Source organism: Xiphophorus hellerii, chromosome 6 (genome assembly GCF_003331165.1).
Source record: "Xiphophorus hellerii strain 12219 chromosome 6, Xiphophorus_hellerii-4.1, whole genome shotgun sequence".
NCBI lineage: Eukaryota > Metazoa > Chordata > Actinopteri > Cyprinodontiformes > Poeciliidae > Xiphophorus > Xiphophorus hellerii.
The window spans coordinates 21409897-21481532 of NC_045677.1; the positions used below are offsets into that span (position 1 = coordinate 21409897).

Consider the following 71636-nt stretch of genomic DNA (forward strand, 5'->3'; position numbering starts at 1 on the left):
TATTTACCGAAAAAATAAGCAATAAGTAGTTTTTGTCACTAATTTTTCACTTTAGTACTGCAAAATATTGCAATAAAATTCTATATCTTAAATAATACCTACACTTTTTTGAAGTGATTTAGTTTTTTTTGCCTAATTTGGAAAGAAAGAGGTTGTCATTTTTTTATTTATTTATTTTTTGCCAAAATCACTTGTCAAAATGAACTTATCCCGTTATTTTAGGAAGGTAACACATAAATAGAGAAATCTTTGACTGGTCCTCTCTCCTCTGAGAGAAATTGGCCTTTATTTGACATTGTAAATATGCTGGAAGGAAACAGAGAGTGATGGATTACTAATTAAAGTTACCTGACACGCTGATCAACTGAAAGTATTTTCTTAAGTTTCAGGCACATTTGTTTAACAGGAGTCACTGCAGTGCCAATATTCATGGCGCCAGTGATTATGTAATGAAAATATCTCTTAATTTTTTTTTCCCATGAATAATTAAAGGAAGGATTTTTCTATTTTTTTAACGTGAGATTATGTAGTGTTAGTAAAAGATCTATTTATTTTGATTTTCTTTTCTTTTTTTTCACATCTCGGTAATTGTGGAGGATGCTGTAAAAGCATTTTATCGGGACTGGATATGACAGAGCAGTGTGTGTCTCTTCTCCTGTCTTGATGGCCGACGAGACAAAAAGGAGCGTTTTAAAGAGGGCAAAATAAAAGACATGTGAAAGCTTTTTCTTTTATATCCCTTTAATTTCCCCGCTGACCCCTCTGATATATGATGGAGGCTCTTGGGGGGTCACACTCGCAGCTCGGTAATCATTACTCCTCCGTAATAACACGGTGTGGGACTGCGAAATGAGAAGGGTTGGTACGTGCTCGGCTGTAGTTTGCTGATCTTTCAGACTTTGGACTCCAGAGATGATGAGTCAGTTTCCAAGGCGAAGGACGCACCGAAAACACTTGTTAAATAAGGTCTGCAGAAGGAAGTAAATACAGCCGTGGTGCCAAAATGCTTACCCTGCTGTGCACTTTGACCCAGTGACAGCGTGAGTAACTGACCTAATGTGAGCGCAGCCACCAGACTCGGTGTCACGTAGTGCGCCGGGTGATTTGTGTTTCAGGCTTTCAAACACTGAAACGCTCAGCTATATGCTCTTTAGACTAATATTGTTCTAAAGTCTACACAGGAGGATGGAAATTTTCCTGTACTGGAGGCCTGCTGGCTGGACCACACACCGAGCTGCAGTGCTGAGGCTTTCCAACCAGTGTAGCAACTATTTCAGGTTTACGTGGGTGGACGCTCCCCGACCATCACCTTCAGTGAAATACCTTTACTGCAGATCCTTTCTCAGAGTGACTCACCGGCTTGTCTTTGTGTTTCACAAGCAGAGGGATCGACGTTTCACGCAAGGATTACAGGGACACTTCGCATGCCAGAGAGAGGAACGACCTGGTTTTGACGTCACGCACAGATCAGAGTCCTGATATGACACGAGAGGATTCCCTCCGGTTGCTAGGAGACGGGTTTCCGGTTGTGGATAAACGACGGGGTTCCTCGTGGCACACCTGTGTTTGAAGTTGACACTGCCACGCTGTCAGACGTCTATCTGTTGTTCCTTGGCTGTTGAGTAACCATAGTTATTTTCCATTGCGAGGAATTCGCTATAAAATGTGTGTCAATAGTGCTGCGTTGGCATGACAACCGAATAATAGTTAGTAAAGGGGGAAACGGTGAAGCGTTTATGTTGCTCATCTGACTGTGCAGTTATACTGTAAGCAGGACAAAGTTCATTTACTGTATTTATCAGCAAGTCATGGCTGGAAATACATTTTACAGTTGAACAGCTACTTTCTCTCGATTGGTACTCCTATGAAAAGCCTTAATGTAAGTTCTACATATCATTTATTTAATAAGGAAATAGCTCCAGTGTTGATAAATAATAATTGTGATTATTATTGGCATCCCTGTTATTGATCCTGTATACCAGTGCTGTCCAAAGTTTTTGCTACTTGGGCCAAAATAGTCAAATCAAAAGTACCAATCAAAACAATTGTATTCGTTTTGACTAGGTATAATTAATTGTACAAATCAAAATAATTACCCACAATTAATTTATTTATATACAAGAAATTAAACATGCAATATTTTAAGTAAATAGCTAAAGTAGTCAGTTAACCTTGAAGTTAATTCAAGAATGATACAAATTTGCCCCTCATACATCCCCACATAATGTTTACATTCACATGTGAGTGTAAATGTTGAGATAACTGGAAACAGAAGCGCATGTTACGGCCCTGGGCCTTATGGGCTGGGTTGCAAGGTGTCTTGTTGTCTGTCTTTGTGCTCCTCCCCTTTACAGGTGCTGCTGATTTTATTCATTTGGAGCACAGAGCATTTAAACCTGGCTGTCTCCACCTTCTGGGTTGCCATCGGCGTCCACTCTGCCTTGATGCTTGCGGTGTTTTGTTGCCAGGCCTCAGCTCCCCTCCTTTTGCACATTTGAGTTTGTCTTTGTTTTTGCACTTCACCAACTCCATATGCACTCATACACCACATCCAAACATTTGCATTACACCACTGATACTGACATCCTCAATCCATTGTTGTTCGTGTTAATAAACATTCCTTTTTATGCACTTTAATCCCTGCATGGTCTCCCGTTATTGTTATGACCTTGAGCCAGTCGTAACAGCGCAATTATACAACCCTACACCTTTGATAAGCAGAAGTGGAGCCTCCTGCACAACCAGCACAAATGCTGCAAGTGGTTTCTAAATGGTAAGTCGACAACAAAACACTCGTCTTTTCCAGCAGCCATTGTACCATCGGACCAAATGTGCTGGAATGCTGCTTGAGTTGCTAGGTAACGGCTGCGCTCAGTTGGGATTGCTAGATAACGTAGCAGTGCCCATCTGACTCAGTGTAACTCAACAATCGGGAGGTTTTTGAAGTGGCTCATTTTCCATACACTAAAAAAACATTAACTTGCTGCCAAGTTAATGTTTTTTTAAGCATTAACAGTATAAAGCTTTAAAAACGGCTGGGTGTTGGACTGTTTGTAGAAGCAGTAGAGACACAAATAGAGGTTACAAAAACATTATGCTCAGCACATTTTGAAATAAAAAAGCAAAATGTTGTAATAACACTTTGACTTAACTCAAAGAAGGTATGTGTTTTTTTTTTTAATTTAAGCATACATTTGTGTTTATCTGCGACCAACGTGTCTGTTAGAAATCCTGAAACACGAGTTATGTCAGGTTTCCGCAGGTTGAATTTTCTCTGTGAATGTGTCCTTCTCATCATGCGCCAAATGGTATGTAGTCACATCCTCTGCCAAGTTTCACAGAAGCGCTCCTCAGTTAGTGGGAGGGAGCACACGTTGACCACCGGTTAGAGATGCTTAAATGATTATGTAAGTTGGCATCCAGTCGTGCCAGGTAAGTATTTTCTACGAGGTTTTCCTCAAGTTGTCTTTCCCAGAGACCGTTTGAAAGCCTGATTCAGACGAGATAAACCTAATCTAGTCTGAGTAGGAGTTGTTAACCAGCCTCATACCTGTCATTCACATCAGCGCTCCCAGGCAGAGAAAAAAAAAAACATGACACCCTACACAGGGGCAGATGTGAAGATTAAGGCTGTGAACCAGACGTAAACACAAACAAAACCTCGAATTGGAGAAAACGTCTTCCATATTGGATCTTCAGTCAATTGTTTGCCAAAATATGACTAACGTCCTGCTTCAGATCTGCAGTATTTCATGTTAAATCCTTATTATAAAAGCCACAAACACATATTGTGTTTCCAACATATTGAATTGTTTGCCAGTTTTCTGTATAAGGCAACACCGGTTGCTGTGAACTGTCAACCAGCTGGCTGAAAGGGGGTTTCTACTTTTTCCTCACTTACAGAAAGAACATTAGTCAGGAAGAAATTTGTCTTTTCATACCCAACCATGGCTACAATGTTACGCTAAAGTCTTGTGACTTCCAACAGGAACAGATAATTATAGTTTTAGATAACAAGACATCCTACGCACCGTGCATATTTTTGATGTTTTCAAGTTAACCTTTATCTTGATTTCTAGAACAATGAAAGTTATTGCTTTAGAAAGTTTGCTTCCAGACTTGGCAAACCAGCTACATGAGAGTTAAAAAAAACAAAAACCCTGAAAGATAAATAAAACATTCTGATTTGATAGTCATCTTACCAAGATCATATCTTTCACTTCTGCTATGATTGCATGAGAATAAAAGAGATTTTTTTACGAGAAAGACTGGGGGTGGCAGAGCAACATGTGAATCTATCCTCTGTTAGGTATCCGCAATCCTGTCTTCAAATCTAGTCTCTGCTCGGGTGAAATGAACTCTGGATTGGTTTGAATGCACGTGTGCACGCCGCGAAAACAGCAAGTTAACAATAGCGCAGGGCATTCTGGGTATATACAACCAAAACAAACGTGAGAGTCCAGCGCTAGCAGGAGAAATGGATCATGGTGTTTTGCCTAAGACAAAATCCTACAACCGCAATAATCCGATGCTACTCTATTTTTGTTTACATTTTGCGAAGAAGGAAGTTGCGCTCGTGTTTTCTTCAGAGCTTTGTGTGTCGCTTGCTTCAGTGGTTCTTGGTGTAGCGCCACCACAGGCGAGGAGGGGAACAGGTTTTTCACAGTGCTGTGTGAAAGCCAACCACACCAGCTGAAAATGTAACAAATGTTGCAACTTTTTGTCTCCAGATGGACCGAGTCCACCGGACTATCAGGTATGAAAGCCCTCTAAAATGTAACGCATCTGTTAATCCTTTCCACAAATTTGTGCTTTTATTTTGAAGTCAACACCCCTTGTTTCCCATGTAGGAGTCTTCCTAGAGAACAACTGTTTGATTTTCCTGGTGTTGAATGTCACTCAAAATTCCAGTTTGTTTCCAAAATAACTTTTTCCCCATGTAATCTGAAATGATTTCTAGTTTCATACATATAATAGAAATATTAGAACAACCCAGGCTTAGATGACAATTTAAACATTAATTCTTCTAAAACTTAGGTACAGTTTGCCTAATATCTTTAGTTTTTGTTAATAAATGGATATCAGATTAATAATAAATGTAATACTGATTTTTCTAATATTCAACATGTTAATTACCTGAAGAGTAATCCTGATTGATATGCAAAAATCTACATTTATGTGGTAGATATCATTAAAGCATTTAGAAAACGCTTTATGATTTTTAGATCATAATACTCATTTATGAAGATTAATGTAGTTAATCTCTGTGACAGACACACAATCTTCAGCACCAGCTCCTTCTGACTCATATGTATTAAAAATGTCTGCATCCTCATGCAGGACAAACTTAAAGCAATGACCTCACGCTCTCCGACTGAAAACAATAACTAGTCTGTGCTCATCCGTCCTGCGTTTCTCACTCCAACACGTCTCCAACCGTTGACCGCAGCTTGACTCACATCCTTTCCAGTTTTCCTGTGTATTTACGGAGGAATCGCACTTACCTGCTAACAATATTACGCAGCTCTGAGTATTAAAAGTTGTACTGTTGGGTGGTTTTTTTCCACTTGGATGAGATGGAAAAAACCATCCATGGTGCCCCCACTTCTCTGTTTTTCTAAACAGAGTTTTTCCCTCCATTAAATCATCCACTGCAGTGATGTCACACAAGAAATGACGTGAGCAGATGATGGAACAGTTTTCTCTAAATATACATTTAATGACCGAAAACAGCGTGGTTACAGACAGAGAAAAGGAAAGCAGGTGCCAGGGTGCGTTCTGTGCAGCATATACTCAACATTTTTAGGATCTTTTGCAAAGCTGAAATAAATCTGTGGAGTCAAAGTGGACGAACAAAAATAAAACACGTGAAGGCGATGTTTTGGCATGTATCTATGGCATCCCATGCAGGTCATAATACAAAATGTTTTGCTTTAAATTTACAGTTATGTAACTAATAACACTGAGTTCATTAACATGTAACAAATATATACAAATAATGAACAAAATGACAAGGAATTGTGGCAGAACAAAGCAGCTTCATACAAAGAACACATACTGTAACTGAGTGGCCGTTGTGCAGGTGATTACAGTAACTTTACATGGGAATTGTAACATTTTAAACTGTCTGACCCACTGCGACAGATTGTAGCTCTGCGGCATGTAAGTGGATGTAAACATTCTTCCTGCTTTCCTCGATCTCAATCATTTCTGGATTCAATCAACCGTAACATAATCACGTTTCTGAAGCTTGCCTAACCCAAGCCTCCTTCTAATAATTGCATTGATCGTGAATGGATAGAGGTTTAACGAATTGAGAGCTATACAACTAAAGTAAATACTGACAGTCCTCTTATCTCCTGACTGCCACCTGCCTTCCTCAGCGCATTAGAGCCTTGACTCCACCCCGTCTTGACTTCCACCTGCCCACGTGCCTATTGGGTCCGGAGCTGGTAATCTGTGGAGGAAATTGAGGAGACTTAATCAAATGTGCAAATGAAAAGTAGGGAATCCGAGAGAAAATCAGCAGCTGATGCTTTCCACCCCGGATTGGATGAAATACGAAGGAAATGAGAGGAGGATGTTTGGCAATTAGTGGCGATATTAGCCACAAGCCCAACATGTGCAACTCTGGTAATCTCACGATGATGAGCAGGGGGAAGCTCGAGAAAATAAAGCTCACTTTCTCACATTTGGCAGGGCGTTGCCACATTGCCTCATGTTCTACTCTGTATCCCCTTTTCATAGAACTGCTTCTCTGCAAGGTTGGTTCCCACCACATTGCACAGCATTGGGCAACAGTTGCCTAATACCTGCATATATGGGCACTTTGCACAGTTGTAGATAAACCTGTGACCTACCTCCGTTCTGGGTGATGTAGCGCACCCACGGCAGTGCCTGGTAGCCACTCTTCTCTATGATCTTCAGGTAACGCACCTGCAGGGCCACAGAGAGAAAAAAATATATATCTGAAGAAAAAGTCAAACTAGAGCAGCTGAAAGCAACATTTCAGACACATTTATAACTTGTTTTTTGTTTAAGTCAGAGCTGCTGATCTCCTGGTTTGGTTACTGATCAACCAAACTATCTTATATCTACATTTTTTAGACAACGCCTGTGAGATTTGACATCAACATTAATGTCTGGGGAAGTTTTCCTACCTGCTGTGCTCCAAGACTCAATGTAGTGCAATAATTTTGCAGAAATTGCTGCAACTGAATTTGAGTATGTCTTGGTTTTTATTCGTCTTATCATTTTCTCTGTATTTTACTGCCAATTTTTTTTTTTTTTATGTTTTAAATCAAATAAAATTTTATTTATTATTTTATCATCTATCTATGATGCACTTTGACTTGAACAAAATATGTTAGGCCAACAACAGACAGCAAAATAAAAAGAATAAGAAAGCTTCCCTATTTTCGTTATAAATATAAGCAAATGAATTCAGCATCCAGCAATGGGCCTGTCATGATAACATATTTTGTTGGATGATAAACTGTCCCATAAATGATAGTATTGTTGTTTTGAGATCATTTCCTAGCAATGTATTGTTAATGGCATGTTACTGCAAGTTCTCCCTCTCAAAGACCAACAAATTTTAAAACTGGAACTGGAAGATATTTTAAATATTTAAAACAGTTATCTATTTTATCAACCAAAAATAGATAACTAATTTAAATAACCAATACATTAATTAATGGTGGGAATAAATTACACACAGATGGATTCTCTTTGCTATTGAAGTTACATCTTTGGGTGTTTCAACACCTGATAGTCCGGTAGATTCAGTTTTATAGGGGACTAAACTTGCAACATTTCTTACATTTTCAGCTGGTGCGGTTTGCTTTCACACTGCACTGTATCAAACGAACCAAATCTTTTGGTTCGTTTGACCAAAGGGTTTGGTCAAAGGGTTGCCTGTGGTGGTGCTACACCAGGAACCACTGACGTAAACGACACCAAAACCTCCTGCACTCACACACTTTTGCAAAATGTTAGCAAAAATAGAGAAGTTAGTGATTATATAATTTCTCTCTTCTTTTTGGTAAAAGACCACTAGTCTTTTCACCTGCTAGCAGTAGACTCTCATTTGTTTTGGTTGCTTTTACCCAGAATGCCCTCCGCTGTAGTCCGCTTTCTGCTTTTGGAGTGGTCTCTGGTCTGCTTAGCGTTCACATCTGAATTCAAACCACACCAGATTTCACTGGAGTTTTTAGGTGAACCAGAGTTTCCATTTTGGGATCCACATCAGAAATGAACCATAATTTTATTATTGGATCTTATTTAGGAGGATCACAGTAAAGAGAGGTGAACAAATAACATACCACACTTTTCAGAATTTGAGAAATTCACGTTTAATTTTCTTTTCAATTTGCAATCATGCACTATTTTGCATATAAAATCCCAATGAAACACATTGAATGTTGTGGTATAAAATGACATGATGAAAGTTCAAGGGTACTTCTTCAAAACATTTCTTAAATTCCCACTGGTCGAATCAAACTGATGCTGATCTGAGATTATTCCACCTTAAGCTGTAAGTGTCTCACATCAAATGCTGTCTGCACCTCTAAGCTTGTGCCGAGCAGCAGGCTGTAGTAGAAGTCGTGTTGTTGATGAGGAAGAAGCAGTGTGAGTCACAAAAAGAAGGAAGCAGCTTTCAAGGGACACACTATGTTAATTTACATAACTGTAGTTTTTTGTGTGATGCCTGCGAGGAAAAAAAATGCACATCAGCACAAATAAGCTACAACTTTCACAAGATAACCGATATTTCAGCTGCCTGGTGTTACCACAGAGCTGAATGTCGAGAATAAATGCTAAAAATACCCGTGCAGTCTTAGCGCTATCAAACTGGATTGCAGAACGTTTTTTCCCCATCAGATGGGGAAATAAAACCGTAAAGGAAATTTAAAGATTCTGTAGTTTTAGTGAAGTATTGCTTTAGTTGACTCAATGAAACGCTTTAATGGTTTTTGTGTGTGTTTATGCAAAGCAGGCCTACAACGCCCATGCCCAGGCTATCTTTCATGCTTCAATGAGCTCCTGCTGACAAAATGTTCTCACACTTAACATTCAGCAGGAGAAAAAAATAAAAGAAAGTAGAAAGTTGCAATCTGATGCGATAACCTCCTCGTCGTCTTGGCTGTTCCCAGCTGAAACTGGGACAGATGGCACAGGAATTTGTGAATCAGAGCCCTGAGAAGGCCACGGCACCAGCCGCCTTGTCATTACCTTCCTCTGCTCTGTGAGGTCAGAGCGAGCGCCGTGGTCACCGAAGACATGACGACAAAACACGCAGACGCGGGATTGCCGAGTCTGCCGGCGCAGCAGTTCTTCCTCGCATCCCGCAGCCAAACGCTCGTCCCGGCCTGGCCGTGGGCACGCAGTCAGCAAAACCTCCGTAAAATATCATTATGGCTTCGTAAGATGAGAAGGGAACAGGAGGATGTTTGCAGTATATCGTTTGGTAAGTACAGACTGCATGTGTGGTCTGGATTTATCAGGCTGCTTGTAGATGGCATGGCCAGAGAGGAAAGAGAGAAGGAAAAAAAACACATCTGCCAACTTGTTTGAGTTCTCTCACCTACATTCAAAAACACGCTCTTATTTCCACCAGACCAACGTGTGGGGTTACATGGTTTTCCAGTTAAATGTATAAGGTGGAGCTGCTTGCATCATACATGCTTCACATGTGTGCTCCCCTACACTTAGTGGTGGAGTTAAGAGAAACTTTCTCATGCTTTGATATTTACATGCATCTAATTAAACTTCATGGCCTCTTCTCACACGTAGAGAGTGGTGTCACTTGGCTGCATTAGAGCCTGCGACCCAGTCTGCAGTTGCCCTGTAATAAGGAGAAGGTTGCACGCTTCACACAGGAGTCTGATGGGAACAGGGATCTTGGTAGGTTGTTTTTGAAAATGGATGATGAGCCATCGGTTCTGGCATGGGAAAAAAAAAATTTGATTTTGGTGGCAAAAAGCAGAGCCGAAGTGGGACTGTGAAGGATAAAGCTGCTTATTTACATCTCTTATGTCAACTAACAAATTCAACAGGAAAAACTCTCAGATCATTTAGGAAATAATACTTCTCGACATTGTTCACATATTATGATTCAATCACAACCTTTGATGTGTTTTATTAGTTTATGTTATGACTGAAGTGGAAAGAAAAGGATATAGCTTTTTTAGGAGCTGGACGATACGGTTTCAAAGTAATATCTCTTATTTTTTCACACCAAATCTGATTTTAATTGATTTTTTTCTCTATTGTTAAATAGGACATATCATGCAAACATGTAGCTAAGTGGTTTACATCCATGCATGTTTGTGTTAGAATGGCCCACTCAAAGTTTAGACCTTAAAATTCTTGATCAAATCAGATTGAGCTTGAGCTGTGCTGCAGAGAATGTGCAAAAATTTCAGCCTCTGGGTGTGAAAAGAATAGAGCTCCTATTTAGAAAAGAGGGACTCGATACAAATGTTCGATCGTGTTTTTGAAAAACATTAATTATTTTTTATTTGCCTTCTTAATTAAGCACTAATTTCAATTCAATTTAGCAATAAAAAAGCAATACTTTCGCAACTCCTGTCATTAATACATCTTTGAAAAGTTGTTGTCTTGCAGTGAATCTAAAGAGACCTCTGACTGAAGACCGTCTGTTTGACAGTTTGACTGCTGTGACATGCTAACAGTTAAATATCCAAGCAGCAGAGACAATATTCTACACTAACATGTCCTGGATGACATTATCAGTTGTTGGCAAGCTATGCTAATCCACCCCATTTGCTTTTGCTGGTCCTCCTTTAAGTCTCTGTCTGGCCATGTAGTTAGAAATACTTTTTTAGTCTGGGATCTGAAGAGACTATTTGAACATGCTCTTCATCCATGAAGTCTCTTTGGGGTCATAGTTCAGGTATTATTTGAGCAAGGTTTCCCTCAGTGTTTTATAAGCCTGGCGGGCCACCAGGCTTTACTTGTGCCCCCACCAGGCTAAGTGTTGCTTATTTATTCATTTTTTAAAAATGTTTGCATTTTTTTTAAGACTTTGTAGTTGGTGTTTAGATATTAATCTTCCAATAGCACATAATTGTCAAATGACATTTTCAAATTTCCTGTCAACTTTAAACATTTTTTAACTCAAAACATTATGGACCGCTGGATGAATGTCTGCCCGAGCGCTCCAACCACCGGGCGTAGCAAGTTTTCTGGGAGAAACCTTGATTTGAGCATTTGAGATGCTAATCAGCAAAATAAATAGAACTAATATAGAATACATGTGTCAAAAATAAGGTACAAGATGAATATAGAATAGCTACTTCAAATGCTGCCACCACAAAAGATGCAATATTCTGGAATTTGTGTTTATCACATTAAACTGCATTAAAATGCACTGAAGTTTGTGGTCGTAATGTGACAAAATGTTAAAAAGTTCAAGGGGTATTTGAAAAAAAAAAAAAAGAGGGGGAGTTAGTGGTTGAAACACGTTAGAAAAAATCGTTTGGGTGTTGTGTGGCATACATAAACCGACCTTTACAGGTGGCTTCCTTTCAGGAAGTTCGATAGTTTGCAGAAGCAAGATGGTCTTTTTATTTTCCATCTGTTAAAAAAAATAATTTCATAGCCAAACCAATTTTCAACCTGTCGATGAGAGTGGAAAATGTATGACTATTTCCACTCTTTGTTTGTTTCTTCAGGTAACTTTAAGGTCAGGAAGACGCTCATGTAGTAAACACTGGAAAAAAAAAACTGTTGATCTGAGAAAATTCAAACCAACTTACAGTTAAAGGGTGCCTTGTTCTCAAAGCTGCGGCAATAACACTAGTAGGGTGTGTCCAGATTGAAGCGAACAGGAAACCCTCATGTGTTTGAATACAAGTCATCAAGGTTTGTAGAAAACCACAAAAGAGGATCCACCACAACAGTTCAGATGAGCAAGTCAGAAGTTCATCAGAGCAGAAATCGCACTGGCCATTGCAATGTATGACTTTGGATTCTTAAGCTTTTTGGATCAAATTGAGAAAAACGATTTGCTTTTACAACGTAAGCATCTTATTGTCTTCTGCATTATTTTTAAATTAATAAAGACTTGAAAGGATTTAGTTCATTTACTGCAGAATTAAGGCGAAACAAGTGAAAACCTGCCTTTACGGTCAGTCTGTTCATGCAAGTATTTACAAGACGAATAGAGAATTATCGGTAGATCATTGCAGCTCATTTAGCTAACTATAAAAAAATCACAACAATTCACATTACAACTTATCATGCATATCAATTATCTTTGGATTGAGCGTCTTGTTTCCGAGTGGGCTGCATAATAACCGAGCAACTTAATAACATTTTACTGAGGAAGATGGGAAATGTGGGGAAGCTGGAAAATGTGACCTTTTGGCTTGTTTAATGATTCATACAGAAAACAGCACTTAAAGTTGGGACATAAACGCAACTCTGTGAACACGATGAAGGTCCGACATCAGCCTCGAGGTATTAACTGCAGGTTTATTCTAGAACTCATTGCCAAAAATATGTAGCTTGTTATTGAGGCGAGTTTAGAAACTGAATGTTTACATATAATGTGAATGCTTGCTTTGTTACTGGAGCACTCAGCCCTCAAACCAAAATAACCAGAGTTGGTTGGTTACTGACATACAAGCAGCTGATCTGGAGTCAGAGTGCTTTCAGTTCATTCATATCTGCTTTTAACAAACAGGATTAAACATTTACCAGCAGACAAAGTGCATTTTTTTAAATATTACTGACTGTATCAATCCTCTATGCTGTGTGAGTTGGCGAGATAAACTTAAGTCTTTGTCTAAACTTGATTGTCACAGTTACAGAGTTTATTTTACATTAGTTACTGCTCTGACTGTAGATGTGGGTACGTTTAGATAAGTTTTAAAGAGTAACACAAATCGGCTTCAGGCTAATGGCATCTACTGTTGTCCTTCCGATTTTGAAGAGCGGCCATCTCTTGCTAAAACATCAGGGAAGCAGGAAGCAGGAAGTCGAACATTATTAAGTAAAAGTTTCTTGTTAAGATGATCAACGTGAAGAAAACGAGTTGTAAGAGGTTGTAACAGGTGTGGAGCTAGTAAAATTTGTTAAAATTTATTTATTTTGTTATTTCAACTATCATTTTCTCCAAGGGGGATTAATAAAGTTATACAATATCTTAATAATGTGATTTTGTGTTTGTTGTATTGTCAGATTTCAGTATAGATTATGCTACTGCTACTTACTTTTACTGCTTTTTACAGAATTCAGGAAATTGTTCCAATTTATAAATTAGGATTTTTAGCTTTTTATTCTGTTCATGTATGAAATTATGTGATTTACTAGACTGGGAGCAACAGTTTTAAACAACAATAATAAAAAGTTTTAAAGCCTGTGATAAGGCACGAAGCATTCCAGACTAAAAGAAATACATCCGACAAACATAAAACTGGGAATGTAATTATCCAGAGGTTCACATACGATATAATATTCTCAAATGACGCCAAGTATCGTTTCCTCCCCTGACCAGGACATGGGAAAGCGTAATTTGGTGTTGTGGTGCCACACGTATAATCACAGGACAACTGTAATCATACAGTAAACGCAATACGTGTGTCAGTCTGTGGTCAGCATGAGGGGAAACCTGAAATATAAACATTAACTTCTCGCAGTTGCATGGAAATTACAATCAAAATCCTATTAATCTACCAACCTGGTTGTAGAAATGACGGTTTATAGTGCATGTCATTATGATCAAACCAGAGGGCCAAGTTCAAGTTGACGAGCACTTGACTTCTCTACAAGTTTACTTTAGCACAGAGACGGCTTAAAAGTGCTCCTGCACTGCCCCCTCTGGTCTAAAACTAGAATGACACTACCAGATCAGCACTATGTTTGAACCAGCAACAACATGAACAATAAACTCTGTACGGTTGACTGAGCAGATTTAGAGAATGTTTTAAACTTTTCTGCTCAGGTTTAAAAGAAATGTTTGTGGGATTACTGCTCGATAGGGGTCACATGTGTGCTAAGCCTACCTGGATCCCTGAGGTGGTGAAGTACGGGATTTCAAACTTGACACTGATTGGTGGTTTCCCCTCTTTGTCCTCAGCCTCAACGCTCGGCAACCCGAAGTGCGCCCGCATCAAGTACTCCTTTCCTCCCTGCCACAGGGTGCGACAAGCTTTTTAGTACAACGTAATGATGCGCGATTATAACTGGATTATTTTTAATGTTACTTTTCACTGAATAATACTAACACATATTTGTTGTCAATAACAGCAGAGCTACAAATAAATGCATGAAAAAAACAAGTATATTACATAACAAAAGCTGGATTAGGAGCTGAATTTAACAAAAACAGCCTTTAGTTGTTTGTAAACCGTCACTATGAAACTACTAAGTCACGTTTTGTGCTCACAGGGAAAGACTTGATTGACCAGACGATCTCGCTGTTCTCGGGCACCCACTTCACGCTGCCCACTGTGGTCTTGAACTTTGGGTGAGTCAGCGTCCGTTGGCACAGGAATGTGAATCTCTACGTTGTTGGCGGTGGAGCGCCTCTTGAACTGGCTCTTCGCCTGAGAGAGGAAGAACAGGCAGGGCAAGTTTAAAACAACGCGCTGCCTGAGCTGGGTCTTAAATGTAGCTTGACATAAGAATTATACAGTCAGATGTTTCATTCTTTACAATAAGATTCATGAGTCAATACAGCTCGCAATGCACGTGAACGCACTTTAGACCGGCCTTTACAACCAAACCTTTTCTTGTTATTGTTTGTGTTTTTACAGGAACCACGAGACCAGGGTGCAGCAGCAGTGTGAATGACAGCAGTTAATCCATGTGCTGAGAAAGCATCGTACCTTTATCATGTACTCAATCCGGCTGTGAGAGTGCTTCTCGATGACAGACTCGATCCAGATCAGGGGCTTCACCTGCCAGACGATGTAATCAGGATTAAATATTTATAAACAGATGGTTTCAGAGCTTCTCTCAAGGGCTTGATAGTTTAAATAGCGAGTCACGGTCGCCATCTAGTGGATGTTTCCCATTACTACACCATGAATTACACTAGAAAATAGTCAGAAATTAACTGTTACAGCACACGTGTCAAACTCAAGTTGCTTTTTATGTGGCCCTCTGGTCCCCAAATTACAGCAATAAATCCCTCCAGTTTTTCACAAACTTGCAAAATTCAGACAAAATCAACAGATTCCCACATTTTTTCTGATTTTCACAGCAAATTGCTCTTAAAAATGGTCAAAAACATTGGGTTTAAGTGACAGCTGTTCAGCCTTACTTGATATCAAGTTATAGTCCGTGTTCGATACCACAATAATAATAAAAAGTCACATTTAACATCATACATTAGTGCAAATATCAGAAACATTCCTTACAAATATTTCTAAATTAGAACCACAATTTTTTTTTTTTTGATTGCAAAAAAAAAGGTGAAAAGATGTTAAACATTATTTAATTTTAAGAAACACTTATTGAATGCTGAAACAACTATTTTAACAAATTTTAATGGGTTTTATCTATACATTCTAGCACAACCGGCTCTTTAAGAACATTCAGATTTTTGAGATAGCCCAAAATGAAAATGAGTTTATTATACCTAAGTTTTAGAAAATGAAAGCATCCCCAAAAAGTTTATTTCAACATAGGATAATTTTAAATTTTTCAACCAAATATTACAGATAGAAGCTCATAATACTGAAATATTGCATGTAACCTCGGTTGTCTTAAAGGTTTTTCCCAATCAGGGACACAACAATCCACTTTTTTCACTTCCAATAGAATCGACAGATACAATCTGATACAAAAAAATATTGCTAAATTGACTTAAAGTGTTACTTTTTTTAAAAACACAGACATAAATGTACAGAATTAAAAATTTATTTGATAACTCTACACCGATAGCTTCACAAGCTTGGTCGAACATGTAAAAACAATACAACTTTAATTAGCTAGATCAGGCACATTGTCATAAATACCCAATCTAGAATTCTTTTCAATATCAGGATCGATAGAAATATTAATATCTCTATTCCCAATCAGTCCTCTACTCATTATTTTTACGCCAATCCAAGTTTAACAACAAATAATCCAACTCAAATCTTATGCAGAACATCTGGATCATCACTTCAACTACCTGAGTTGGATATTAACCACTAATTGTTTTATGATTTAGAAACAGTAATTAAATATTTCTGACTCTCTCTGGTGCTTCTATTCAGGAAATGAAGATTATTCAAACAAACATGTGAGAAGAAGAGAAAGAGAACACCATGTTAAGTAGTTAATATTTAAGAAACACGTTTTGCATCATAAAAGTCTGAGTCACATGCAATCAAACTGAAGGGTAAGTAGGGGTGAGTTTTAATTTGCTTTTGTCATCTCTTTTTCCGAGAAATTCCTTGAATTGCGACATTCAAGAAATCTCTGAGTTTCCTGTGCAGTGATTTTTTCCGAGGAGTTGCACTACAGATTCTCAACACAATAAACTTTTAACAGAAGGAAAACCTCCTGAAATATGCCTTCATATGCTTATCTAGAAAACATGTATACCTCCAGTAAATTATAGCACAATGATGGTTTCAGTATCGTCCCTACTGACACTTTTACATGTCCAAAGTCCAAAATAAAATATCTAAATGTCCTGCAATCAAAACGCCCGGTGTTACAAAAATAAATAAAAATCAGACCAGTGCTCAGCAGATAAAAATCCTGAAAAATTTGGAGATAATGCTTTCTTGTTTGACTTGGTAAAATTTCACAAAAAAACACTTTTGAGGCTTTACTTACATGAGTGTTCAAGCGGTAAGACATGAGCTCAAACTCTCCATCTGGAGGAATGAAGGAGATGGTGCGGTCATTCTCAAAGCGAGAAAGACGGACACACTGGTGAAACTTGACGTCCTCCAGCTCTACCGATTTACTCTTCCCTCCTGGACAAAAGAATATTGATCAAGAACAATTATGTCTACGTTGAACTGTACTTTGAAACTTTTATGGTACTTCACAGTGGCCAGAAAAATGCTCATCTGAGATTAACTAAAAGCAGATTTGTATAATTTGAATGGATGCATCTTGATAAGTTGAAATCAAAAAGTTTATTTCTGTTTCTCATGCATTGAAGCAGAACTTTGGTTTTTCCATTAGCTGTAAATCACCATCAAAGTTAAAGAGAAATAAAACGATTAAAACATATGATTCAGTGTCTTTTAGACCTGAATTAGTGACATAAATGTACATTTTGATGAGATTTTAATTTATTGAGATGTTGCAGTAAAGAACTTACGTCCGGTGTTTTCAAACAGAACCTTATCGTTCAGACCCAGCCGCAGCTCAGGCATCCCAGACAGGAAAACACGCATCTTAATGGAACCAACAATCTCACTACGCAAAACATTCCCATTGGCACTAACCTGAAAATAAGGAGATTTAAAACTTTAATGAGTCAGAAAGAAAAATAAATTATTATAGAAAGTGTTGCTCACTTCATTAAATCATAAAAAAACAAGATCAACTTGGCTGACATTCAGTGTTGTGACACACACAAAGAGGAAATACACAATCAGTGTTACAGACGTTCCTTAAGCAACTCTGGCCTTTTAAACAAGGAGTTCCTACCAGGAGGTTCACTGACTCAATGACGTCCAGGAAGACTTCATTCTTCCTGTACTTGATGCCCTCTGACCTCCAGGAGACAGCGTTAGTAACAGTGGCTGGGGGTCGCGGTGCGCCGGTGTCTAGCTTGTGTCCCTCTTGGGTTATGTATCTGAGAGGTTAAAAAACACAATGTCAACACAAACTGGAAAAAGGAAATTAGCTTTCTGTGTTGCCGTGTTCCCAGAAGTCAAAGGAGAACAGACTCCCCTGGCTTTTAAAGAAGGACTGTGTGACTTATTACTGTACTCAGCCTGAACAGAGGCGGGAAATCAAGAGTTAGTTTACTACATATATGCTTCATTCACACTCCTGTTAGGCTAGAGTTTGCTAACTCATCATGATGCAGACAGTAAACTTTGCTTTGCAAGAAAGATTACAGGAAACGGAAAGAAGGTAAAGATATCAGTGTGATTTTAGTGACATCTAGAGGCCAATCTGCACATTTGGACAGATCTGCTTACTCATCTGTATTTACTGTTTAAAAACAGAACATAAACAAATTAACCTATTTAAAAGAAACACATTTTGAGTTATATGTGGCACTGATTCACAAAAAGAAGATTGAATCAAATCAAGTTTATAACCAGGATTTTTTTTAAAGACATCTCTACTATTTTAATCGTGTTTGGTAAAAACAGTTAAGTGTTAATATTTAATATTGTTCAAAACAAGAATATAAGAAGTTTAACTTTTAGGTGAAGTTAATGACGCATTAAGTAGTATTAATGACGCATTTATATTTTAAAGTAATTTACTTCCAGCTTATTTTAGTTTCAGTTATTTAAACACAACATTAATTGTTATCTTAGGTTTTTATCGATTGCACATCCTTCATGGTTTTAGGTTTTTTTAATTTGCTTTAAACATTTTTATGGAAAGGAATGCATAAAATGCATTAAGATATTACATAAATTGCAATATTTGTGTTTCTCATAAATAATAATTAAAAAAAAATCACCCAAAACAGAAACATTTTATAAGTTCAAAATGATTGTATGCAATACACTCTGAGCAATCATGAACCAAAATGAGTTTAATTAGTTCCTCATGATGTTTAACTCTTCTATATATATTATTTTTTGCTATGTGTTGACATTCACCTTTGCACAGCTGGAAAGTAATTAAGTGGTGAGTTAAGCAAAGTTAAGAAACAGAAGCAAGAGATAAAACAAACACAGCAGGCAATTTATTTTAAACGGCATTTAAACTCCGGCTGTTCAACCACAAAGGTAAAACAAACAACAAAACAGAACCGAAATGACTCCTCTGCATTGAGTAACCAAAGCGACTGGAAGTGTTTCCAGGAGGATTTTGAGACCTTTTCCCTTTGTTGTGAAGATGGCATCATAAAGGACATTCATTTTCAGAAATTGATTCAGAAACCTAAAAGGTTTTACAAATCTATTTAGATTAGAAGATGTAAAACGGTCGAGAAGAGGGACGTTGTTCTCCTGGAAGAACTTCAATTTAATTCATTTATTTACCTCCAATTCACAACACAAAATCAAAACATGAGAATCAATTTAGTCAAATCAAACCGATTTCAAGTCAAGGACATCCCATCAAGTCAAAGTTTTCCATCTAAGGACACCCAGAGGATTGTATCGAGTTGCTGACTTTCCAGCATTCTCTCCTCCTGGATGAACATGTAGCAACACACAGGCACCTGCTTGGTTTCGTTTTGCAAAATGAGCGTTGTGAAATGCAGCACTGGCCTGTTGAAAGACCCAGTCATCACTGCATAGAGGAAGTCCTCTCAGTGAAAAGAGATCCCTGCTGCAACATCGCCATATAGTCATCCATAATCTGATACTCCTATACAACCTAAAGCCAGAATCTATTGTTTAATTAGATTAAAATCCTTCCCAGAGCATCATGAAGCTCCTGCAGCTGCGCCACATAGAGAACATTAGAAGCCATCAAGATGTCCAGATCATTTTTGTTTGCTTAAAAATAAAACTCTTCCACCTTTCAATGTTTTTTTTTTTTTTTTGCAAAATTCAACCAGGCAAATTTGTGGGATGTGAAGACACACATAAAAACACAAAATACACAGTCTTAAAACACAAAGTTAACAATTTAAACATTATATTTTGCCAAGTGCCATCATTACACATAAAAATATTGGCCAATGTTTCATTTATTATGGTACAAAAGCAACTCTAAACAGGTGAGTTTTTAGTCTAGATTTAAAGGCACTCAGTGTTTCAGTTGTTTTACAATCTTCTAGAAGTTTGTTCCAGATTTGTGGTACATAGAAGCTGAATGCTGCTGAATTTAACTTAAATGTATTATGAGACCAGGACTCAGTATTAGCAAATGTGTAAAGACGGATAACGAGGACAAAAAAAATCTTTATGGGGGCATCTTGAGCAATGATTTATCTGCATACTGAATGCAATAGCTCTACTTTTAATCAGTGAATCACTAGTTACCTGCTTTAGGAGGAATCAAAGAAATTAAAACTTACTCTTGCAGAATCTTGCTGTCAGTAGTCTGGGGATAACCAAAGTCCATCAGCTCATCCATCAGCTCATATATGATGACGAAGTTATCTCTAATGCTCTCTTCCTCCAACTCTTTGAAATACTCTGAAAACACCTGAAAAACAGAAACATAGCCTTACGACGCTGCAAAACATTCACCTTTATATTGAAATTTTATGAAAATGCTGCTATACACCAAACCCAGCAGAGCTTTTCTCATACCTGGATAATTTTGTACAAGAAGGAGAAAACCAGAGAAACGCTGGCGTTTTTCTTGGATGTGGCAACCACTGACAACAAGCGAGTTAAAGACTTGATAAAACCCATGAAACACAATCAGTGTCAACAATGTCCTTGTGCAAAATCAAATATTTAAATCTAAAAGTTTGAACACAAACAGAGCAGTAAATTATTCTTTAGGATACAGTAAAGGTTATTGTGTTTGATCCACATGAAACGGACGCCTCCGTGAGCCAGGATGGGAGAGAGTGTCCCCTCCTCCTCTTTGTCCATCAGGAGGGTCATGAAGTGCTCGATCTCAGACATGTCCACATCTCCTCGGTAATTACGGCACACCAGGACCTGAAAAAAACCATCAGATGAAGTATTCAGTCTATGACTACCGTACTGATGAGAATTGAATAAAATTATCTACATACTGAGCTTTGCTTTGTACATTTTCGTCTATATTTAGTCTGCTCTTTTGTTGCTGCAACTACGAGGCTTATAACCATCTTTGCACAACACACAAATGCATCAAAGATGCATCATCAAGCTTTTCCTGGCTGATACCAATTTCTAGTTTTCTTCCAGGTCTGACCTGTCAGATTTTGAACAGATTCAATCAAAAGTAAAACAGATACATTTTAAACCTCAGCTTATTGACCTGTGCTTCTCTAATGAATCAATGTTTTTGTTTTATTTTCATCCTGTTGACATTTGTGTTTTATGAGAGAAAAAAGAGGAGGTTGGTCAAATAGTGATGGGTGTTTAATTGAAGCAGAGAAACAATATCAGTTGTGAGCTGTTTTTTTTTTTTTTTAAAAATGGTGTTCAAAGTGTAGGGATATACAGACATAAATAAGATCTGTACATATCAAATATTGGCCCAATTTTTTCCATCTCTGCACAATTAAGTTAGTGAGGTAGTTTCAGGTTAAATCAGAAGCCTCTTTCAAAAAATGTGAAAGCAACATGTTGACCCTACGAGGCATATTCATGCATAATATGTTTTATCAGAGGAGAATATTCTTCTTGTAAGTAAGCTTTATTTTTCATTTAGCCATTGTTGTGCAAAAAACATAAGGTTTCGCCAGTACTAAACGTGTCCTCTATATTAGATGTCCAACATCACTTTAAAAAAAAAAAGCGGAGCATGTGTGGAAAAATTAATGTATACATATTTGTCATTAGTCCCTAAAGCTTCATCTGAACCGCTGGACACAGAGGAGAAACATCTGTGTCGTATCCTCACTGCGGCTAACAGCTGGTCACCTGATTCATTGTCAGACAGAATTAAAGCTGTTTTTCGTCATAACCGAATTACTTCATAATCATAATTTAGAAATTTAGACCTTTTAATTAGGGCTAAAACACATTAAGTCAGAAAAGAGGCACACCTGGCATCTGTCCCCTCTGGTATGAGCCACATTAAAATCTGTCAACGGAAAAATGTAGCCTGCTAGCTAGGCTAGTTAGCTTAGCAACAGTGCTCGGTTACACCTTACCTTCCCTTTTAAGTCCAACACGTACACCGCACTGGCCGACATCCTGAACCTGTTTTACACGAGCTCAGCTCAGCTCGTTATATGACCCTCACTGATCGATAAGTGATATTACTCGTTTACATAAAACATTTAAAAATCGGTCTTTTCATTCATAATACTGAGAAGAAGACGATCCTTCCCGTTTTTTTGGACATCCGCAGTACAGATTGCGAGCGAGCGCCCCCTACCGAACAAGAAGAACAATCACCAAACATACAAGCGGCTCACATAAGTTAGTTCAGTAAGTTTCTAAATTATAAATACAAAGTTCTCAATATAATTTTTAAAATGGACTAACAAACATGTTTGAATCATTTTTAAATTATTCCTTAGTTTTACTATTAAAACTGAAATCAGTTTTTTTCTTGTTGCTTGTGGCTAATGCATAAACATCTCTTTTTTCTCCTGTGATCATAATTGGATGTCACCACAAATAATGTCTGTGCAGTTTTTTTTTACCAATAATTTCTTTATAATTTTTCACATGACTAATGAAACAAAAAAGTGTGAAAACATAATAGTAAATATAACAATAAAACATTTAGTGAATTTCTCTCAATGTGTTATTGAGAGAGCAATAACACATTGATTTTTGTTTTTTTGGTGATTTTTGCTTTCATTTTTGTTTACTAGATCCCTTCAGTGAAGCCCTAAAAGCTCAAAATTACAGTTAAAAAATCCCTGGATTGCTGCTTGAATCACATAATGATTACCACCAGATAGCACCATAACACTAGTTAAAATTAATTTCTCATAAACGTGCTATGGTGTATCATAGTTAAACAAATACATTATTATTATTATTATTATTATTATTATTATTATTATTATTATTATTATTATTATTATTTACCTAACTCTGCTTTAAACTTGTCCTTTAAACTTCTTTCTTCTCTAATGTTCTCTAACAAACATCCAAAGCCTTCACATGAAAGTGAACTGAAATGAAAGTAAACAAAGCTGGCTTGTGTTTACTGATTGATTTCTTGAGGTTTTCATTATTTAGTGGTATCAGAGTGAAGGGGGGTGACAGGCAAGAACATGCTACATTTCAAATGTTTGTGCATAGGAAATATCGAAACCAATTATATGCTACTTTTTTGTGTTACTTTATCACATAAACTCCAATGAAATGTTTAATCTCTGTGGTTGATAAAATATGGAGAAGTTTATCAAGACTTTTTGCAAGGTGCTATATGAACCCACCATGTAACAAATACTTATATGAACTTCATTAAAGTTGAACTTGATTAAAACAAAGAGTAAAACTTGCAATTTTGCTCCTCATAAATTCTGCTTTTATTAAGCATCTGTTGAGCCCAAAGCAGTTTATCTTCCAGCTATCAACTTTTAAAGTGCAAAGCTAAAGTTGCAGCTTATCAGCAAGTTCTGACATCATGAGAAGCAGGATGAAAAGGATTTCTGAAACTCAAGTAGAAGCTAATGGATCTCAAAATATAACACTAAGCGTCATATTATAGTACAGTATTATAGATCTAAAAACAACTAGAGTCACTACTGTGGTAGTAAATAAAACACCAGAAATTATTCATAGCTAAAGTTACACCTCATTTGTCTGCTAGTAGATTCTTCATGAACGTGTTTATGCAGAGCTGAAAAAAGTTGGCATGCTAACTTTGATTGACAAATATGCTAGTCTTGTGATATCACACAGGTGTTACACTGGCTTAGTCACACAAGTGGGGATTGCCACAGCACCCTGTGAAAATTAGTCGAGCATGATCTGCCTCCTGACATGGACTGAGTTCAACTGTTCATGTGAGCAGAACTGGACGTGCGGATGTTGCTGCCATTGAAAACAAACTGCAGCAGCTTGTGCTCTTCATAGAGGAACTCTGTTCCAACATCCCCGATGCTTTGTGATTTGTACTTAGCGGGACTGTGAGTCTGCTCCCAAGGCGATGCTGTGGCGTTTGGGGGAGTTTTTACCATAGAAGGAGAAGAGGGGTTCAGCAATGATTTCCTGTGGGAGGGTTCTGATTTCTCTCACTCCTCTTTTGATTCACTCTGTCTCTATTTGTTTCTCTCTCTGTGCTCTTCCCTTCCGGTTACACTGCAAGACGCTTTATGTGTTAGTTTAAAAGACTGAAAAAGACTGTATTTGCTGCAGTGCATGTCGTTTTCTGATGCATTTAGAAAACCAAGAGGCTGGGACGTGTGTTTTAACTTTTAAAGGCCATCAAACTCATTGTATTAGAGTGATCACATCTCCTATCAGAAAACGTGAAAACAGTTTCTTTCTTTTGCCAATAAAACATTTCATATAATCTTTCATTTGATGGCTATGAAGGTCTAAAACAGGGGAATCAGTCATTTTCATTTTGGGCCATATCAAAAATCTGAATGTTCTTAAAGGGCCGGTTGCGCCACAACACATTAGTAAAACAAATTAAATTGTTAAAATATAAATAAATAGCTGTTCCTTCAGGATTTTGTGATTGCTTTAGTGTTTTTTTGCAATCAAAATTGCACATTTTGTGGTGCCAATTTAGAAATTTTTGTCAGGAATTTTTACGATTGTGCTAATGTTTGATGTTAAATGTGACTTTTTAATTACTCGCCGTATCAATAATGGACTACAGCGGGACGTCAAGTAAGGCTGAGGCAGCAGTCTCTTAAACTCAATGTTTTTGACCAATTTTGAGAAGATTTGCAGTAAAATCAGAAAAAAAATGTGGAGATTTGTTGATTGGATTTTGTGTGAATTTTGCAGATTTGTGAAAAACTGGAAGGACTTATTGTTGTAATTTGGAGTCTAGGAGGCCACATAAAAAGCTACGGCGGGCCACATTTGGCCCCGGGGCCTTGAGTTTAACAAATGTGGTCTAAAAGAACCACAGTATAATTAATAAATGAATCATCTAACCATCCTCCTGTTGTCTATACTGGCTTATTCTTCCAGTTTCGCAGTTGGGCTTATCATCACTGAGTGAGAACTAAATGAACAGTTAAAAGATTTATTTAAATGGGGTTTCATTAATTATTAAAAAATGAAAAAGTGGATTTTTCATGAAAGGCAAACCCTGATTTAGATGTTGAAGCAGCTTATTTTGAACAGCATCTCCTACATCAATCCAGAGTCAAGACCAACTCCTCTTGAGGAATAAAAAGGGCCAGGCTAATGAGAGATGTGAGAGTCTCTCTTCAAATATGATTTGAAATCATTCCTTGGCTTTGTTTCCTTGTAATTTTTACATTCAGCTAGAGCAGACAGGTTTCCAAACAGGCTAGGACCGCCTCTGATTCCTAATAAGTGGAGGTTTGTGTTTATAATGTGTCATATAAAAAACAGCTCAAGAGGTGTGAATACTTTGTAAGACAATGTAGTTTTTACTTTGTTTTTCTTTCCAGTTTCTTGTCTGGTCTGATATTAATCTGCAGAAAAAGACAGTGAGTTTAGTTTAAAAAAAACACAACACCTGTAAATGTCAGACTCTGTGCAAGCGTGCTAAACTTTCCATGTTTTCTGCATTTGAAATCACAGAACATAAATCTAAATAAAAGCCTGTCATCCTGCTGGTAATTAGCAGGATCCTAATTGCAGAGAATCGATGGTTTGTGTCTCTGCAGCCCGGCTGTAACAGTGTCTGCTCTGGATCACATTCAGACTGCGTTCGCCCCCAGATTTTCTTTGGCTGGCTCATTTTCCATCCAGCTCTTTTTCATTCAACACTAGAATGAAAACTATGTCGTTTTCTAACCAACTCTGGTATTAACATCAATTTGAACATTCCTGAGTTGGAGCACATGCGTATAGATGCTGTAAAGAGAAAGGGAGAGAGGAAAGAAAGCAGTTCAATACTAATGTGAATAACTTTCTTGATGCGCATTAGCTCATTTCTTATCTGTTGCTCCTCTCCAAACAAGGGCATTGACTGAACATTTACTTCGTCTTTTTTTTCCTCCAAAGACTTCTTAAGAGGTAAAGTTTAGATTAGGGAGTGAGTGGGGGTGGCGGGTGCACAGTAAATTTGCAGGAGTCAAGTCGGGGAGTGGCAGAAGGGGTGAACGGGTGGGAAAGGGCCGTCACTGGGGACTGGGGCAGCCTCCAAACCTCCAGTCAAGTTTAAATCACACAGAGCTCCACCGACTCTCGCTTTGCATCCCCCACGTCTCTCTCCTCTCCATCTGCAAGCCGCTCTCTGCCGTCAACCTTGCACGAGTTCCTGTGAGGCATCTTCCTCTGGAGGAGAAAACAGTAGTAAGTTTCCCTTTTTCTGAGCCCTGCAGGACACAGAGAGCCGACAGCCAACATGGAGGCCATCAAGAAGAAGATGCAGATGCTGAAGTTGGACAAGGAGAACGCCATCGACAGGGCAGAGCAGGCCGAGTCCGACAAGAAGGAGGCGGAAGATAAATCCAAGCAGGTGAGGTGGTCATCTCCTTTATTTATGAACCAAAATACGAAGATTATTTCATTTTGTCTCATTAAGTCTCTAAATAATAACAAAACAGAATAGAAATAGAGTGTTTTCAATATTTTAGATAATGAAAAACTGGAAAATAAATGTATAATCGTGGGTTTTTGTACAAATTTATGATATTTTGAATATGTTGAAATTAAAGAGGTGTGGTTTTAATTCACATATAAAAAGACATTTTCCCTTGTCGTAGATGAAATAATGTGCCACGAACTCGTTCTTTATTCATATTAAGGAATTATTTACTTAAGACAAACTCCTGAAATGTTATTTGTAAGTTGGTTTTAAAGTTCACTAAGATCTTAGCGCTTTACTTAGTAAGATTTTGTGTTTTTGCACTGATAAAATAGATAAAAAAAGATTATTTTAAAATCGTTGATTTATTTGAATTTTAAGTTCTACTGACAAATTAAAGCTTAATTTAAAAATTGAAATATGACTGTTATTTTCTTTGGGTTATGAAACAACAAAGTTTGAGAGAAATACTATAAAGATCTGAAAGTAAATAATAATAATAATAATAATAGCGTGGGTTCCATAGCGAGTAGCTGATACTGATCTCCTTTTGGCACATTGAATGTGCAAATGCAAATGATATCCCTCTTGAATCCAATGTGCAGCTAAATGTGCTGCTCCCTCTTCAGGAGTGAGTGCGTTCTCCTTTTTCATCAAACTGTACTTCAGCACCCTTATCTGAACCGAGGTCAGAAGACAAAACATCACAGATCCCAAATATCCTTATTTGGTGCTGCAGCACACGAGCCTTGGAGAGCTCGTCGTTTCTAAGCCTCTAACCTAATGACAGCACTCTTATCCCGCTTGACATAAACAAAGCAGAATCTGGACATGTAATGGGGCATTTGAGGTTTCTAAATAGATGCAATTATTGCACAGTTGGAGACGGTGTTGTCTCTGTGGTTCAAGGGGAGGAATGCTGCAGAGTAGAGGTTCGCAAAGCTTTAAAGCAAGTGGAAAGAATCCCTCCATCCCTCTGGAGGCCACTTCCCCTCTTCATACCCTCAGCTAGCTCCAGGCGTGACAGTTATCACTGACACTGCACATATGGACCCTCATCATGTCTTAGACATTAGTGAGCAGTCAGCATGAAATCCAAGAAGATCACACAGATCTCTTGGGTTTGTTTAACATAGCGAGTGGAGCAAAGAGACACTTTCTTTGCTATTCTTGGCAGGACAAGTCGAACACCAGGGTGCCGTCTGACTGACGGAAAGCACTGAAAATATACAGAGTCCAACATGCAATGTCAACATTCACCACACAGAGGCTCAGGCTCCGTCTCTGGCGGTAATTAGAGGAGCGGGTCACCCAAATTACAGAGGAATTTGGAAAATTTCAGGGGCTCTGGGTGTCTTCAATGGAAATGCCCCAGTTTCTGCTTATAATCCGGAGACATGATGAAGAACTGTTGACAACATGGTAAATCAGCAGCAGCAGCAGCAGCGGAATCGCTTTGATTTTTACTCATGCAATATATGAACTGCAGCTGGAGGAGAATGCCACATGAAAGTTTGCAGGCATTCTTTGTTTGTTTTATTAGGGGATGCATCCTAATGATGGGCTGGCGTTGCATGTTCTGATCCAACTGGAGGTTTGTTCACAGGGTTCTGCTGTAAGCATCAACAATAAAATTACTACAAAAGTTCATTGATTGACTCAAAAACGTATTCACCTTCAACCACTTCAATGTGGTTTTTACAGGATTTTATGTGGAAAAAAGTAGAAGTAGATTGAAAATTACAGTTTTCAAAATTGTTTTGCAAATAAAAATCTAAAAAATGTGGCAAACATTTGCATTCACCTCCCAGTAGTCAGGTGAACCTTTATAAAGAGTTGTATGGCATCTTTAAAAAGCACTTTTCAAGATTTGCAACATATTCTTGGCCATTCAATTCTGAACATGCTTCAATCTAAACCATTTCATTAGTTTTGTTTCAATCCAATTGTCATTTATTTGGAGCAAACTTTTAAAATGTTACAAAAAATATTTTAAAAGAATGAATTAGACATGTTTCCATCTTCTGGTTTTGAGCAAACCAACCAGGCCACGCAAAGCGTAAGTTAGTCAGATGTTGACTTTATGGATGGCTGTAATAAACAGGAAGTAGAGGTCGGAGATGGACCACACATCTCAGAAAAATGAAGAGAGGTTTTCAGGAATGTGTTTTTATTGGGCAAGTCTAATTCTTCTTGAAATTTAATTTAAATGAGGTTAACTTATTTGGCAAATATGCTTCCATTGTCACTTTTAGTGCATTAGCTCTTTTTCAGAAAAGCCAAAAGCTTCTTATTTAATAAACTGTTTCACATTTAGCTATTTCAGCCTTTTCTAATGTGATAACTTCAAAATACGCATAAAAAAACCTTGATGGAAACACAGTTAGAGTAGCTCTGGATGCATGTTTAGGGTCATTATTCTGCTGGAGGGTAAATCTTCAAGGATTTCTCCTTGCAATTCCATCTTCAGGTGGGTATTTATCAAATCACATTGTTTATCTTTAATCATTTATGGTTTAAAAACTTCTTATCATAATAAGAATTGTGATTTGTTGTCTTCAAACATTTGAATTAATGATGTTATATAAAAAGCAGCTTTATATATTCGCTCAAAACTCTCAGTTTTGAGAGAGTTGCTCTCAAAACTGTTCCATGAGAGCATCAATAAATGTCAGAAAAAGTGAAAATATGATTAAAATTTAGTGATATAAATCACCCATCTTTAAATAAGTGGAGTCCTGAAGAATCTTATTTGAGATGGAAATGTTTTTCAAGAGCAGTATTTGTGTTTGTGCCAGCTATGATTGCTGTGCCACTTTACTATGTGCTATGTTTACCTAAAAAAGAAGTAATAGTTTTCATTGTCACTTTTATTATTAATAATACGGTGTCAAAATTTTAAGTCTATGTCGCCCATCTCTATTTCCTTCCATCTACAGCTTATATGTCCTGAACTTTTCAATTGGCTGCACATGATTTCATTCAGTAATCAGAGTAAATGTGGGAAAAAAAGCAAGCCACACTTTTCAGATTTAAATCACATAAGTCACAATAGTTTTGGGTCTATTCTTTCAGTTATGTGCTACTTTGTGTTGGTTCATTCTATCACTTGAAATCCCAATAAAATAAACAAATGTGTGTCGTTGTAATACATGATTACTACCAGTACATAATCAAAAACCACCCCAAAAAAATAAAAACTGTTGTGGTTGTGTCCCCACATTTATTTCAGTCTAGTTTTCTCAGTAATTTTATAAAACATTTCTTGTACCTCAGCTGGAGGACGAGCTGCTCGCCCTGCAGAAGAAGCTGAAAGGAACAGAGGACGAGCTGGACAAGTTCTCCGAGGCGCTGAAGGACGCTCAGGAGAAGCTGGAACTGTCTGAGAAGAAGGCTGCAGATGTGAGTCAACCACAGCGCCGCTCGCCATCTGAAACACATTAATCACATAACACTACCACCAGCAGCCTCTGGGTTTCCTCCCTGTACAGTATAGATATCCACTCTCACAGATGGACTTAACTAAACAACAGCCATTGATTGCTTCAAAACAAAGGAGCAGAAGAGACAGAAGTTCTTGTCTTTCTGAAAACCCATAAAGATAATTTTGTTAGAGTGACAAAGCAAATAATAATACGTTTAAACTAATGACAGTCAGTTATAAAACTATAAGTAATGAGATCAAAAAAGAAAGAAAGAAGAAGAATTATGGTAAACTATTGCCAAAAAAATGACCACTACAATCTAAAACTCTTTACTTTGTGACACTTTAATCTCATATGTTGAGTAATCATCAAATGGCAAAAACGTATCTTCAAACGCAGACATTTCTGAGAAGTTACTCGTAGCTCGTTGAAGCCGCTAAATGAGCTGTTTCTCAAGCACAGACAAAACTTGGCCGGCCTGTAGCCGAGCAGGAATGTCAGGAATGCAGCTTAAGCAAACAGAGAACCCCATACTGCAGTGTCTAATGAAATCAATGCTTTGCCCTTTTAGGGGTGGGATTTAAAGCTGGGTCCAGCCTTACACTGCGCACCGCTTAATGGAGGCTGGATTTTAAAGAGCAACAGTGTTTTTCTCTTCTATTCATTGTTGTGTATAAGAAATTGGAATTCAATCAAGAAAAAAAAGTTTAAAAAAAGCAAAAACTGTAGGCAAACCAGCTTTAGTCTGCCTTTTTAAATTGAAAATACTAACCTAACCTTTGATTTGCAGAAGAATAAATATGAGGACATTCCCAATTAGCTCCCATGAACCTGGATGTATTTTCTAAGACTGCACATGATTCAAAATCCACACATTTAATGAATAATATTTCTGGGATATTTCTAGTTAGAGCCTAATGTTTCCAACTTGGAAATTGAAGAATAACAGCAGCTTCTAACTCTCAAAAGGAAAGTGAGATAAGGTCTCAAAGGTCAAAAATAATCAAGATCAGGGCAGATGGTATCAGATACATTCTGTTAATAGTTTTACTGGGACCTGAAGCATGAAAACTCTCAGAAAGGGAAAGTGAGCTTTGATTTTGACTGAATCAAAACTCAGTGAAAAACTAAAAACACAACTGCTATGCCAACAGATTACACCAAAAAAACGACATGTGGGCATTCCTTTTCTACAAAACGATAAGGTGAATCTATTTGATCAGTAGTATTTATTTGCCAGCACTCTGTAAGTGTTGGAAAGCAACTGTTTCTCTGTACATAACTACTATCAGCCTCTTCAAATGACTTTATGGTCAGAACATCTAATAGGTCACAACACAAAAATCTGATCTGTCAACAGGAAATTCTTAACCTTTCCACTGAGGATATTTATTTTATTAAATAAAATCAAAATCAAATCAAATTTTATTTGTATAGCACATTTCAGCAACAAGGCATTTCAAAGTGTTTTACATCATAAAAACACTAAGTTATTTTATGACTACGAGTCATTTTATATCATACTAAGTGACAAAAAAAAGCCAGGAAAATTCAATAATTAAAAACATATAGGGAGAAATGTTATATCTCAAGCAGATATGCAACACTTTTTATTCTATAAATGTTATAATTTGCTGGTATAATAAATATATCATACCAATAAATTAAGTATAATTTACTAATTTATTTTAATCATTAGGAATGAAGGCAAAAATTGTGAAAAAATATGAAAAAATTAAATGTGACACTTAGGTTTCTAGATGATCAAACTAACCTTTAATAATAGACAAATATAGCAAGAATACCTGCTATAAATAGATGTGAAATACTTATTTCTTTTCCTCAAGTAGAAAAAGAAAAAACAGTCCAAGTCCATCTGGCGCAATGTGAACAAAAAGTTGCCAACAAAATCTATTAACTGGTTGTGTCAGCACTGGCAGCAGCTGCTGCAAGAAGGAGCTGCAGTATCTGGCAGTCAGTGTTTTACATCACTGTGGAGGAATTTTGGCCCACAGGATAGTGAAACTATGCAGGATAGTTTTAATTCAGCCACACAAGCTTTAACGGCCCGTTTAAGGTCATGCTGCAGAATCTCAAGCAGACTGAAGCTCAGACTGCGACTAAGCCACCCTAAAAACATCAGTAACATTGATTTAGCTTTTCTAGATTTTAGTATTTTAAACGTCGAAATGGAAATAATTTATATAAATAACATAATTACAAAATTAGGCAAAAATAAAAAGTTTTCCAAATCAGTTTCTTTCACTATAACACTTCTGAAACTCAAACTGCAGGTGTTTGTCTGGTGAATTGAAGTTTCTTCTTCATTCAGAGAAGCTGAATGAACACAATGAGTATCCAGAAATTTCCCTCAAGTAAGAATAGCAATACTTCATAATAAAGTTACTGAAGCAAAAGTAAAAAGTGAAACATAGTTAAAATACTCCTAGGAGTACATTTTTACCAGGTAAATGTAGTTACTCTCCAACTAAGCTTTTCAGTGTTTTCACATTAGTGCTCTTCTATGGATTCCAGTTTTCTTTCTTATTGTTGAATTATGATTTTAACTGAGGAAAGTGAGACCTGCAGGGCTCTGTGTTATTTCTCTGTGCTCTCTTAGAGTAATAATTTTGAAAGGCTGTTCACTCCTGGAAACATTCATTACTTTTCCATGGAGTCCCAAAGCTTTTGAAACGGTTCAGTAACTATTTCCGTACTGATAGATGTGCTTAATTTCGCTTTTTTAAAAGGTTTGAATGGCACTAGTGGCTTTTATTTGTGGTTTTAGATAGGAAACAAGCAGACAGAAGGACCAAAAGCCTTCATGCAGAGGTTGAACATGATGTACATTTAAACCACATGCTGCCCCGACTGACTTTGTTTCTGTCCGTTTGGAAATTTCTACGAATCAGTGGATGATGTGTTGAACTTTGAGATATTTTAGTCTACTTCATGTTGTCAGGCAGGTTCAGTTTCTAAGTGGCTAGTGAAAGTTTGTTAACCATATTCAATTTATGAGCTAATAAATGAATTTTATATTTTCACATCAGGCCAGGTTGGTTTGCATTTAATTAACTGAATCATCATTTAGTGAAAACTGTTCTGGTCTATATTTACTTGGGATATTTTTGTCTTTTTTTTTGTTGATTTGAAACATTTAGGTGATAAAAAAAGAAGCAAACACAGACAAAAGATGTGATGTAGTAGATACTTTTTCTGTGCATTGCAGTAAAAAGTTGATTAATTAAAATTGAATTTCTATTAAAAGTAAAAAAAAAAACATGAACTCTACTTTTTATTAGTTCCCTGGAATATTCTGAGGTTAAAGTCAGAATTGTTTTCTTTTTTTTCTGTGGTCTTAATCCTCTCCCGTAATTTTCTATATTGTTATATCTTAGTATATTTCAGCGTTTTATAAGGTCTGCAGTCATTGTTGATTTGGGCAGTTCGGGTTGCGGAAGGAGGCTGACGAGGACGCTGAAGGAATGTCTTGCCCCTCCCGCCCAAATCAATTTACATTCCAAGGCACAGGTCAACAACCCCAGTTGAATGGGATTATCGCAGCACCACCCCTTTCTCGACCCTCCCTCCTCCACTTTCTGTCGGAAAATTTTTTATTTCAATAAAGTCCTCAGGTATTGTTCTCGCTTTTTACTTCAGTCAGTTTCACTATGAGGCAACCACGTTCAACCGCACCTTAAATCAGGCCTGCTAGTTCTTATCTCACTCTTCCTGTGATCTGAGCAGGAAAATGCACCTTGTTTGCCATATAAGTCCATAATAGAAAAGCCAAGCTTCCACTCTTTTTTTTTTTTTTTTTTTTTGGTGAGGAAAAAGCTCCGTCCCTTCCCCTCCTGAAACTCTGATGTCATCCCAGACAGGCTTCTTCACCGGGATTGGAGGATCTCGTCATAAATTTCCTGAAAACTCCCGGCCCATTTTTTTCTCACCCATCCCATCGTCCCTGACTTCCTGCCCGAGAAAAAAAGCTGAAAACTTCGCTTTGCCATCTATCTTTTAGCCCCTCTTTTTAAAAAGTTCTTTTGGAGTTTGAGATAACAGCAAATAATCGCAATCATGGAGATGGTAAAGAAGAAAATCCAGGCTCTGCAGCAGCAAGTTGATGAGGCAGAAGATCGCGCACTCGCAGTACAAAGGGAGTTGGATACAGAACGGGAACTGCGCGAAAAAGTGAGATAATTTACCATTTTCACCAGATTAAGCCGTATTGTCTTGTTATTTAAACTTAAAGTTCTGTAAAATACATTTTTTTCAAAGAAGTAAGGAATTATACTCCGTCAGACAGAAGCGGTAATGATACTCAAAACACATAAAGTATCCTAAAAAAAAAGCTGTCCAGATGCACATTTGTTTCCTTTTCACTCTGTTTTGTAGTGTTTGAATTCAGATTATAGTCTTTAGTCGGGGACTTTCTTTGCAGAAACTTTCTTTGTAAGGTTGTGTTACCTAACTTCCCACCCGCCCCATATCCACGGAAACACGCTGAAACGCTTCCCCGGTGTGGCTGATAACTAGAGATGCACCGATCGGCGTTTTCCGGCTGATACCAATTTTTAATTGTCCTGGAGGTCTGCTTGATTTCAATTTTGACCAACTTTAATTTTAAGGACTGTAATGAAGAAAATATGCTGCAGGTTGTCTGATAGAGACAGTAGGTTTGAAACTGTAAATAAATTACAACATATCATTTATGTATCATATCCTAACCCCTATCTGACTTATTAATAGACTCAGAACAGTGCATCAAAGTACATGTTGTTAGATAATGCAGTTACAGTATTCTTAGTTATCATTAATGTAATTTAGGAAAAAAAATAGTCCAAAATGTGACCTACTGAGATAAAAGGAAAATTGGCTAATTCAGATCTCTGGCCCTACTGACTAGCATATTTGATGTGTTGTGCTGAAAGTTTAGTTTTCAGCATTAGCATGAAACAAATTAGTTATAATTATAGAGCTAATGGGGTGTAAGAATACATCCAACTTTTGTGATAATTGTCTAATATGGGCTTTTGAAGGAATGTGATGATTTTTTAGCTGTATTTTGAGAAATGAAAGCCCTCCTTTTGTCATTTTAGCTAATGTAAATAGAAAAGGCCTTGAAAATAAAAAAAACGTGTTTTAAAGAGTATGTAGCCATCTTGTAATTATTTTTCAGATTTTAGAGATGATTAAATAGTCTTTGAAATTGCCCTGCAGTTTAGTATCCACAGGAAGTAGCAGATGCTGACTAGCCTTGTTAGCAGCTAACAGTTAGCCTGTTGTAGTATTTTCACAAAGCTTACAAAATGCACAAAGTACTTTGACACAAACCAAACAACAATTTAAAGCCAGTAAAGTGATACTGGTCATTTTCCACTTTTGCCTTTTCATACCTGTATTGGTTCGTTTTCTTTTCTTTCTTTTTTTTTGGTTCATTCCCAACTTCTCAGATATCAACTGGGCCGGTTCACTGACCAACTGTGGGGTGTTTTGTATCAACCATAGTGTCCATTTCTGCCCTGTTTGTAACCAAACAGCAACTCATTCAATCAGATTATGCTCAATCAACTTCAATTATACATTAGATTTGAGCATTTTATGACAATTTATCCTACAACATTCATTTAAATACTCAAATGCAATCCAACACAATACAAAATGCTTTTTCACAGTAACAAACTAAACTCAAGAATGTCTTTTAATAGCCAGCTGTGTTAAAACAACAGGGCAGCAGCTCAAAAACTACATACTTTAATAGTCTTTAAAAGTCTTAAACATAAAGGGTGTCAAGCCTAAAGCACTTTCATAACCAGGGTCTGTAATAACAGTTTAGCATTTTAATGTAGAAAAATCTCATTCCAACCCTAAAGTTTCATAAGTAGGTCAAGCATATTCATCATTGCAGTCAAGCAAATATCACTCAAATTGAAAATGCAGTGGAGAATATTTCCAAAAGAAGGAACTGGAGAGTCCACAGTGAACTGAGAAGTGCCACAGACTATTTCTGCTGCGTTAATTCGCCTCTAAAGTAACTGGATGGTGGAATAACATAAATTTAACCATGTTATGGTTACGAGTAGGATTTATTTTGTTCGCAGTTATCAGACTAATGGCATATTTGATTTGTCTCTTCAGTGACAGCTGGGAATGACTTCACCACCAGTCTAGCACAATCCAGTTGCAAGTTGGTAAAACCAGTCAGAATAGCAAATTATTGCAGTGAGTAACATTTGTGAAGCAGGACATTGATTGTGTATATCCCTAAATTATGAGAATGTTTTCACAAATACAGTGTGCCATAAGCTTAATAATCATTAAAAAAAACATAAATAGTTTATACTAGTAACTTTCATCACTTCCTTTAAGCTCAGGAGCTATTTTAGTTGCTGAAGTCAGGTTTGCTTGGAGACTTCTGACTTTTCAGGTTGGAATTTCAACTTCAAGGAGTGTTCTCGTTGACCCAAAAAACACTGAAGAACTTGGAAAACCTGACTTCAGTGCATTAGGAAAACACAACACTGCTACTATCAACGCAAGTACAGCAAAATGTGTATTTCCTTCAATATGTTACACTAAAGGACAAACAGAAATGTTACATGCAATTGTGTGTAAAATAAGTATGCTAGACAATTAAAAGTTTATAACTGTAAATTTATCTATGTTTAAAATGCACAGCAGCCATATTGGATGCTAAACACAGAGGAAGCTAATGCCACGGTTCTGCTGAGCAGCATGGCACTAGTTGGTGTGGGTTGGTACGCCATTTTGTCTGTTTCCATAAGAAAAGTGGACCAAACAATTGTACATCCACAGGACAATGATATGGCCGGACCATGAAATGGAGCCTTACTGCTCAGTTGAAACGAGGCGTTCCCATTTAGAAATCCAACTTTCGATTAAAATTATGTTACAGATCTAGAAAGTCCGACTTTAGTAATACAAAGCGAACGCACCATCATAACTTTTTGTAATACAATTCAACATGTTCAAACTGCTACAAATTGTGTAGCATTGTTTAGTGCAGCAGCCATGTCGGATTTTGAAGTTGGATTGGGAAGAAACAACTATCTTTCTCCTGGAGATTGGACATTTTTTCTTTGATCCTGCAATATAATTAACAAAAGATGTTTAATTTGTATTTTGTGTTTTATGATATATTGGAAAACATCCAATCTCAAGTAGTACTGTTGTAAAATTTCTTCACAGTATATGGAAAACATTGTATTTAGTGATGTGATATATAAAGACAATAAATCAGTGGTTAAAGACATAAGGCAAAAGTTTTACCCCAGCTTTGTTAGACATCTAGCAAGTCTTTTGTTCCCCTCGTTTCCTTTGAATCTTTTTTTGACTAAATACCATTTGACACAAAGCCTCTCTGGAAATGACGAGCTTGTAATCCTTCCTCCTCCTCTTTAGCCTTTGCACAGGAAAGAGGGGACAGACACGGTTATCTGGGATATCAGGCGGACAGGAAACAGCCTGTAAAGAAGCAGCAGAACCAGCTGGAGGATTTCAGATTTGTTAGGGTTAAATTGTCTCTCTGTTTGCCAGCGTCATCACTTCATTTTTAAAGTGTCTGCTCAGGCAGCAAAGTCCACAGCTTGTTACAGCTGCTAAAGGTGAAACCGATTGCTCATAAGAAAAGCAGAATGGACATAATTCATTATAAAAAATAGAGCAGCTAACTTGGAACGTTACAAGACATCATGAGATTGTCAAGGTACAATAACCATTAGTTAAAAATACCATAATGTCATGGCTTGTCTGGTTCATATATACTGTATCTTGTAAGAGAAGGAAAAAGTAGATCAACCAGCATACATGACGCAATTATATCTGTTACTATTTTGTATTTTAAACTAGGGATGATCAAACTCCTCCACACCCTTTACTAGACACAAAGTTAGGCAAAAGAAAACTTCTCTAGCATCATGGCACCCTGGGCAGAGAGCCACACCCCCAAGACCGTCTCTGACAGGAACAATGTGACGAAAACAGTTTTGAAACTATAACTTTTAATACCTTGGTATGTTTTGATACTGGTAACCAGCCTAATCATGTTCCTCATTTTGAATTTCTGCTGAATGCTTGTGATGTAATCTTAAAGCGGAGGAGTTCAGGCCTCTCACACCTCGATGCAAGTCGAGACAGACCGCAGTCAGGCTTGTATTTGCGGGAATGGAGATGTCTTCATGCCTGAAATCTTATCAGCACAAGTAAAGCTGAGTGTCACTTTTCCAGTACAAAATGTGGCATTAGAGGGAAATTCAGATAAACTGTAACATTTCTGTACATATTCTAAAACCCAGCCCGAGCTTTTTACATGTGGATGTTGGCCATTTGTGACCAAATTTCTGCTACGCTGAGAGAATGACTCAATATTGACTTGTGGATGTCTTCAGGTTTAGACTCTGGAATGTGAAGTTTGATCGCTTAAGTCAAAACAGCCTCGAGTTTATTGCAAAACACCAATATGTGCCTTCTGAATGAAAATCAAAGCCCTAAAGTTTTGTGGAAAACAATTTGACAAATCTAATGGGATTCAGATCTTATGAATTTCTAAAATAGAATATTTTGCTGAAAAAGTAAAAACCTCTTAAGGTTCCATGGAAACAGTGGAACTTGTGCTATATTTGTGCTATACATCATTTTGTTCTTAAAACTTAAAATATGACAATTTGCAGCTTTGAAGGAACAAGTTTTCACTCATTTTATGTTTTTATAGCCTGTTTAGCTCCTTAAATCTGTCCAAAATGTTGTGTTGCAAAAAACATAAATCAGTTTAACAAGACCCTAACAATTACCAAATACATCAATGTGCTTTATCATGTCAGTGCAGCTGCATCGTAAATACCCTGCACTGGATGTTGATCCCAGACATCCTTCCAGTTTGTCAGCACCGTACTTCCTGTCTGACCTCAAACCATTAAGTTTTCTCTGTCAATCTGTCTCTGTGTGGCTGCAGGCTGAGGGCGAAGTGGCCTCTCTGAACCGACGCATCCAGCTGGTGGAGGAGGAGCTGGACCGAGCTCAGGAGAGGCTGTCCACGGCCCTGCTGAAGCTGGAGGAGGCCGAGAAGGCTGCGGACGAGAGCGAAAGGTGACAACCGACTCACATCTCGGACTATTTAGAAGTCTTTATTAGCAGGAAGGTTGTGAGAGAGCAAAATATGAAAAGAAACAAAAGTGTAAAAATAAAATGTAGCTTTCACAATATTTCTCAATATTAAAGTTAATCAAACTTAATTAATGTCAAACTATAACCCATTTTGGGAGCAGACTTCAGTAATGTTTGACTGCGGATAAGCTGAGAGGAAGTGTTTAAGCTCACCAGGAAGGGCAGCTCTGTCCTGGGATGCCCCTTGACCCAGTGCAGGTGGTGAGAGACAAACTCTGGCTAAAATAACATCACTGACAGACTGTGAATCCCACCACATGCATGAAACTGTTGCTAAACTGGAGAGCTCCTAAAGGGCGTTTTCACAACTTATAGTCCAGTAGACTCGGCTCAATTGAGGACCAAAATTTTAAAATTTGTTACATTTTTAGATGGTGCAGTTCACTTTCACACTGCAATGTGATAAACAAACCAAAGTAATTGAAAAATCTCTTCCCCTCCTCACCTGTGGTGGCGCTGCACCAAAAACCACTGAAGGAAACAACATGAAAATCTCAGAAGAAGACATGAGTGCAACTTTCTTTTTCACAAAATGTAAACAAAAATTTAGTAGTGTCAGATGATGTGGTTGGATGATTTCTCTTTTGTATCTAGTGAAAGATCACAAGCCATTTCTCCCACTAGGCTTGGACATGCATGTTTGTTTTTGTTGTATTTACCCAGAATGCCCTGTGCTATAGTCCGCTTCCTGCTTTTGTACTTGTCTCTGGTCCGGTTGGGATTCACATATACATTTGAACAGTGCCAGAGTTCACGTCAACCGAACTCAGACGAAGGTTTTAGGCGGACCAAAGTTTACGTCAGAGTTTAAGTGCACATTCACACCGAACCGGACTTTCTAGACAAAAACACGAGAGTCCAATTAAAGTGGATTAAACACAGCTGCTGGTGTGAATTCACCCTTAGTGACAGACTGCTGCATCCAAAGAGCACACAAGAGAGTTTTCACAGATCCTTCCTCCCAGCAGCTAATAGACTCTATGAATATCACTGCTCCCAACAAACTAAATAAGTGTTTACATGCCTACTATTATTTGCACACTTTTATTATTTCTTATAGTCAGTTTTTTATAAGCACAAATATACATGCAAATTTTTTAATGAATGATCCTATTCAATTGTGCTTTTCTTATAATCTGAGTTTGTGTTTTTAAATAACTGTAGTTTTTCTTATGCTGTAAATTTGTCATTACTGTACAGTTTTAGTTTTAGTTTAATTTTAATCTTTGTGTGAACACACATAATTCCCTGACTGAGGGGCAATGAGAATTATTTTTATTCCATATGGAGAAAACGTAACACAAGTTCATCTGCTTGCATTAATTGTCGTACAATCATTTAATTTTGACTCATTTTATTTGGACTCAATTAGTCCAAACAAAAGAGCAGAAAAGCAGCATTCTTTTCTAGCCCATTTATAAACAATAAAAGGTGTAGACACACAGTTACACCCTTTTACTCTATAGACTCACAAGCAAACCCGAACGACAAGATTCTAGGTTTTATAACTTGATCAAACGTAATAAAAAGCTTTAGAGGCATTAGTAAAACACATAAAAATCTGTTTTACAAATAAATCAAACATCTCCGTTAAGGTAAACATACAAATATCTGCACCATGTTTAGATTTAAACCACTAGTTATCAGAGGTTAAGACAAAACATTACATCCTTTCTAACACCTTGAAAAAAAACAAGCCAAGGTTATTGGCTGGTCATCATTCCTGCTATTTATTTTGCCAACTTTGTCCTGGCAATTAAATTATATTATATTATATTATATTATATTATATTATATTATATTATATTATATTATATTATATTAATATTAAGAACTAAAACAAATAGCACACAGAGAAAATATTTTTGTTCTAATAAAGGTTCAGCCAGAATCAGTATTTTCTTATTCTAACTGTAAGCGCATCATGAACTTTTTGTTGAGTAACCTTGACATCTTTATCAATTATATTCAATACAAAGACACTTCTGATACAGTTACAATAAGTAACTCTGGCTTTCAATTAAATTAAAAATGATTCAAATCCCTGGCAGCAAAAAACTAGGTATGAAGTTCATCACAAAAAGCTGGAATAACAGTGGAAACCTGCAAAGAGGTTTGAGGTCTAAGTGGCTCAGACATAAAAAGTTTGATTGCTGTATTGGTTACTATATTATTAAGTTTGAAAGGGTATACATTTTCAACATGTTTTTTTCTTTTTGGTTGAATTAGAAATACTTTGGAATTTAAATCTGCTTGGGGTATAGAGAATTTTGGTCTCAGCTGCATATTGGGAATTGTTTTCTTTACATTTGAATCAGTGTTAAGTATTTAGTGGAATCTTTCTCTCTTTTAACACGTTGAATCTTTCTCACCTTCAGAGGCATGAAGGTGATTGAGAACAGAGCCATGAAAGACGAGGAGAAGATGGAGATCCAGGAGCTGCAGCTCAAAGAGGCCAAACACATCGCAGAGGAGGCTGACCGAAAATATGAGGAGGTGCGTGCTCAAACATGAGCTGTTCCCCGAAGTTTTAACAAGCAGATGAGATCTGATTTATCCTCCTGCCTTTTTCTTGTCTTCTTTCTTTTTAATAACAGGTTGCTCGCAAACTGGTGATCCTCGAGGGCGACCTGGAGAGGGCAGAAGAGAGGGCAGAACTTGCTGAACTGTAAGCTCAAGTGGAACGTATAAAATGTCCACATGTAGTTGCTAAAGTGCTTTTGCAAAACAAAATAACCTAAATGTTATACTCTGCTCCTGCAGAAAGTGTAGTGATTTGGAGGAAGAGCTTAAAAACGTCACCAACAACCTCAAGTCTCTAGAGGCTCAGTCTGATAAGGTAGCAGTACACACATGCTGCTGCTAAACACTTTTAGAAAATAAGCGTATTTAACAACTAGCTAATTTAGCAACAGGCAATATACAGAATATAGCAGCTAACTGATTAATTTCGTCCTTCTCTGTGCAGTATTCTGTGAAAGAAGACAAATACGAAGAGGAGATTAAAATCCTGAATGACAGACTCAAGGAGGTATATTCATGTCTTTCTTTCAGCTGTCTGTATATTTGCAGGCTGCGTGAGGATGACCAATATTTATGCTGGGTTTTGTTTTAAAAAGGCGGAAACCCGTGCAGAATTTGCAGAAAGGACGGTGTCAAAGCTTGAAAAGACCATAGACGACCTAGAAGGTACACCTTGTTTCTCTCCCACTCTTTGCTTGCCTTCTTTACTGAGCGCTCTTGTAAATCTTTAGTTAATAATTAATCTGCTCTCTTCCATTTCTCTCCTTTTCCTCCGCCCTGGCCTGCATTCGGCTCTGAACCCCCTCACCCTGCTTTCTTCTCTGCCATTCCCACTTGCAGATGAGTTGTACACTCAGAAACTGAAATACAAGGCTATCAGCGAGGAGCTGGATCATGCCCTCAATGATATGAACACCTTGTGAAGCTGCCACTTTGCTTCTGTTGTTTCCTCATGTTTTGCACTTTTTCTTTTCTCTGTCTGCTCCTTTCACACTTTGCGTCAAACTGAGAAACAATAAAGACATTTTTTTCTCTTACTCCCTTCTTTACTCATAATTTCTGTTTTCCAGACAACATAATTATGTTCCTGAAAGCCGGGATGCTTACAGTATGTCATCATGCTGCTACCTTTTCTATTGCAGAGAACCTGTCGAAGGCAAAGGAGGAAAACCTAGGAATGCACCAGGTTCTGGACCAAACACTGCATGAGCTCAACAGCTTGTAAAAAAAAAAAAAAAAAACCCAAGAAGAACGAACAGCAATGAAAAACAAAAACACCTTTTTTTTGTAAAAGAATATTTTCTACATGCCATCCATCTTTGTCATTCCACATCTCATTGTCTGTGACTTTTTAACACATGTAGCCAATTTATGTATTTATGGTTCCTTTGTTTCTTTTACTTTTTTAATTAATGGTTTTGGGTCCAAACGATCTCAGTATTGGTGCTGGAAATTGTGTTTTAGACCAAAATCTGACAACAAATAAAGCCTGTGATGTCAGTTTCCATGCAGCTTCTGATTAGCTTTCTGCTCTTTTTGGCATCCATGTTAAAGAAAATTGTAAAATGACATCAATTTTCTTTTGCTGCTGATTAATTTCACTCTATAAAAAAAGAAGAAAAAAAACCTTTTAATTTTAGAACATTTATTCGCTGTGGAAAAAATACCCCATATTATTGGCAGCCATAAGTATTGATATGAAATAAATACAACTGGAAACAATTTGATTCATACTTTACTTCTTTAAGTTGATCATTGTCTAGTAACCCAGGACTTTCCCTGGGTTATTAGACATAAAAATTATATTTGGCACTCTTCAACATGGGAAAGAGAAACTCACAAGCTATTCTGGTGATTATATAAATTAGACTTTTATGCTACAGGAGGCCTAAGATTCCCCTTATGTGAGAGACCATTAGTGAACACAACACATCATAACAACCTAGGAATATAGCAGGTTATTCATCCGGATGACACCATCCCCACTGTGAAACCTAAACTTGCTTACAAAGTGGACGCCCGCCTATTTGCTAGTTCAGTATTGACGGATTCGTGGCGCAGCTTCTGAAGCGTTACCAAGGCGTGATGCTATTTGATACGCTATTGGCTGGCGTGTGCAAAGTGGCCAATCCAGGAGTGCCTTTTATTTTCCTTGCTAGTGATTGGCTAATTCCGTAGCCAGTTAATTTGCTGTGGTAGGCGCTAAAACTGTTTCCACTGTTAATGACAATCCTGTATTAATCCATATTGTTAAAATAGGCAGTTTACAGCGTTTTTAGAGAGGCGCTCAAGGAAATACTAGTGTCCATTGTATCTAAAGTCAGAAATTGTGACATGAGGTTTAAATTTCAAAAGTTTAATGTTGCCTCCACCTACTTTGTCAGCTACTTAGGCTCACTACGTCTCCATAGCAACCATCGTCTAGCTCTAGCTAACTGGGGTTGCTGTCATTAACCGAGGATGAATATTTGGGGAAATACAGTACATTCCCATTCTAAGGTATGTTGGAGGATACTGCAGAGTTGTTACTCCTCCAGAGATGTTAAGAACCTTATTTTCTCACTACAGGATGTTTTTAAATAAAAATCGTTTGGGTCTACTAGAAACTTGAAAATGGCTTGTCACTGGCTCTTTCTAGGGGATAACAATCCACAACGTTTGCGAAAATCAACATAAAAATGAGCAGAGAGTAAAAGAGACGACACAGGAGTCTGGATGAATGTGCAGAGAGGAGTGGTCAAATATATTTCTCTTTTTGCTCCAACCAAGTGAAATGTTATAGGGATAAGAGCAGTCATGATAGCAAAAGAGCCTTGTGCAATAAATTAACAGCTTGGGTGTGGAGGTTGCCGGAAGTGTTGGTTTCCTGGAGGCAATTTCAGCACTCACTTTTAAAGATTAGTAGAAAAGGGACAAGCGCAAACATGCTTTGGTTTCATTTTGCTGCATGAAATCAGTGAATTTGTTTTCCCAAACATTTCCATATCCATAGAATCAGTAAACTCTGATCTTATCATGGGAAAAACACCATGTCATTGGCAGTTCGACCTTTTTAAATTACTCAGATTACACAAAATCCAATCTCACTAAGTATTGTTGAGGGAAAGGAATCTCACGACTTTCTAAATACTGATTTAGTGTAGGTTCTCTGTGACACGGAGAACCATAATTTAAATATAATCACTTCGATATCAATTTTTAAAGTGCATGCAGTAATAAAGATGCTGTAAATCAGGAATATTTTCCAAAGACAAGTCTCCACATGTAAACTGAAGTGCTGCAAAAACAAACAAGATACAACATCTATGCAGGTATGTGCTGACTCCCTGCGGTCAGACCTGAAGCTGAATCTTCCTTCCTGTAGATTACAATGAAATCACAATTCAAATTATTTCCTCTGTTAAGTTCCAAATACTAAATAACATAAACTTAAGAGCCTGACACAACTGTCTCTTATTAATTCAGCTAAGAAATATTTTTAAAAAGATACATAAGTGAGTTACTTCAGAAAGAATTGTTCAATTGTAGGCATTAACGTTGCAGTAGAGAAATTTAAGAATTCAAAATGCAAATATTAATGAATGTTAGAATTTCAGACATTTTCAAGATATAAAAACACAATAGATACCTTATTTTAAACAAACTCTCTCCACAGCAGGACTGGTTATGCTGAGGACTTCGACTTCAGGTCGAAGTCGAGGCATGTGGATGTCAATAATCATGAAAAAAGACAAAATGTGAAAACGATTATTCTTTTGTATCAGCTTCACAAAATATTGATTTAATTTAGATTATTCTGTGTGTAAATTATGTGAATTAGTAGGAAGTATGCATGTATGTAAGAGGAATAAAATAAAACTTAAAATTTTGTTGAAACAAAACACGTGGCTAATAACACGTCCCGCATTTCCGGGTAACTTCCCGTCTACTGGCGCTAAAAACACCTGTAAGTGAATTCCGGACCAGCAGGGGGCGTCGTGTCATTTTTTTTTGCTTTGCATCTTCGCCGGGCGGGATTTCCGCAATAATATCAAGTATGGCGAAAACATACGACTATTTGTTTAAATTACTGCTAATCGGGGACTCTGGTGTCGGGAAGACCTGTGTCCTCTTCAGGTTTTCAGAAGACGCCTTCAACTCAACGTTTATCTCAACAATAGGTGAGTCTTGCGGGGGGGTATTTTGGTGTGTTCTGTGTGTTTACACTACGTAGAGGGACTGGCTCTGCGGATACGTCTATTTGCTGGAATGCTTGCAATGCTATATATGGGGATGAGACATTGTCTTTGTTAGTAAATGTAAATTTTTGTGCCGACTTTAGGTGACATGATCGCTTGAATAAATCTCGGTATAGAAGAGCTGTAAATATTTTATGTATAGCTTATTTAGAACTAATTTGATATTACATTTATTCTGTTCAAGCCCAAGTGTCAACCGTTAGAACCGACTATGTTCTGGAAAGACACCGGAAAACCTGATGTGTTGCACGTTAAATGCTCTTTTTATTTATTTTTTTAATAAGAGCCATTTCCTTTTATATCGGCGGTGCTGTCTTTTGTTGTGTAAATAGTTTGCTTAATTTTTTGTGGGTGGTTATTGCATCTTAAAAGTTATCGTTATGATTGGAATGCTAGTTTCCGCTTATCTTCCTGCAGGTATTGATTTCAAGATTAGGACAATAGAGCTTGATGGCAAGAAGATAAAGTTACAGATATGGTAAGAGCACGGTGCAATGTTTTGTTGCTACACCACAAAAGTATTCACGTCCCTTGAATCCTTCTACATTTGATCACTTTTCCAAATACAAGCTTCTGTTTATTTTGTTGGGATTTTCATCTGCTGTCATATCCAATGTTGAAGCTCCCCGGAATGTGAGTTTGACTGTTTTGTTTACTCTTAAAAAATACTCCTATAGTACAGTTTTACTTAATTTACTTTCACCTGGGACAACCCAGAGCTCCACCAAAAGGGTATTGATGAAGATGCTCAATGGACAGGTGAAAATACTCAAAATAAATAAAAACTGAAGAAATATTTTTCAGACAAAAATTTCATAAATTTCCCATGATCATCCATAATGAAAAAGATTAATTAGGTTCTGTTCTTTGGATAGTTAGAAGTCATGATTTGACATCTGTTGTCTAGGAAACATTCACAGTGAACTGATCTGTTAAAAGATAAAACGAAGAATATATTTTCTTTGACACCTGAGGTCTATGGAGCAAGTAAAAAAGTTCTTCTGTTTTATACTCAGTGATGGGATAGCTACTTTGAAAAAGTAACTTTAATTGGATTACCGAATTACTCCTTGAAAAAGTAACTTGGTTAGATTACTGATTACTTGATTTGGAAAGTAACTACGTTACATTAAAAGTAACTTTTTTAAGTTACTTTCAGCAGCTCCTAAAAACAACGCTCCGCCGCCTGTGAAAATTACATTGAGCTTTGCCAAAACTTAATTGCAAGTTATTTTATAATGGTAACATCAACAATGTGTCTCCCCTTATACGATTGAACTGAAGGGGAAATTGTTTAATGGTTACAACTGTACAAAAAAACACTTTAGTAATTTGAGCGTATTATTGTGTGTTCCACTATTGTCTGGAAAACTCTAAATGGAGGCCTCCATTACTCGTTACTGAAAAAAGTGATGTCAGTAACATGTTACTGACATCACTGTTTATACTTCAGTGTTGTTCAGTGTTTCGTAGCACTATAAAACATTTTAATATAAGTCGAAATATTCCTGATAAATCAAAACTGCTTCATCAATTGAAAATTTGCTCAAAGATTGTAGGCCACTACAGTCCAGAAGCTGCATGAAACATCTTACTGTAATAATGTGAAGTTAGCAAAAACTTTGTTTCTGACCCTGACCATGCTCTCAACCAGGAATGCAGACTGTTATTATCAGGTCGAAGATAAAAGGCTCCACAGATTTCATAAGGTTCAACCGAGAAAAGCTTCTGCACACAAATAAATCCTGAAGCAAAACATGGAAGCTTAACAAACGTGGAATGCTATCATTTTACAATCTATACCTCTTGATTCTGTTTGTATATGAATGTCTGTAAATAACAGTGCTGTGATGAAGGACACATTTCATACTTGTTCTGACAATACACAAGTATTGTATCATGTTTTATGTGATTGAAAAAAAAAACAGTAAGTAGTGTTTGTAGGTGAAGTTGAGTGAAAATTAGAAATGGTTTCAAAATTCTTTAAATAATAAAAGTCTCTAAGGTTTTGTGTGTTTTTCTGTTAGTCTTCTTCACCCTGCTACTCCTAAATAAAACTCATAGCAACTTATTACCTTCAAAATTTGTAAATAGACTCCACCTGAGAATAATTTAATCTCAACATAAATACAGATTATTTTTTGTGAAGCCATGCAAGCTCCGTTTACCATACAAGCAGTGCAACACCGGCTGGTGGAATAATATATGGAAGCTTCTGGTTGTATAATGTTTAAGTGGTTTGAATACTTTTGCAAGTAACAGCTCATTTTGTGTTTGCTGTACGTTGTATTTCTGTAAACTCAAGTAAAAAATAAATAAATATCACCCTTGTAATATAGAAAAAACAAAATATGAGAGAATTATTCAGGCCTATTAAACCCTATTTACATTTATAGTAAACCAGGAAGAGGAAATTTCATGGGTGATATGTGTTCAACCATGTAGTGGATTTTTTTTTTTTTTTTAACAAAAACTCTGTTGGCTGTGACTTGGTGCTGCTAAAAACAAAATAAAACTTTTTAATCTGATCCCTAAAGATAGAAATGTCCTTCTTTTTATTTAAATTGATGTATTTGACTCCTGCAGGGACACAGCTGGTCAGGAACGTTTCAGAACAATCACAACAGCCTACTACAGAGGAGCAATGGTGCGTAGCCTCACATGCTACTAGTTTCTGTTTCTTAAGCATTAAAAGGGTCTTCAGCTGTATTTATAGCAACGTTTTTCATGTACTGCTCTTTGCAGGGGATCATGCTTGTCTATGACATCACAAATGAGAAATCATTTGACAATATCAAGAACTGGATAAGGAACATAGAGGAAGTACGTACCACTTCAAATTTATCCTTGCTGACACATTTGCGGCTCCATTTTAAAATGTTTCCTTTTCTTCTGTTAATGTAGCATGCGTCATCTGATGTCGAGAAGATGGTTCTTGGCAATAAATGTGACATCAATGACAAGAGGCAGGTTTCCAAAGATAGGGGAGAGAAGGTGAGAATCTCAAGTCAAATATAGATGGAAGGTTATTTATTAACACTAACATATAGTAACACATATGGTAGCAAGTTCAGCAAAATGTAATTTGGCAAAATGTATTTTTTCTTTCAGCTTGCACTAGAGTATGGGATCAAGTTCATGGAGACCAGTGCAAAGGCCAACATCAATGTGGAAAATGTAAACTGCTATTATCTAAAAATCTTTTCACATATGTACTTGTTTTGTTTACTTTGTTAGCAATCTGGCTACATGTCTGTATGATTACCTTACGAACAATTTCAAATGTGTCAGAAATATGCGAAATGTGGAGTTGTGGAAATGTGATCAATGGTTGGAGTTAAACGTTGTAGGATTGTCATGTCATGGATGACTGATGATCAGCACATCATAAAATGTCAATAAAAGGATGATTTAAAATTGACCCAATACTGATAAAAACACTGGTTAAAACATGTAAAACATTTAAATACTTTTTATTATTTTACATTAATTTGATATTTCTTCATTTTCTCTATATTATGACTATTTTCTAATGTTTCTGGACTACACTTTAGGCCAGTAACTACTGCATTATTTACTTACCTTAACATTTGTTTGGATTCACAGGCATTTTTGACTCTTGCCAGAGACATCAAATCAAAGATGGACACAAAAATGGTAAGAAGCCATTTCATTCATACATTCCTTAAAAAAAATTTTTTTTTTAGTCTTTATATCATTTTATATTTTGTCAAATTACAATCACAAACTTCACAGTGTGTGCTGCTAGTGTGGTGAGCATTTGTACTATTTTTTCTTCAGTCAATATTTTGGATAGTTTAAAGTCTCCCTGCCTCAAATTTTATAGAAACCATCCATAAACAACAGTTTCACATTCTAATCACAGATTTTCAATTGCATTTGGGTCTGGACTTTGACTAGGCCCCTATGATCAGTTATGCACTTTGGTCTAAGCCATTTAGTTGGAGCTCTGGTTTTATGTTTATGGTTGTTTTTCTACTGAAGAATGAATCTCCGCTGCAATATCAAGTGTTTTTCTGCCTCTAAAGGTTTTTCCTATTTCTGTTGTTTTGTTTATTTATTTTTGGATATTTAATATGTCTTTCAATTCCAGTTTTAAATGTTCAATAGAATATAATGTTCAAAGTTCTCAACTTTGAGAATGTGTTCTTGCATTACTGTGCATTAACATTGTTTTGAGACCATTTTCATCATTTATCACAATAAATTCTGGGACAATTGATCATTCAGCAAAATTTGTTACTGTGACAGAACTACTTGTTCAACTAGTTTTTTTTAATTGATGTTTTTGTGATTTGCTGCAGGAAGGTAACGCCCCTCAGGGCAGCAGTCATGGAGTCAAGATCTCCGAGCCACAGAAAAAGACCAGTTTCTTCCGCTGCAGCTTGCTCTGAGAACCGAAGCCTTCCATGCTGGTTACAGGCTGGCCGGACACAACTTGACTGTGTTTGCTCTCAGCACTTCCTCCTCTTTTTTTCTTCTTCTTCTTTTTTTTTTTTTGTTGCTTATTCTACCCAACCATGGCCTCTCCCTGGTTCTCCCGGTCTGCAAAAACCACTATTGTCAGTAAGCGGAGGACTTCCCCTCCACTCTTCCTTTTCTGAAGGCTTCCAGAGGTGCGTCGCTTCCATTATTAGAGGAAAACCTGTCTTTGCTTTTCAAGCGTTTTTAACTGACAAAGGACTCATCACTGATGTGTTTTCTGTTACAAAATCGGGGGCTTCTTGTATTTCTCTCAGTCAGTAGCACAGCCAGCGACAGAAGATACTTGCCTCATTATAATATTTTTGAATTGGAAATCAAATGTGGTATTTTGGTCTACTTTTAATGGCACTCTTTAGGTGTTTGTGTTACATGTTGCCGAGCAGAGACTGATGGTTGTGAACTTCAGTGAAACAGAGTTGCACTTTTTTCATATCAGCAGCTGAAGTCATATCAAGGCATATAAAGTCCATTCGAAATTATTCAGAAAGTTTTGTTTTTATTTGTTCTTCTTTGTTGTTCTTGACAATCATCCGATGAGACTGAAAATGTCCTGATCACTGCCTCCAAACTATTTTTGCAGTAGCATTCAAGTGTAAAATATCATCCTTTGTTTTCTCAGTCCTGCTGTCCAAATTTAGCCAAAAAAAGAGGTGGCATATTTTTGTAAAAGGGTCTCTAAGGTGGCAACTTGTATTAGTGGTAGAGATGGACTATGAAGCTTTTCCTGGTTGAAAGGACCTTTTCTTTGTGCTAATTTCTTCCTATGAAGGAGTAGAAAGGTGAAATGGTTTCTTGATAGATGTTACAGGTTTAATTCTAACAGAAAATGAAGGAATTGCGAGATTATCCCCATCAAAGTATTAGCCACAAACCCTCTGTTGAGTTTTGTTAAACTGAAAATGAATTGTATTGAAGCATATGCTATTGGTTGATGCATTTATACACTGAAAACAGTGAGATTTCACATTTTGTAACACATTTAATTAATAAAATAAGAATTTTAGTTATTTGACATTCTAATGAAAGAAAGATTGGCTTATTCCAGGTCTTGTCAGATTATTTGTTGTGTTTATATATCGTTACATGTTCTTAAATAACCGAAGAGGCCAAGAGTAATAAACTATTATATGATAAATAAACATTCGGTTTTTCAGATTGGGTTGCGTTATCATCTGTGTTTGAAAGCCACACAGGCATGTGGGCCTGAGGTTTACCCAAAACCAAGTATTTTCAGAAACTCTTTAAGATTAAGCCCTAAAATGTTATCAATCAGAACAGACTGATTCTGAGGCCCAAAATTTAGAAACCAGATTTACTTTTTACCTCTACATGTTAAATCTGCCTATATTAAAATGTTTCTCCATAGTAGTTTGGGTGTATGGGAGTAGCTGGTTGAAGGATGGATTGCTGTGAATATGCATGGAAAAATTAAGTATTTAAATTTGTAGAAATACTCTTAGTTTTTTAAAAACAAATAACAGAAATAGAGTATTTATTCAGTAGGTTTTCTAGGACACGGATAGATATTAACGCTTTATTTACTTCCTGTTTGGAATCAGATGTATGTGCTTCCTTTGTCCTCGGATGTCAAAACTCTCATTATATTCTACAAAAAAATCTGGAGATGTGTTGAACATTTGCATTAGTTTTTCAGCAATTTTCAAAAAGTTTTTGAAACGGACGTAGAGCATCACACATCCTCCACCGTGCTTAACAGTGAGCATCAGGTGCTTTTCAATGTATTCCTTTTTCACACAGGAAAAATTTCAGTATTTTCCAGATGTGGATAATAAGGGAAGCTTTCATCCCTACCACATGGTCTAAAACTGCTGTCTATTCAGCTGGTTGCCCATGTAATCACTTCTTCCATACTTTAAACATGACTGCAGTAGCAATGGCTGCTGCTAATTCATAGTGAACAAAAATGGAGGGCTAAACTGACGAATAAGTGGGAAATTGGGGGGTTTGGGGCATGAAAAATGTGTGGAAAGTCTAATCAGTCCAATTGAAACACAGTTCCAGCTAAAGTGTAGAGTTGAGCTGAGTGATTAATCTATTTATTACTTAATCCAGTTCTTGGTTTTTGAAAATGTAATTTTTTGATTTTTTTTTCCCACACCATTTCAGTCCTTGTGTTTCCATAGTTCAGAGTGATGTCATCATGCCCAAGGCCGCCATCTTGTTTGACACGCGTTTTACAGCTTCTGTTTGTTTTGACATTGAATTCAGTTCAACTCTACGACAAAGTATTAGGGCCAGGCAGAAAATAAAATCATAATATCACAAGAATAACATAGTACAACAATGGAGTCAAAATAATATGAGAATAATATTACCAGAATAAAGTCGTAATATTTGATGTAATTTTTTGAGAACTCTTACCCAAAAAGAGTTAAAATGAGGAATGTTGAGCAAATTGTGAAGATTTTAGTACAAGTTTTACAAATAAGGAAATGCTAAATTTCTTAGCACCTCATCAAATTATCAGTAGCATGACTCTGAAATAATTGTGCAAAGGAATGTTTATTTTGAAGAAAGAGCCACACAAACTGAGCTGATCACGTCAAATCTTGATAACTATATTAAATTCCTGGTGAAATAGTCTTATTCTGCTAATATTATGACTATATTTTTGTAATTAAGCAAAATATTTTCATAGCCTGCCCATAATACTATGTTGTATAACTCACAGAAGAGATGACTGAAATATAATTCACTTTTAAAAAATATTTGTAATTTCTCTTCTTTTTTTTCTAGAAAAGAAAGGAAGAAAATTTAATTAGAAAATTGGTTCTGGCATGAAAAAAACAAACTCAACAAACTTCATATCTTCCCGATTGAGATGCAGGCACTTATGTTGCTTATTTGGGGGCTTGGTTTTTAATGGTTACCATGGAGACGGTGAACAAAATACACCAATCTCTCACCAAGAAAATCGTTTCTAGATAAGATTCAAGCTCAAATGACGCCTCTGGTCATGAACTGCAAGTTCCCTTTGAGTTCTCCCAGCACTTTACCATTACGTCGTGTGTTTGTGGAGGCCAAGTGATAGCTTCGTTTTATAACCACTCAGTGTTGATCTGTTGCGCCTGTGATACCAAAATCTAACAGCACCAAGTGATCCGGCATCCTCCTACTGTAATCTGTCACCTAGAAGCGTTTGCTTCCTTGTAATTTCTGTAAACTGATGTAAATCCAATATGTAGGCATAGAATAGAGGAGTTTTAAGCTAAAGCCTGCCACTTTGTTCTTTAAAAGTTTGTGCTCTGCTCACGTCAACGCAGGCTTGAATTAAGCTCTTTTCAGGTGTTTTCCATATTTAGTTTTGATGTTTGATAGCTAGGTGGCGCTGTAGAACCAGTATGCCTCTTTTAGCTAAACCACCTAAACACAAATTTGATTCAGTATTTACATAAATTCAGGGGGAGAAAAAAGGCCAGAGTTAATTGAAATGCATTTCTCCTGCTTACCTCATGTTGGTATTCTTATGTTAGTCGTTTTTCTGGAAACTCCACAGCGTTCAGAAAGGCATTTTTATGGTTTGGTTGTAGCTTCTTCTTTTTTCTTTTTTTTTTTAAGTATCAAAGAAAGATTTGGGACCTCATGATTACTAGGACCACTTGTCTTAACCGCCAGATCTCATAGCTGAGCTATGCATTGTGAATCTTGGACCTTTGTATATCATAAACCTTTACAGATGAATTTATTTGCTTTGTTACATTTAATGTGTTTTTTGTCACTCACTGAGCCAGAAACAGGCCAGGCTTATTTAAAAACTGCATGTTAATCTGAACTTTAGCAGCAATTATTTTTGACAGATTTATTATTTTTATTTTGTTATTTTATTTTTTCTTAAAATCCCATCACATGTAATAAAGCAAACACATTTTTAGCAGCCATGTTTTCATTCTGTCTGTTGGGAAATTCACAGGGAGAAGTTTAGAGAGGTGGGGGGGAAATATATAAATATCATTGAACATTGAAAAATAAATCTATATAAACTGTACTGTACTTTCTAAACCCATATGAAATGTATCTACCAACTGTAGATATGTGTACTTTTGATTTAATAAAAAAGGATCTAAAAATGGTTTGACTTCTTCCAGTGTTTTCATTGGCTGAGGCGACCAGGAGTTGACCCCGTGCTGGAGCTGCTTGGCTCCCTCTGTCTCTACTGGCCCACTGGGAGCCACTGGAATATTCTGCTCTTTTATATCTAGTGTAACCAAAACCCCTTTAGATACAAAACAAATCTGCAGTTGATGGTCATAATTAATGATGCCTTTCCTGATGGGTTAGCTGGGCTTCCACTGTGTGGGTTCAGTTTTACTTCAAGTAAAAATATCTAAGATGAAATGAAAACAAAAAGTAGGAGTGGTTTCCTGAAGATTGATTTGTGAAGCTCTGTAGTATTTTCAGTCCATCCATTTGGGCTTTTACAAGCGAGAAATAAGCCGCCGGTTTCCTCAGATCCGTATGTGAAAGGTGCTGTGGAGCAAAATAGAAGCGGATTTTTAGATGTAATATTCATGTTTTGTCATGCAACAATCAGAAAGTTCACACATTTTACTGGGATTGTATTTGACCCACAACTTTGCGTGTCCAAAAAGCACAAATCTTACCAAGTAATTCCAGTCTTGTTTCTAATGCAAACTATCTTCAGTGTATTATAAGCCTGGCGGGCCACCAGGCTTTACTTACCTGAGGAAATCTGGAGCTCTGTTAATCATGTGCTGGAAATCCTCAAGCGACAGACGTCCGTCGTTGTCCAGATCTGCCTCATCGATCACTTTCTCGCACACCATCTTCACCTCGTCCTCCGTTAGCTCGTTTCGGGTCAGCTTGTTCAGCGTCTTCTCCAGGTCCGACTTGCAGATGAAATCATCGTTGTTGAAATCTGTTGGAAAAACAAAAATACATAATAGATCTTATCTAATGTTTAGTTCTGTGTATTAAATGTGATCACTACATTTCAATGTCTTTGGCTCTCAATTGCCTCAAAAAGCAGCAAAAGCTCTTATTTAAAACAAAAAACGCCCCGCCATTTTTGTTTCTCTTTTGGGTTCTGGAAAGTGAGCCGTTTCAAAAATTCCACGGGCACTTCGCCGTTACCTAGCAACTCCAGCCACGCCCAGCCCATTACCTAGCAACCCAAGCTGAACTCCGACATTTTAGGTCAGTTAGTTTCACCGCTGTATGTGCCATACAAGTGTTTTGTTTTTGACTTACGATTCAGAAACCACTTGCTGCTTTCTTGTTTTTGCTGGGCTGGCCTTGTCAAAAACCATAATTTACTGTCTCATTATCTCTCCCACATAAAGAGAGACTTTTTTGAATAATGTGATCAATCAACCCTTGTGATTAATCTACTCCTATTTAGTATTATATTGGATAAATAAAAAGCACAGTAATTTATTCATGCATTGATATCAACACATTTAACCTGTGTTTTCTCCTTTAACACTGTCAGGATCTGGTTTTCTGGTTATAGATTTCTGTCTTGTTCTTCGTTGTCTGCTTCCTGATGTTCCAGGTGTCCGTTCTGTGATTACCCCAGTGTATTTAACTCCACCTGTGTCCTTGTTCTCGTGGGTCTCGTCAATATTCGTCAATTTAGCTTCGTGTCGTCAGTGTTCCTGTGCTCTGTTGTATACTGGATTTTTCACATAAATAATCATTTCCTCACCTGGGTCCCTGTGCCTCACACCACACCACACGTTTGACAACCAGGTTCACATATTTTAAGAAAATTCAGAAGTTTTACGTATATTTGAAGCATAGTAGGCCTTTAGGTCACGAGGCGCCATCTCACTGAGCACTGAGAACATGTCCAAGAAGTTGTCCAACGACATGTTTCCCTCTCCATCCTCAGAGAAAACCTCAGCGATTCTTTGACGAAATGGGTTGTCCTGAGCACAAAGACCACCAAAACCGTTTGAGTGACGAACTGGAAAATGCCAAAACTTTTACACACAAACTTATTTCTTATGGGTAAATTTTTATATGGAGGAAATGGCTGTCTGCACAGGGTGGCATAACCAGAGGGACCCAATTGTCACTCAAAAAGAGAATAAATATTAGATCGGCTAGATTACAAACAAGTTTTATTGCTTAATTGCATAACCAGTAAACTAAAGAACAATTTCAGTGTCTTTAAAAAATTTTTAAATATCATAATTAAATATTTGGTATACCTGACACTATAGATTGGTCTTATACATTAATAATTAAAGCTGCAATATGTAACTTTAACATACAAAATATGATTTTAACATATTTCTTGAAATTATCACTCTGTCATGATAGAATAATCTACGACAGATAATCTATGAAAAAAAAAATCAAGATTCCAACCCTAAACCTAACCCTACCTCCAATCCTGATCCCAACCCTAATCTCAACCCACCTTCCAATCCTAATTCTGACTCTTTCAATAAATACAGAAGACATGATCATATAATATCTTTGTAAATGTTAAATACTGCAGCTTCAAAGACAAATATTGAACAGATTGATATTTTTATGTTTACTACTGTCTCTCATATTTTACGTAAATAGTTACAGTTTTTTACAGAATGTCTTTTCCTGGGCGAATGGTTGGATTTCTGGGTAAACGTGGGGACAGACGAACAAAAGGAGAATTCCACATTTATGCTAGAAGCACCACTGGCTACAAGCTTTAGAGTGAAGCTTTTCTGAGATATTGATTGCTTTAAATTTTTAAAAAGTTGGAAAGGTCCTTATCTGGACCAAAGTTTAACCTCAATGTTGTCCAGGTCCCTCCTTTTCTCAGCGCCTGCCAGTTAGCAGTAAATATATGTTTACATTGCTTGCCTCTGCGTAAAGGAGCATATAATTGACTTATTTCTAACAAGTGAGCCCTCAGGGACCCAGCAGCATTCTTCAAGTTTAAAGGAGTCAGGGTAACATATAACCTTTCAATGAATTCTGTCGATTAGTTGGTCATTAATTATGGATGGGGAGTAGAAGGGCAGAGTGGGTCTGTGGGGTTTTTTGCGGACCAGTGGGTCTACCTTCAGCTCCGGCATGCTGCCAATTAGCTCGTATGGTAACTTCACATCTGGGTGGCTGGTGTAGTCAAGAGGAACGAGCTGCGGTGCCAAATCCCGATAGCGGTAGAACAGTCTAGGAAGGACCAAAACATTCGCTTTCAGTGTTGGATTACAAATGATCTTTTAAATTAGATGCCATACATTGTTAAACAGTGGTTGCTAATAATAGAAAAGGCTTCTTAACGAGCATGAAGGATAGAGAACATTCAAGTATAAGCATCTGAAAATCAGAAAGTCAAACTTGAACTTAATCTGATTTGAGAGGAAGTCCGACCCACAGCATGACAGGTCAGATCGATGAGAGTTTAGATTTACTGTATGGGAATCGGTAGAAAACAAAGGATTTTGGCAGAAAGCCTTCATGTTAAATACATTTGCATTTATTGCAGTGGTATAAAATCTCAATGAAACATTTACTGCAGTTCAGCTCTTCCGGTCTTATTCGTCACAGTCACGTTTGTTTTAAATGTCCCAAGTATTCCTGACTGCAGCTTTGTTCAAATTTAGGTAAATAGTCATTTTGTAGTAAGTATTTCCTGATTCTTTCTTGAATGACAAATGTTCTCATGACATTGTATTAATAGCTGGGATGTCACAGATTTTTAATTAGAGGTTTGCCAACTTTCTGATCAGTGCAATAAATATATAATGAAGTATGCAGGAGGAAAATTCTTCATTAATTTTAGAGAAATCATCTCAGTTGCTCCAAAATATTTCTTAATCTGGGATTTTTCCCTCCCATTCAAGAGCTTTTCTCAAACTAGTATGTAATACTTAGTGTAATATTGGATTACTTTGGTAAATGATTAACTTTTACTAAAGTTATTTAAAAAGATGAATAAATAGAGATGCATAATAAAAGATAAAGGTGCTGTATATATTTTATGCTCTATGCTCACCTGAGAATTTCTTTTCTGGTGAAATATGTACAGTCCTGCAAAGACAAGAAATAACATTGAACTTGCAGAAAGTAAATCACTGTTTTCACATAATGCAACTGTGTTTTATTAAAATGGTTTTTTTTTGTCCATCTTAAACGTTTCAGATTCTCTAAACAAATTTTAATATCAAAAAACAGAACTTGAGTAAATACAAACAGCAGATTTCAAATTGTGATTTCATTTATTACGAGGGAAAGTTATCCAACTTTATCTTCTTAAATTGTGAATAAATTGAGATAAAACCACATTTTTTGGCTCAGTTTCACGAATGACATCATTCCTCAATATTGCATGCCCTGCAAAATCAGATAATTACCTGAACTGAACTTGTCTGGCAGCATGAAGCAGGTTAAAATGCAAAAAACATTTTATCTGAATAAATGTAAGAAAAGAGAAGAACAGAAAAGCTCTGGAAGAGGTTACAAAGCCAGTTCTGGTGTTTTCATGACTGAGAGACATTATTCACTAAAGGAGAAAATAGTGATGAACCTTCCGAAATGTGGCCACCAAATCAAAAATGACTAATCAGTAATTTGTTTTCAGTTAAGGTTAGAGGTCATGTTTCAAGAGTAAGAAAGCGAGTTGGGTGAAAAATAGACATCTAGGGAGACTGCTGTCCATAAAATCACATTTCCTAAAAAAAAAAACCAAAAACAAAAACATTTTGATGATCGCCAAGAGATTTTGAGAAATCCCCAAAATTTGTAGACTGATGACAAAAAGAGAAACGCTATAAAACTAACACAGCATTTAGGAAGTGTGACAGTCTGGGGATGCTTTCCTGTTTCAGGATCAATGAATTTTGCTCTCTCACAATATATTCTTATAAGAAAAATGTTCAACCATCACTTTAGGGTAAAACAAAACCAAAATAGTTGTGAATAACTAAGGAATAACTTCTCCTTGACTGCTCTGTCATGCATGACGCACTTTACTGATCAAAAACTCTCAAGTGCAGCTGATTTAGAACGATTATTAGAAGAATAAAACATCAGCATGCCAGTTATTATTATATTAAAATCAGTTTGATAATCTGAAACATTTAAGAAGAATTCTGAAAAACGTTGTACAAAAATATATATAATGAATAGTAAGTATTATTATTACTATTATTATTATCATTATTATAATTAATAATAAAAAATAAAATATGCTTTTTTTATCATCAACATCTTTTGACTGAATTTATAACTATTTTTAAAATGTAACTACATCCATATACCTTGATACTATTTTTGCTGGGTTTTTTTTTTTGTTTCAGTGGATTAGAGTAAATCAAATCAACAAACACCCTCAGGATACATTTGCGCTACATTTTGTGGCCGTGGCTGGTACTTATATTCCCAATAAAGAATAAATTAAGAACAAATTTAATCTGTTTTACTTACTAAAGTTGCAAACATCGAGCTGATGCTCCAGTTTGTACAGAAAATGGGATTGATACCGACCTGATATGCGTCGAGCTGCTGCGCTGTGAAGATGGTTTGTTTATTCCCCATGTCTGAGCTTTCAAGCTCCGAAAGCACAGATCCATGGCGGCTCCAGCACCGAGCGAATGGTTTTTATTAGGGTGGCCCAGTCAGATATGAAATACCGGGACAAAAGAAGGCCAGAGCCAAAGAGGAGATCGGGTGTCGGGCCGCAGCCGGGCCCTGTGCTTGCCACCATAAAGGCAGCATTTCATCGTTTGCTCCATTGTGAATAGCAGCCCCTCTGATAATGAATGAGGGCTGTCGTCCAGCATCATGCCAAGTGGTTTCAACCCCCTTTAGTGCCACTCTATGGCCAACGCCTCGCTCGCTGATCGGGTTACGTTCTTTACAGACGAGGTTTTGTAATGCACTGAAAGAAACTTTGATGGCTGACGACAGCATAGGTGATGTTTTGTTTCAGCTGCAAACTCACCTTGAACCTTTTCACATTTCATCACATTGCAGCCTCAAGGTTTTATGTATTTTACTGCGATTTTAGATCATGCAAAGTGGGACAGATTACATATACAGCTCTGGAGAAAATGAAGAGTCCACTGCACTGAAACCCATTGAAAACCTCATAGTTATTCCACCAAATATTGATTTCTGAACTCTTCCTGAGTTAAAATATTAATATAGTTATTTCTAAATGAATATGAACTTGTTTTCTTTGCATCTTTTTTGTTATATTGACCATTTCTCATTTTCTGCAAATAAATACTAGATTTTTGCTAGGATTGTCGGAGACATGTTGTCAGTAGTTCATAGAATAAAAGAACAATGTACATTTTACTCAAACACATGCCTATAAAAAGTAAAATCAGAGAAGCTGGTCATTTTAAGTGGTCTCTTAATTTATTCCAGAGCTGTATATGTATTTTTTTTACAAGTAACAATTTGAAAAGTGTGAAGCTCATTTATATTACAGCCCTCCATGGATCAGTACGTCGCAAATCAACTTTTGGGTGTAATTTGTTGTCTCCACAAGCTTTGCACATCTGAAAAGCATTTTTCCCATTCTTGTTATGGCTTTCTTCTCCCACCTGTATCTCTGCAGCTCCTCCAGAGTTACCATGAGTCTCTTGACTGCTTCTCCATTGTACATGATGCCGGCTTCGCCCCCATGCTGATGTAGAGCAATCCTCCCCCAATCATTCCAGGGACACTTGTCGGCGACTGACCAATCAGCGTTGCAAGTACAAATACTCCGACAATATTGACAGTATGTATCATAGCAAACATGCTGCAGTCAGAGAGAGTTTGAGGAAAATAATAGATAATCACAGTCCAAGTTGTCAGTGGGGAATAAGCAATCCCGACAGTCGTTAGCCAGAACGTCTAGAGGACGGAAAGCAATTTATTACATTTCCAAAACCAAAAATCAGTCTGGAATAACACAAGAAATGGATCATGGTACTTCAGCCCACCTCACGTCCAGTTGAATGAAACTGATGGACGGGAACTACCACGTTAGTCAGGTACGAAGGTAACCGGTAGTAAACATCCCATTTTTTGTCATAATGACACTTACTTAATATCAAGTCAAGCCCTGTAGCAGTTAGTTAGGCAAATAACTATTCACTTTTTTTTATAGTGAACAAAAAAAACTATACTTAGGTATCCCCTTTGTCATGAATGCTGTTTTAACCTAATATATTAGTATTGGGGCTGCAGTTGGTAGCACTGTTGCCTTGCAGCAAGAAGGTCCTGGGTTCGATTCCCAGGCCCGGCCCTGGAAGTAATCTGGCTGATGGTTTAAGGGCTTAAGGACTCCGTGCCATCGGCTCAAAGTTCCGTGCTAACGGTTGACGGCTAAGCATCAAATAGACACAACTCAGTTAAATTAAAATAGCAGTGCTAAACATCTAATCATTTCCAGATCAATAAGTGAAGGTAGTTATGCTGAACTTTATGCATACGATTCCAACGGCAGCATTAATGGCAGCATTAAAACTTAAACTGCAGTAACTGCTGTACTGACATTTAAACACCGTTTCATGCTACTGTTTATTTCTAAGTATTTTCCTGAAGGCAGATTTCCACAAGTCGGTTTTATTTGTAGCTACTGGAGCTATACCACCAACAGATTATGAGCCGTATTTGTCAGTATTTGTCCAGTGTGCTTCTCTACTGGGAAACAGTTTACCGGCTGTTGACGATGGAAAATAAACTAAAATAATAATAATTTTAAAAAAGAGAACAAATGTCATCTTTGCTGATTAATCCCACTTCCTGCAAACAGCGGTCAAGATCCTCAATGGGGTCACGTCGGTGGCTTTGTGGAGGTGGAGGAACATCATTAATCACCGATGGGGCACTTACTGCGTGACGTGGGCCTGCATGGCCACTAGATGGCGTCGGCTTACTTGTACAGTAGGTGCTGGTGTAATAGATGTGTCTTCTCTGCGCTTGGACTGTGAGTGAGGCTTTGAGGCCTGTCCAGGAGATTGCTATCTGTAATCTCTCTCTCTGCGTAGTTGGTCACTTTCCTCTCTCATGCTTTGAAGATATCTGACATTTTAGGGCTTTTTACACAGCTTTACTAATAACTGTAGTTTGTACTCAAATAAGTTTTGCTACTTTAAAACTGAAGGACAATTGATCGGTTTAAGACTTTGGATTTAAAACACACTTAAAATGGTTCAGCTTTTGTTAACATGAAATACGTTTCCGCAGAATAATTAGACAAAAGGTGGAGTAAATAATACAAAATAATTTTAAAAACATAAGACTTACAGGGTTAAATCTCTTGTTATAGTAATTTACTATTCTGAGATGGTTCACTGAATGATTTTAGCAGCAAGTTCTTATTTCTTTGAATAAATTGTTGCTAAATTGATGAAAAACATCACTGCTAATGGAAAACTCAATTGCAGTGGAAATTTTTAATTTTTTAATATAGAAATGCTGAAGGAATTTGGGTATATATTTGAAATCTTAATGTTCTGAAATAATCTTGATCAGTCATCCTAAAGTAGAAAAGTTCAAGTAAGCTTAAAGTGATACCATTTAAAAAAATAATAATTTATTCTTCATAAAAAATAAGAAACAGAAAAACATAACATATTCATATTTATACATTTTTGTGGTTACCTCTTCCAATAGAGTCATATATTATGATTTATGTGTCTATTTACATATTACATATTATTTACATATTACAGTGTTATTTGTAGATCTCAGAACATTCACTCACGAGTGAACACTGAAAGGGCAACAAGATTGGTGAAAGTGAAAATTAAATCTGCGCACCAGAGACGCTGGTTGATGAGACGTCAGTGACAACCGCAGCTTCCAGCCACCATGTCATTGTACTGCTTCAACACAACATTCTCATCATCATCAAAGTACAGCAGGTTGATGGAAAACAGCTTGTCGGGCACGCAGCACGGCGTCTCGACTGCCTCGGATCAGCTTCAGGGCATTGATGATGGACTGGACGGTGGCGTGGTTGGTCGGACTCATGTTCTGACCCAGGGGGAAGGAGCAGGACCCTTTGCAGTGATAAGCATTGTAGCCACGGGGAGACACGATCCAGCCCGACCAGCCGATCTCCTCGAAGTCTACATACAGAGGCAGGCGCTGGCAGGGACTTGGACAGGACTTCCTCTTTGCTGTAGTCTAGGGAGCGAGCAGTGCGGGAGGATTCGACTAACACTGGGGTTTGGGAGAGGAAGGAGGTGGCGATGGCCTCGTGGGGATCTGGAAGAGAAATAAATGGTTGCTTAGATTAGTAAACAGGATCAGATATTTGTAAAATAGTGACAGTAAACCTTTCCGAGAACCAAATACAATTTAAAAAGGAATTTCGGAAAGTATGCTAGCTATTCCAGTGTCCAAGAAACCAACCATCACATGTCTTAATGACTTTCGACCCGTTGCAATTAACATCTATCATCATGAAGTGCTTTGAGAGAGTGGTTAAGGGTCATATAATCTCTGTACTGCCTCCATCATTTGACCCTTTCCAATTTGCATACAAATCTAACCGCGCGACTGAGGATGCCATCTCCACTGCTCTTCATCTGAGCCTGGTACACCTGGAGAAAAGAAACACACACGTACAGATGCTATTTTTGGACTTCAGCTCAGCATTCAATAGGATCATCCCCCAGGACTTGATATACAAACTCCCTGGGCTTCAATACACCACTGTGCAACTGGCTGCTGGACTTCCTCACTGACAGAACTCAGTCAGTCCGTGTGGGTAATAACACCTACAATGCCATTTCTTCAAACACTGGCTTCCCACAGGGCTGTGTCCTGAGCCCCCTGCTGTTTACCCTGATGACCCACGACTGTCGTCCCAAGTTTAACACCAACCACATCATGAAATATGCAGATAACACAACAATTATGGGACTCATTCAGGACAACAATGAAGTGAACTACAGAAAAGAGGTACAACATCTTGCGGACTGGTTCAGAATAAACAACCTGCACCTGAACAAGACAAGACAAAAGTGCGACTTCAGGAGGTCTCGATCCACACACCACTCCTCATCAACGACAAAGCAGTGGAGATGGTCAGCAGCACTAAGTTCCTGGGGGTTCACATTACCAACAACCTCAACTGGACAACTCACATCACTTCACTGATGAAAAAGGCATAGCAGCGCCTGCACTTTCTGAGACAAATGAGAAGAGCTTCGTTCCCCCGTCCCATCCTCTCCACCTTCTACAGAGGAACCATTGAGAGCCTGCTGACCAGCAGCATCTCCATCTGGTCTGGAAGCTGCAACTTGTCAGACTGGAAGTCTCTGCAAAGAGTGGTGAAGACAGCGGCTGAGGATCATTGAGGGCTACACTCCCCCCTATTCGACGCTGCTTAGCTAGAGCAAACCAGATCCTCTCTGATTCCACCCATCCTCTCCATGGTCTGTTCATCCTCTTGCCGTCTGGGAGGAGAGTCCATAGCATCTGCTGCAGAACAGCCAGACTCAGACATAGTTGTCTCCCACTGGCCATCAGATTGCTCAACAATCCCATCATGAAGACTGTCTGAGACTGTTTGAAAATAGTAATTATTATTTGTATATTATTTAATTATAGGCACACTTTGCTCTTGTGTGTGCTCCGGTGGCCAAGCGAGGACATTTCATTGCCAATTTTACTTATGTTTCTTTGTGCAATGACAATAAAAATAAGTCTAAGTCTAAGATTAGTCTAATGTTAGCTACTTATATTTAATGTTCAATAGTGGTTAAATTCTAATATTTACTATGTTTTTGGTAATAAATCATACTGAAACACAAGAATTTAATTGAATATGTAAGTTCAGTCAATTGGTAGCTAATATTCTCAGGTTGTATGAATGAATGTCTCAACTTCGTAGAAGTTTTAAAACTGTTGACTGGTGGTCAAAATTAAGTGTGTATCCAGCGTTTGCTAGCATTGACAGGGCTAAAGCTAAAGTTAAACCTATCAGTTAGTTTAAGTTCTAGCTGGAGATGGGCACCAGCACCCCTCCTGACCCCACTAGAGACAAGGGTGTTAGAAAATGGATGGATAGATGGATGGATGGATAGTTCAAGTTCTTAAACTTGAGTCAGTCATTACTAATGAGTGACATATTTAAACTGTGGCTTTTGGGGAAACAGTTTATATATCAACATCCCATAATATTTTAAAAGCTTAACCTTTCACTTTAGCAAGTTTAGCAACAGGGCTAAATGTAAGCTTGTCATCTAGCTAATCTTCCTAAGCTAGCGGCTTCATTACTAATTAGCAGCATATTTACATTGTGGTTTTCAGGGAAATAGATTACATATGAGCCTCTTGGAATAGATTTACAATGTTTAAGCTTTAGCTAGCTTAGCAACAAAGCTAATGCTAAAGTTGAACCTACAAGTTAGCTTATTCTGAGGCAGTCAATACTAATAAAAACCATAAGTAAACTGTGGTCTTCAGGGAAACAGTTTACATGTCAACATATTAGAATGGATTTAAAAAGTTTAAACTTTAGCTTAAACTTGTTGCTAGTTCTGTGCTTAGTAACACAGAACTAATGCTAAAGTTGAACCTACAAAATAGCTAATTCCAAGGCAGCCGATACTAATGAAAAGTACATGTAAACTGTGGTTTTCAGGCAAACAGTTCATAAGTCAGTGTCTTAGAATTAAAAAACGTTAACCTTTAGCTATTTTAGCAAGACAGCTGATGCTAATCTCAAACTTGCTAGGAACCTTGTGTCGTTTCCTGCTGTTTATTTTTCAGCAGGAAAAATAAACTATTCTATAGTCAACAGAATTGTTAGAATCTAGCTTTATTTGAGTAAGTAAAACCATAATTTTGAGTAGAAATGGCAAATTTTTCATAGTAGGAATATTTAAAACATTTTTTTTATATTCAAACTAACAAATTTTAGTGTCCTAACTGCCTAACAAGCAAATTATTTTCAGAGATTTTGATTAAAATACCACCAAATAAAATGTTTTCAAATTGCTACTTCAGTTTTCTCAATGAAAATCTAAGTTTGTTTCATCAGTTTAGGCCACCACTAAACATCCATGATTATATTTCACTGTCACTGGGTGTATTCTGATTTGATAAATGACATTAAAACTGAGGTAAATCTCACTTGTGCTCCCGAGTGCCGCAGAGCGGCGGCCGTCATCGGTGAAAAGCACGAGCATGGGCTGTTTGCTCTGGTGGTGGTGGCGCCCTGAAGCAAAGTGGATCAGTTTCAAGTCCGTCTGGCTTCCTTCCAGTGTCCTAACCACCACATGGAGCCCCAGGTTGCTGCCTTCATCTGCCATCCAGGAGCGGACCTTCAGGACATCACGGTTACAACACGGTTTTATACAACGTCCAGCTTTGCTGGGACTCGGATTATTTAGGCATTGGGAAATACTTACAGCTTGTGTGACCGTGAACACTTCCCAACCAGCTGAGTGGACCGGGATGAGTCGAGAAGACAGCAACTTCTTTGTCTGCGTGCTGTTAGTTTTTCTGATATCCAACAGCTGATAAACACTGACCTGAGTAATACAGAATTAAAGTAGCCACCATTAGAAATTAACTGAGGAGAGACATGTACTTCGGGCCACCACACCACTAGGGGCAACCAAGAGCACCAAGCTAGCATGATAAAAAAAATATTTATATTTAAAATGATTATAATAATAATAAATTCTATTTCCATATTATTTACAGAGATATTACAAAATAATCTCTTCCTGATGATGGCTGCTGTCACGTTTACGGAAATATAAGACATCAAACTTGTTATCTTGTTTACTGTAAACTTAGTATTTATCAGCTGATAGTTAAAGTAATATGGCACATTTAAAGACCACTCTGCATTTTCTTCTAAATAAAAAACAGACTTGTTGCGTATTATGATTTCTATTTTTATTACACTAGTTTAATTAAGATAGTTCATGTTTAGTTTTAGGTTAAAAATATCACAATGTTTTTTAGATTTTAATTTTAAAAATTATATATTTTTTTGACCAGTAAGTACTACTGAGCTGACAACTGTGGCCCACGTGACAAAACGTTTGGACACTCCTGCCCTAGTCAAAGTCCAGACATAGATCCAATTGAAAATCTGTGCCAGAAATTGAAAATTGATCTTTACAGATGCTTCTTTACAAGGAAAAGTAAGTCTAGTGTAGATGGCATCATTCAGCGTTGGGTCAACTCTGCATGCAGTTATTATTTAAAAGGCTGAACATACCTGGCAGAAGTGATGTCTGCTGAATGTGAGGGATCCCTGAGGACGCAGCTTGAAAAGATGCAGCTCTGCTGTGAGGACCTTCTCACTCCTTGCCACTGTTGACAAATTGAACTTGAACTCCACCTGTTCACTGCGCACTTCAATTCAAAACATAAATCACTATTAGAGACAACACCTTCTGTTTAATCGCCCCTGGTCTGCACATATAATTTAAAAACATCTTACATTTGTCAAAGAAGCTGCGCACAGTGTTACCCTCCAGCAGGTAGGGATCCTTGGTCACGCCGTCCACGTCAGCCACGGTGTTGTACAGATCGAGCATGTACTGCGGAGGCTGTTTGTGAACGTGGACAGCAGGAGGGTCCTCCATCCCAAAAACCTCCAGAAGCCTCTTGATGGCGGCAGAGCGGACCTCCTCTGACTCGCCCTCGGAGGGGAAATGACTCCCCCGGCCCATGAGCGCAGGCCACGCTGCGGTGACGCACAGCAGAGCGGCAAAACTGAGCGCAAACACGAACATCGTGGGAACCTGAGTAGATTTCGCAACTTGGAGCTGGAGTGACTCTGAAAACTCCGAGGCTTTTATATCAAACGACCCAGTTCCCCTCTGCCTCGGCAAACAGCAGTAAAGATGTTATTTGGCCGCAAATGTAAATCACCAATCAGCGAATGTAAAGGGAGACTAATGGCGGTGCTAGCAAAGTGCGAACCCCGATTGGAGATTTTATTCAAGCCCACTGCCTTCGCGTCTGGCGATGAAAGCCCACATAAACCATAGTCTGCTTTTGCAAAAAGGGGGTTCTTGTTCTTGCAGTCGCTGATGAAAAATATGTTTTTTAACCTCAGGAAAGTGCAAACTAATCAAAGTTTAGGTATAATATGAGCCATAGGTGCGGATGTGCAATCTGTGGGTGGCCAGTTGCGTCTAACTGAATCCATTAAGTTAGAATAAAAGCCGCATTGTTTTAGGTGGAAACCAATTACCTGTATAAAGCTACTGGTGTCACTAGTGACACTTGGAAAGATTTACATGACTGCCCACTGAGCTACAGCTGGACGATCACCAGGCTGAAGTTGGCATCTGACTCGTTTCCAGCACAGGATTATAGGGATATTCCGCTGCAATTTCACAACTAGTGAATACTTGAAATGGTCAGATGGACAAAATTATCCTACACTAATGAAATACTGTGAAAAACGTTTTTAAAAATATTCTTAGGTCTTTAATTCAATTCTTTAGATGGGGTTCAGTGAGAAATCAAAAATACTGAAACATGTCAAATTAGACAAAAAATAAAACTGACTTGTGATATTTTCTATAAATTACAGTTTGCAGTTTTTAAACCCTTTCTTCACTGTGTAAAAATTTAACAAGTTTACTTTTATAGATTTTTTTTCAACTTCTTTGCCACATTTGATGGGATGGAGAGCAAAAACTACACATCCTACAGAGGTCAATCCAGGACATTATTAATCTACACTAAAGTCAGATTATGGAAAATACAGTTTGCAAATTGTAAAAGCAATTATTCAGTTTATGAAAAGTCAAAAAGGGCAGATTACAAGTATTTTATTGGCTTGGGGTCACCTTACGTGGAGTCCAGCTTGAAAATTGCACAACATGGATGGAGTTATGTCAAATTGTACAGATGCAGATTGTGAAACCTTTATTTTTTCAAAACAAACATCAATAATTATAGGGTTTTTCTGCTAAAATCATCATCAGAGCAGAATCATTCTGTCTGGGTATGACAGCTGGACCACATCTAATGTTCTTGTTCGAGTTTCTATAAATATAATAAGGATTTCACTAATCAAAGTGTGTGTTTTATATAGGATATTATATTTCTTCCATCATTATAAAATAATCCAATTGAATTTTGATCTTTCTAGCCATGTTAGTAATCAAATGCAGCAAAATTGCAGTTTAGTCATCTGCTGAATCATAAATCCTGGGCTCACAAAGGGTTTCTTACAGGGTCTCCATTTAAATTGACTGAGTACAACCCATATCTTAAAAACCAGTTGGGCACAATGTGTAGATCCACGTACGGTCCTGAATGGTTTAACACATTTAGGGAGATTATATAGTTTTAACCTTTTTATCTCTCCTGCACCAAACCTACATACACATTTTACAAAGTACCATCATGTGCCTATAAAATAAAAAAAACCCACACTTGTCCCATTTTTCCAAACCAAAACCCTTTTCTATTAGTTGAAATAAGAAGTGGGAGCATTCTAGTGTAGAATCAGGTTAAATTGGACAAACTAAAAAAATCAATATATGTTCTATGAAATCATTAAAGACTCTTAAAAACTGGAGACTTGGGTCATTCTCTGAATTCGGTGCATTTTGTGTCCCACAGGTTTATCTCAAAGATTTTCATATAATGCAAAGCAACATTTTTTTTGAGGAAAAATCAAGAAATGGAAATATCCATGTAATGTAACATGTAAATATATTTTAAAAATTATGTTTTGAAAAATTTCATGAGTTGTTGAAGCGTAGAAGTCAGCCAAATGAGCATGTCCCCACTGACCAATGTTAATTTTTCACTGAATATAAAACAAATAAAAATAGCCAGTAACGTCAAGTTATTTCTACTAATATAAACATTTTTAGAATACTTTAACCTAAATAATAGAAATATGAGAAAAATACATGAATCATTTATAAAATAGCACTTTATTGTCATGTCCCTCCAGTTTTGTTCAACCCTGTAACAGCAGGCCAATCCCTCCTTTTAATAAATAATGATTCAGTCAATTTTCCTCAGCACTCTGGAAGTGACATCACTTAAGTCTCTTCCCACTAACACTGTAAAGAGATTTAAGTGTTATAGTTACTTACCTATATTTGGTTATTTTTTATCCATAGATTGTCATCGTCAGATTCAACCTTTCATCACTGTTACGTACATAAATTATATTTATTGTTGTTTGGGAAAAAGTAAAGAATGGCCTTTGAAACACATGTTAATTTCTTATTTTCATCATATCATATGTTGTTCGATACCCTAACTGATGTGGACTTATGGCAGCTTTTAGTGAAAATCTTCAACCCCGTTACAACAACAGTGGTTTTGTTACAGGGTTGAATGTTGGGCTGTTGTTAAGCCAGCCAGAGTGTTCAACCCCGTTACAGTCTGGTCAACTTTTACTCTGGGTTCAACCCCATAATGTGATACATTGTTATAATTTCTTTTTGTAATAACAGAAAATATTAGACTAATATTTGTTGGATTGTATGCAAAGTTTAAAGAATGAGTCAAAAACATAACAAAACCTGATTTAATGTTTATTTTAAAGTGCATTTTAATAATTTATGAAAAGGGCTTTTGCATCAAGTTGCCATATTCTACTTATCAGTCTGAATCTATTATGATTCAGAAACAAATAAAATATACTTACAATTAGTTATTTTAATTAAGGGATAGATGATCTCAAAGGAACTGGAAGAATTAGTTTAATTATGTTATTGAGTTATACTGATAGAGGAATGAAATTGTCCCGTTATGGGGTTGAATTTAAAGCAACCTAAGTAACAAAGAAATTCATAACAATGTTTGGGATTTTATGCTATAAAATGGGGAAACATATTTTCTTGGAGGTTCAAAGAGTCCTTCAATAGATGCAGTGTTCAAAAACACAATTTTTTTGTGGTATATTTTTAAGTAACCTGAGACCCCAAAATGTACCGAATTCAGAGAATCACCCAGACATATAGACTATCTAAGTAGAAAATGGCTTACAGTCACATTAAAAGTACCTTTTCAAAATAAAACCTTTAAACAGGTAATAAACATGCATTTTTAATTAAGCCTACATTTCCGTATTTAAAATGTTATTATTAGTATACTGTAATATTCTGTTCTTACATGTCATGTTTTCTTTAGCTGTAAGCAGAAAATGTCCTTTGACTTAGTGAACTGAGGAACTGAAAGGATATTTTTCATTAGGATATATTTCAATAATATTCTAATTTACTGAATATGACTATACAACCTACAAAATGAGATTTGCTCTTAACATGTTTAGATTAAACTTGACTCTTAAGATTTTAATCCATCAAAGATACACCAGGGTTGGTAAACTGCCTCTGTCCCTGTAACAAACATTTAAGAGATCAAAGGTTTTGTTCACTGCATGACACCTTGTAGACAAGTCATAAAACCTTTTGCTGTGGTAGAGGCAGAAAACTATGACTGAGGT

At 37.2% G+C, this 71636-nt stretch overlaps 4 protein-coding genes and 1 pseudogene across 7 annotated transcripts; 2 read left to right on the forward strand and 3 right to left on the reverse strand.

Moving 5' to 3' along the window:
* Positions 1-5692: 5692 nt before the first annotated feature.
* ap1m1 (adaptor related protein complex 1 subunit mu 1) lies at positions 5693-22098 on the reverse strand. Its single transcript, XM_032566147.1, is given in 13 exon segments — positions 5693-6457; positions 6861-6936; positions 14034-14159; positions 14417-14497; positions 14499-14576; positions 14859-14930; positions 16804-16946; positions 17300-17426; positions 17632-17779; positions 20141-20271; positions 20379-20446; positions 20582-20738; positions 21884-22098. Coding segments are annotated over 13 exon segments (1272 nt in total). The 5' UTR covers positions 21926-22098; the 3' UTR covers positions 5693-6434.
* A 3917-nt stretch (positions 22099-26015) lies between these two features.
* Positions 26016-43231, forward strand: tpm4b (tropomyosin 4b). Of its 4 annotated transcripts, none has more exons than XM_032565038.1 (9): positions 26016-26310; positions 29656-29781; positions 38776-38909; positions 41366-41483; positions 41585-41655; positions 41751-41826; positions 41956-42018; positions 42107-42176; positions 42351-42547. In XM_032565038.1, the coding sequence occupies exons 1-9, from the start codon at positions 26197-26199 to the stop codon at positions 42431-42433; spliced, it is 855 nt and encodes a 284-aa protein (XP_032420929.1). In that variant the 5' UTR covers positions 26016-26196; the 3' UTR covers positions 42434-42547. The 4 variants fall into 4 exon arrangements, with proteins under 4 accessions (XP_032420929.1, XP_032420928.1, XP_032420931.1 ...); XM_032565037.1 differs by lacking the exon at positions 42351-42547 and adding an exon at positions 42653-43231 and having other exon boundaries at positions 26018-26310; XM_032565040.1 differs by lacking the exons at positions 26016-26310; positions 29656-29781 and adding an exon at positions 33718-33995.
* A 2248-nt stretch (positions 43232-45479) lies between these two features.
* On the forward strand, positions 45480-53290 carry LOC116721370 (ras-related protein Rab-8A). Its single transcript, XM_032565041.1, has 8 exons — positions 45480-45670; positions 46166-46226; positions 48335-48395; positions 48494-48571; positions 48653-48742; positions 48860-48925; positions 49355-49405; positions 50074-53290. Exons 1-8 carry the CDS (start codon positions 45547-45549, stop codon positions 50161-50163), a joined length of 621 nt encoding a protein of 206 aa, XP_032420932.1. The 5' UTR covers positions 45480-45546; the 3' UTR covers positions 50164-53290.
* Positions 53291-53780: 490 nt separating this feature from the next.
* cib3 (calcium and integrin binding family member 3) lies at positions 53781-59901 on the reverse strand. The gene is made up of 6 exons (XM_032565042.1): positions 59717-59901; positions 58227-58261; positions 57289-57400; positions 56019-56163; positions 54956-55151; positions 53781-54742 (listed from the first exon to the last, which is right to left on the reverse strand). Exons 1-6 carry the CDS (start codon positions 59765-59767, stop codon positions 54721-54723), a joined length of 561 nt encoding a protein of 186 aa, XP_032420933.1. The 5' UTR covers positions 59768-59901; the 3' UTR covers positions 53781-54720.
* Positions 59902-62886: 2985 nt separating this feature from the next.
* Positions 62887-67941, reverse strand: LOC116722268 (bone morphogenetic protein 2-like; annotated as a pseudogene).
* Positions 67942-71636: the final 3695 nt, after the last annotated feature.

What these genes read in the sequence shown, in the direction of transcription:
- tpm4b (XM_032565038.1), top strand. Translation starts at nt 26,197, where the DNA reads ATGGAGGCCATCAAGAAGAAGATGCAGATGCTGAAGTTGGACAAGGAG. An exon ending in TGAATGACAGACTCAAGGAG is followed by an intron (nt 42,019 to 42,106) that starts GTATATTCATGT and finishes TGTTTTAAAAAG; the next exon opens with GCGGAAACCCGTGCAGAATT. An exon ending in GACCATAGACGACCTAGAAG is followed by an intron (nt 42,177 to 42,350) that starts GTACACCTTGTT and finishes TCCCACTTGCAG; the next exon opens with ATGAGTTGTACACTCAGAAA.
- LOC116721370 (XM_032565041.1), top strand. Translation starts at nt 45,547, where the DNA reads ATGGCGAAAACATACGACTATTTGTTTAAATTACTGCTAATCGGGGAC. An exon ending in AACGTTTATCTCAACAATAG is followed by an intron (nt 45,671 to 46,165) that starts GTGAGTCTTGCG and finishes ATCTTCCTGCAG; the next exon opens with GTATTGATTTCAAGATTAGG. An exon ending in CAAAGATGGACACAAAAATG is followed by an intron (nt 49,406 to 50,073) that starts GTAAGAAGCCAT and finishes GATTTGCTGCAG; the next exon opens with GAAGGTAACGCCCCTCAGGG.
- cib3 (XM_032565042.1), bottom strand. Translation starts at nt 59,767, where the DNA reads ATGGGGAATAAACAAACCATCTTCACAGCGCAGCAGCTCGACGCATAT. An exon ending in GCAGCATGCCGGAGCTGAAG is followed by an intron (nt 56,164 to 57,288) that starts GTAGACCCACTG and finishes CTTTGTGCTCAG; the next exon opens with GACAACCCATTTCGTCAAAG. An exon ending in CTACTATGCTTCAAATATAC is followed by an intron (nt 55,152 to 56,018) that starts GTAAAACTTCTG and finishes TTTTTCCAACAG; the next exon opens with ATTTCAACAACGATGATTTC.